Source organism: Scomber scombrus, chromosome 5, assembly GCF_963691925.1.
Source record: "Scomber scombrus chromosome 5, fScoSco1.1, whole genome shotgun sequence".
In the NCBI taxonomy this organism is placed as follows: domain Eukaryota; kingdom Metazoa; phylum Chordata; class Actinopteri; order Scombriformes; family Scombridae; genus Scomber; species Scomber scombrus.
This window is the reverse complement of record NC_084974.1, coordinates 14634881-14706736: the sequence shown is the minus strand read 5'-3', so window position 1 is coordinate 14706736 and position 71856 is coordinate 14634881. Positions and strand designations below refer to the sequence as shown.

Below are 71856 nucleotides of genomic sequence, written 5' to 3'. Positions count from 1 at the left end.
CAAAGTTGTAATACTGCCAGAGGTGGTCTCTAATGAAGCTGCTTTTGCAACAACACAAAATCTAGAAATATTATAGTTGTATTCTTTGTGACAGCACTTTAACTGACCTTTGCATGCGTATGAGGTGTCAGCTTGAATCCACATGGCGTGGGAGTGGCACAGTGAGAGATTTAAAGGGACAGATGCTGTGACAGAGTTAAATATGTTGTTGTGCCTGAGGTGCTGCAGGTGCTGCTCGGAAATAAAACTTTCATAAAGGTTTCGATAAGGAAAGATGATGCTCCGCAACCAGAAGTCGGCTTTGTGGATTGAACAATGAGAATTCCCTTTCTTAGTCAACTGACACCTAATCCTCCATTCAACATGCACACAAAACACATAATTTCTAAAGCACACGCATACACATGAGCCGGCACACTTACTACAGCAGCAAGCTTGACAATCATGCAAGTCTGTCATTACCTGCAGTTTTAACCGTTGTTAACCTTTGTTTGTTTTAGTACATCGTCACATTTTCATTTCAATGACATAGAAGGAACTGGACAACAACTGATAGCAATGAAGATCTTTGATGTAACGATGTGTAGATATTGAACCACTTGAATGTGCTGAGAAGTGTGTGGCTGCTGAAGTGCATGGCCTTAGGCTTTAGTCGGAAGGCAATAAGAGGTAAGCAGCTGCTGGAAAGATTTTAAACGGCTTAGGTACAGAAAGATGAAAGTGGGTAAAGACATGTGGAGAGCAGATGAGAGACAGAAAACAGAGCAGCAGAGGTCATTGCTTCATGAGGTTCACTTGAGGTAAACATATGTAAAAATGCTCTTTGCAAGCCAAAAGCCCAGGCTGCAGCCTGCTCTTACTGTTCCTCTACTTCCTCCTCATGATAACATTGTTTGCTAAGGTTGTTCCACAGATTGTTCACATTGTCCACTATTTCAGATCATATTCGGGTGTCCAAATGTACAGATGTATTTGAGAGTAAAAATGAGAAAAAGAAGTTAAATCCTACTACTACTGTTTTTTGACGTAACCTCCTGAACCACTGAAAGTCTGCCTAGGGGCAGCTTCTGGAAGCTAACCAATCAGAACAGAGCGGGCTCATTGGTAGGAGGGCATTAAAGAAACTTTAGGTAAAACAGCCTGTTTCAGACAGAGGCTGAACTGGGAAGGCTACATAAAGAGCCAATATTTGATAAATAAGTAGTTTATAAAACTGTAAATCATGTAAATATATTCCAGTTGCACCCCAGAATAAACATATAGATCTCTGGAGACGTGCATGATACGTCCCTTTGAACTAAGGGACTTTGGAGCTGCCACAATAAACTTCAAACACAATACCACATAACAGTTTTTTATAGCAAACTTGCTAGCATGACAGTTGCTTATTTTACAGTAACATTCATTTTGATTCATGTTTCTGACCAACTGATGAATGTAAGGCCAATATTTACGCTACATTAAGCTCTGTTTTTTTGATCTTCATCTACAAGAAGTAAATATCTGATCTCAAGCTGCGAAATGCTACACTATGTTCAAGAGCTGTCCATTGTTTGATGTTGAGCAGGTAACGTTCAGTGAGTTTTTACAGCAGTCATTATGCAACTGGAAGCAACACTGATGAGAACAGTAATAGAGAACCAAAATCAGTAAAGTTTTGGGTCGGAAAACCAAAGCAATGAGCCCAAGATGCTCAAATGCTCCATAGAGCTGAAGGGAAATGCAGAGTCAGGTGATCATTTTCTGTGGGTTTGTCAGTACACTTTAAATAAATACAGGTAGTCATGTGATCCGTTGTTAATCTAAAAATATTGATTGATAGCTCTTTAAACCTTTACCTCTCATATCTTTAAAGCTCTCCTACTTATTCCCTATCCATTGCCATATATTCTGCTGTTTTGTCAATACTTGATATAATTTGATTTTGGAAACAAGTCATGATTTACTCTATAATTAGGTGGTTTTGGAAGATCTATGATAGGTTGAAGCAACAGATAATTAAAGTTACTATGGGAGAATAAAGTAATGGGCCCGTTCTACTTTTCCCTGTAGAAATGTCCAATAGTTATATGGTCTACATCTAACAGACATCTAACACATTACATTGACAAAATAATAAAAGCTTATTGATCTTCGCAAATGGTATTAGTTTTGGGCCTAGCCTATGTCTTTTGGAGATGAAGAGTGGTCAAACCAGAAAAAGCCTGTCTTCTCTAATCAATAGCTGCCTCCAGACTCATTTGTTTAGTTACTGACGCTCTAACTGGACCATAGGCAGCTGTTGTGTAGGAGTGGGTGTTATAGCAGTAAGTGTTCCTTACTGCAATTTTAAAGTATGATTTGCTTGACCTAGCTTCTCTCTTATGATCTAAGATATTTTTTGTTCCATCTTTCAGGCAGTCAGCAGTTTCGAAATTGAGTTTATGTTGAAAGATTGTTTTAGTGGGCATCTTGAGAAATCAAACACTGACATTACTTAACACACCACGTTTTACTTAAGTCAACCTGTAAACGAGGAAGTACAGTCTACTTGAATTGACAGTACAGTATGTTCAGCTGTGTGGTAAGTTCAACTGTAAGCACTCTTCATCTGTTATGACACGATGGGCCTCATGCAAGAAGCCACATTTTCATTTCTTGTCGATGATTTTTTCTTATTTTGTTAGTGCCCATTGATTTCGGTGATTCACCCATGTTCTCCTATTTTTACTCTTCCCTGAGGTCAAAGGAGATTTTACAAGTGGTCGAGAGCACTCGTACCAAGATAATAAAAAAACATCTAATTTTCACAGTTCACAAATTATTTTTCCAAAACAAGTTTTAAATTCAAGGAACAAATGGGTTAGGGTTATATAATCATATAGTCATATAATCAAAGTTAGATTATGTTTCAGAGTAATTATGATTACAATTCAAATATAATTATAATGATTGAATTATTCAATTTGTGGGATAAGGAAATACTATTGGTCAATTGATCCCGATAAGGACTATAATAAGTTTATTTAACAGTATGTCAATTCCATTACTGCTAAAGTTAATCTTCTTGTTGCTTGTTGGCTGTTTTTTGGTCTCATGGACATGTGCCAGACACAACACCGCACCTGCCCTTATGTAATGTTTAGCGGGCGTTACCTATGCTAATAACAAACAACAGTGTATACAGATTTTAAATTTGGGTAAAAGAGAGCAGAGGTATTGGATTGGCTGGATCAGCAGATATCAGTGTCGTATTTGGTGAGAAAAGTTGGAAACAGCAGCTTATGGATTTGATATTATGTTCTGCATGTCACTCTAGTTATGTTATTTTTTCTCTCCACTTTTATTTAGCTGGAACTTTTTCCTTCTTAATTTCCCTTTGCTGCTGCTTGAGAAAGATTTCTTATTTATTCTGATGTTGATACAGTAGGGTTACCAAAGTCGTAGTATGTTTCCGTGTGTGTGTCTAAATAGACTTTACCACAGAGGTGTGTGGAAATATTTGGAATCCAATGTTGTTGCCAAGACATACAGAAAATATCAGTACCCCACACGCCCATTTACTGTATGCACAAACACATTATTTAATCCTCTCCATATTTGACTTTTTGGCTTCTTGCCATGTTTGTCTACAATTATTTGTTAATCTATCAGTACCTTCATTGTTCAGGATGGTGTGAAATGTGCTCCACACCCAGATGTATAGTTTCTCTTCATATGCCGAATTGGGTATAGTAGTTATTTGGTATTTCTAAAATATGTAGAATTTCTGTATAACCGTTTGGAGCTCCACTAAAATCACAATATAAAAGGAAACAGGATATATTTCAGGATGTGCAGACTTTTTTTTTTTTGAAGGAAATATTTTTGATTGATGAATTCATAAGTGAGTTCCAAGAAATGTAGGTACAGAAAGAACAATATGATTCTTGTTTCATACTCCAAATTGCCAATAATCTCAGGAGAAATATGACCCAATAAAACTTGCATGAGACACAGCAGTGAAATATATCAAACTCACATCAAACAAACCATATGGGAGACAGAATGTGAGTGACATGAAAGAGAAACCTCTGACATGCAATTCAGTAATATGACTAACACTTACTGCAACCAGGAATTTGATTGATTAGGATGACCTGAGATAAACATGTGTTTTAGTTCATCTTTCATCATAAGAAAAAAAAAGAAAAAGTAATAATATAAAAATCTCATCATGTGCAAAATTGAATCATTTTGTCATGGGTTGTGAAGCAGGTGGAGCCAAAGGCAGAGACTGGAAGCAGGGCTGAAAAAAAACTTCCTTTATTACTGTGACTGGCGGGCAAAAAACAAAAGCTGACTAAACTGACAGAGCTGAATAAAAGGCACAACAGAACAGGCTTAATATAATGGATCACACAAGACAAAGACTGAACTGAAAACTGGACTTAAATACAAACTAAACTAGTCAGACAACAAAAAACAGGTGGCACAACATAAGGAAGGCTGGGAGCTGATAGGCTGGGGAAGACACTAGGGGCCCAATCCCAAACCAGCTCCTATCCACTACTCCTTTGTTTGCATGTTCATGTGGCAGTTTGCCTTATTAACACAGGGAACACACTGAAGAGAGGCGAAAAGTGGCCTGCGGCGAGTTGCCATGCAATCTCTATGTAAACTTGTGGCGGACAGCGGCGGTGGCATACATAGACATTGCATGGCAACTCGCCGCAGGCCGCTTTTCTCCACATCAAATTATTTTGGAGGGTAAGTAAACCATTAAAAACTCTGCATTGGTGCAAGCTTATAATCATCCTAAGAGGAAGTGCATGTGCAACAGGAGAACAGGAGGAAACAACATGTAAGAGTTCTGTCTTTCTAATTTGGCAAGTACAGTATTTTAGATCAAGCACAGGAACTTTTGTTTTCCTCACGTGTGGAAAAGCAACAATGAGGTTAATATCACTTTGTCCCTAAGTTCGCTTGACTTATAGCAAATAAATGTTTGTATGCATGCACAGCTTACATGAAAGTAAATTAAAATATGTCAAATGTACCTCACATCTAATTCTCATGGTTTTAGATGTGATGTGTTCACAGAGACGGTGCAAAAGACAATGCAGCTCATAAGCACAGCTTCTATTCGTCACCATGTTGACAGCTGCTTCCTTGTTCCAGTAGAGCAACAAGGGTGCCCCATGATTTGGCTATCCATTTATACCCTCTTTCTTCATTAGAAGTGCCCTCCACAGCTGCAAGTGTTACTTGATTTGGAGAGACACTTGGTGGTGAAGTGGTGGTGAGTAGGGACTGGTTTGGTATTGGGCCTAGGAGCAGGGCAGGGCTGACGAGGAAGATACAGTGTAGGTGTGAGGAGGAGCACATGAACACAGGAGCAAACCAAAACCCAGAAAACATAACATTTCTCAATAACAACCCCGCATAAATCCAACTGTCCCAGAATACAACACCACAAGCTAACTAAGAATGCAAGAAAGTCCTTCAAAGAAAAGTAAAATAACATGAACGAGCAAAACCAAATGACCAAAGGACTAGGGAAAACCACGAGTCCATGACACGTTTATGTTGTAATGGGATCACTGGGTAAAGGAAGTATGGGTGTTGTCGGGAGGTGGGGTTCAGTCTAGTCATAAACTTTCCCTTTCCTGTTCCATGACGTTAACTTCAGCTGGCACCTGAAAAGTTCTGATTCATGGCATTTTCCTTAAAAAACATATTAGATGACCACTCGTGTTAGAGCGTGCTGTGCGCTGGCTGGGCGTACGGCCGTACGCTTTTCTATAATAACTGGTAAACAAATTTATAAGATATTGATTTGACTGATAATGCGTGACAACATAGCATGAATCACTGTGTTTCAGTAACTTATTATCTCATTACTGAAACACTTGTTTTTAATTACGCTTTTTTTTTGGTGCCAATTTTGGGAGCAGGCATCGTTAAGTCCTCTTTGTAATCCTTCCAAAATGTTTTTCATATGATCAAGTTCTGCCTTCAAAGAGCATCTGAGCCAGACTATGCAGACAACAGGACTAAACAATTTCAACAAGATAATTGCATCCAGGCAGTCAGGGCAGATTCTGTGCTTTGGGACTTTAGGGCCCAGTGAACCTAAACTATTGTTTACGACTGTGCTGAAGCTAAAACTATGTGATGAGAATAAGTTACCCCCAAATCTCCTCTGCTCCCAGAGAGTCACTTAATGCCCTAAAAATACTGTCAATAACATTGTTTTGTCATTGAACAACAGCTTGATAACTGACTCTGTATAACAACGCTGGCAAGTGGTTCAGGTATTTTAGGTCAATATTTGACATGTGTTGCTCATTTATGCAAATGGTCGCTTGACATGAAAGAATTCACTGGCTGAATAGAAGGATATTTGTTTAGGGAAAACAAATCAATAAATGCTGATTAAAAGAAGGGTATTGCCTCAGTTTGTTGAGGTATTTTTAGATAATGAAAAGATCATTATTCTGAGAGAGGATCTGGTCAAAAACTTTATTTGCACAGTTGAGATCTTGTATTTTACTACTCAATGTTGAAAGTGGGCAGTTTGTCAGTCTGTAAAAAGAGGGTAAAGTTTGTTCAATATTTGTTTAATTTTGTTTTCTATTATCATATACTATAAGGAAACTGGTTTAGTTAGATTTTTCTTTAGTAAGGTAACAAGGTTAAAAGTGTAGAGCCATGCTATCTAGAATCAGAATGATTCATTTCAAAGGTATCTAACACAATATTTAACAGTTTTAGGTGGGTAGTGAACTATTTGGTGCACAATTTAAAGTCATGCACATACTGTAAAGATACATTATATGAAAGCATATAAAAGTATATATAATGTGTGATTTATGTGTTTTTATTTTATATGTAGCAGTGTCTTGTAATGCAATAGAGGATTGGCACAATGTTGGCATGACATGGTGGAAAAAACAACAAAATTATAACTTTAAGCCTATGTTCACTGATGAGTGCCATAATCAAGGTGTCTCTATCATTATCAGCTCAAGAGAGTTTGTCTTAGCTGATGATCTGCCAGCTGACGCCCAACCAGCAGTTGAGCTCGGCAGACAGATGATCAGTCCAAGCCCGGTAGGAAAAACTCCGTTTTGCTTGATGATGACAGGGAGGAATGCTGGATATGAACAGTCTGACAGAGAGATCATTTAAAAAATAACAAACCAGACAACTTTCCCAAGATCAACAAACACAGCTTCATGTGCTCACACACGTGTCGTTATTGTTGTCCTTAATTCACATTAGCAACTTTAAGAGGAAATGGATTTCTTGATCACAGGGTGAAATGCACAATGAATACAGAATGAAAGGGTTAGGGTTAGGGTTAGGGTTAGGTTTTGCTCCTGTAGTAGTGTATTTAATCCGTGGAGTGACATTTAAATTGACGGGGTTAGGGTTAGGGTTGTCCAGCTGGTGGGTAACAAAAATGTACAAAAAAAGGCACAACAGCAAACACACACCAAAGACAAAATGTTGTTCGATTAACTAAAACATTATTGTAATATTGCTTTCATAATAATAATTGTTAATTTAATAAAGAACACTGTGTTATATTTGTTTTGTAAGTCATTCATAAAATGACATTGATTTAGCTGTGGTTGGTTGTCTGAGTTGTTCTGGGAAAGTCATGAAACTGCTGGCCGGCAGTGGGTGTCATGACTTGTAATCCTTTTCTGTGTCTAATGCATTGCTCATTGTTGCGTCCTGTTCCAGTATTTCTTAGTTACCTTTGCTTAAATGCCAGAAAAGATGTATCTAAAATAAAAAGCAGCAGGACATTTATAGCGCAGTTGTACTGTATTCTTATGAATCAATATCAATATAAACTTGTTTTTAAATGGTTCTTTCTGTATATCTACAGAAAGTATTAAAAAAACAAGCATGAATACATTCCAATCTGAATTGTCAACAGCTCAATTTTAAACTGATAATTTTAAACTGAACACAGTTACTATCAGACTAAAAATAAAATCAGTAACTTTCCAAACGCTGACGCATGATGCTGAGGTGAGGTGAGGTGAGGGAGACCATCCAGCGTTGTGTTTGAGGTATGACGTCAGTGTTGTGTGCAAACAGATATATAACCTAATCAGAATGTCCTCAACTGATGATGTCCTCTTTGATAACTTATCATCTGCTAAAGTGATGAAATTTCACGCTAAGGTAGCTTTGAGTGTTGTAAATCTTGCAATATAAAAGTGAGAGGTGTTACAGTATTTGAACTGACTTTATAGCCAGTGTTGTAAATGTAACGAGCCAGAGTGGTGAACAAGTTCAACCATTGTAAATGTGCCAGTTGTAATTTCTACCAACACTTCAACATTGAGATGACGTAAATTACATATTTATATATATATATATATATATATATATATATATATATATATATATATATATATATATATATATATATATATATATATATATATATATATATATTGACATATTTAAGAAATTGTAGTTATGAATTTTAGTGTTAATTATGCATTTGTTAAGTATGTAAGATGAGTATTGAGGTTTTTATACCATGAACAGTCACTTCCTTCTAGGCAGATTAAGATAAGATAAGACATAATTGATCTCTGGGGAGTTTCAGCAGCACAAGAATAAACAGACCAAGTACAGTTGATACAAAAAGGAAGTGTAAGCAACATAAAAATGGGAAAAACTACCCCATAAATCCAAATTTAAAAACAAAAACAGAAATATTTTACAATGGCCATGGTTTCCTGTACAGTGAACAGTAGTTATGGACATTCTGGGTATATTAAATGCCTTGGAGGAGTAGAGAGTTAAACCAGGAATTTGTCTGGCTGCCCGTCTGGTCGTCTGACCCCTTGTATTTCTTGCCCATCTATCAACATTATTACAGATATTATCACATCCAGCTTAACTCAGGCATCAACTTCTTGTCATAAGTGATAGGAATGATTAATAGCACTCCAAGAATAGGATCCAGGTTTTAAAAAAAACACAAATATTTTAAGTGGAGGCTGCTCATTCCCAGTGAAAATAATCAGTATAATTTATATTGCTTCATTCTGCTCAACTGTTGGCAAAGGAAATGATGAAGTGTGCGCGTAGTGGGGAAATAGGAAAATAAAGGAAGTTGTTGCTGCCCAAGTGGCTTTTTGTGACAGCAGGACATTGGTTACAGCCACTTCAAAATTAAGAAAAATTGGTTTCTAGTGGTGATAATAGTGAAATTTAAGATAAATATAACAATTATCACACTTAGATTCAAACTATTGTGCTTAAATTTGAGATTACGAATTACATTTTTTTCAGTTACGGAATATGAGGTTAGGAAAAGGCATTTCTGCTGTCACTAACATCTTTTCAAAGAAAATCCATCACTCCAACACTTCACCACCAGCCATTAGAAACTTCAAGGCACAAGGCTCTTACAATTTTGTCTCTGTAGAGGAGGAACTGTGGTGAACGCCTATGAGTCTCTGTCTGTTGCAACAGCTACAAAGTTCTGCAAAAATGCCTATTTTTGTCAAGTAGCACATATCAGCCCATGGCACACTTCATTTTGTCCAATTTGAAAGTTGGGCTTTTCACCATTTACAGTTACTTCCTCTTCCTCTTTGTTGTCGATGGCCTGTGTAATAATGTTGGTGTTTTCTTGTCAGCAGTCTCTTTTTCAGTCTCCAAGCAGACAGCAGCTCCTCAGGGCTTTTCAGCTCACTCATGTATGAGAGTATACTCATGAGAGACTATTTTAGTTTTTCCCTAAATTTTTCAAGTTAGATTACTCAAGAGAAAAAGTGGTTGTGACAAAAAAAGAAGACCATAATTACAGATCCCATAGATATGTATAATATATAAATTATTCCCTTAAAAGGGAATAAGGATAGAGAGTGTCATATGTCTATGTGTTATAACCCCTTTTGGCCAACATATACAGTACAAAACTGATTTGACTTGATAGGCAGGATTTGTAGCAGAAGGAATAGCTGTGCTCATATGCAGAAGGTTTTGTTATGTTGCATTTAGGTCACTTTTCTTCCTAGATAATTGACTGTATCAAGTGTCAGAGTGCCGACTGCTGTCTGGAATAATTCTCTCACTGAAGTCCATTTTGTGAAAAGCTAGTAAAAGGTCTAATGGCTCCGTGACTCACCGCAGCCTCAGGCACTTCTTAAGGGGGAAATTCACTAATGGACATTCAGACAGTGTAGTTCCCCAGATAAAACTCGTCTGAAGACAAATGCAGACCGACTCTATTGATAATGTTCATTGGAATATACAACACATTCCTTTTTATGATGAACATAAGCTCAGGAAGCTAGAGATTAGTCATCTGGCATTAAGAAAAGTAATTTAAAAAATGAAAGTGAAGCATGTGAAGAAGCATGCAGTGCACACCCACTAATTTTTCCATTCTGTAACTTTTTCTGTATCTCGGGGAAATTATAATACCTTCCCACACACATCCTAACTGCAGATTATAGAGCAGTGAAATTCTCCTATAATATAGAAACATACTGCCAACTTTTATATTCTATTTCTGTGCTGCATGACTCACCGCCCGCCTATCATCAGCTCCTTCAGGATCTGAATCTGGGTCAGAGGTCAGTGTGGTCAGATAGCCGGGGGACAAACACATATATTTGATTCTTTAACTCTTGTTTGCTCCGGTTGCAGAAGCTCGGGGGAGAAAAGGTTTGACGTAGAAAAAGCCTGATATTGAAGAAAAGTCTACGTGTAGTCATTTGTTAGGAATGAAGACTGTGGGTGGAAATCCAATCACCTCTGATGTGCTTGTGAATCCTGGATCAGTGTACTTTATTGGACAGCTCAAGGTGATAGTGTTAAAAAGGAACAAAATGCTAGAAATACATTAGGTATGTGTATTGATTTTTAAATTGTGTTGAACCTTTTCTGTACTGTACTTTCAGGTTGAGTTACAGGAAATAGAGTATAGGTGGTGATTCGTGGTATTAGGGTACAGTGAAAAGATTAGATACAAATTTGCGGAGCTTTGAACTTAAACAACATTTTTTTTGTTCAAGGTATTTTTTAAATCGATTTTTAGGTTACATCTATACATTTTTAATGTCTGAAGCGCCCATCATTTCTACCTGATCCAGAACTGCTCGCCAGACGGTGTAAAATTTAAGCCTATTGTAGCATAACAAATTTTCTCCAGGGTCAGATGATACATAAGATCTCTAATCCATTGATTGAAAGTTGGAGGGGATCGTTCTTTCCATTTGAGCAGTACAAGACTCCTGACCAGGAGTGTAGCAAAGATATGTTTGCCACATTTGTTGAGACCCCAAACAACATTTTAAAGGAAAAATTTAACATTTTGCCAGATATGTTTAATCAATTCTTTCAGTTTTAAATACAGAACCGGGGGTCTGTTTAATTGAATTTGCAATATACAAGCTGTGAATTGCAATAAGAGATCTTTTGCTCTGTGTAATTTGATTTACCAAATCAAAAGAAACATCACACTCGTGACCCATGCATGAGAGATGACTTTCACAACAATCATCTGAGAAACAGGGCACTGGCATTATTTTTATGGTCTTGTAAACTGCTTTTGTGCAGCAGGCCCCTGGAGTCTGGACATATTAAACCTAGCTTAGCATATGGACTGGTAGCAGAGCAAGCTGTATCTTGCTCTCTGCTTGACCCTCTTTTTTCTCTTTCTTTTTTTGGTTTAGTTTCTGTATGTAAAGCGTCCTTGGGCCTGTGAAAGGCATCATATACATAAAACTTATGATTATTATTATTAATATTATTATCATACTTATCATTATTATTATTATCTTGTTTGTGTAACCCGTACATAAATAAAAATGGACAGACAAAATATTATTGGCACCAGCTGGGCACAGTGCAGCATCCCCGAGGTTGCCAGGTTTGGTACAACCATGCCTAAGCCAACCAGAAGCAAAACTTGTGCCATCATTTTGTCTTTTAACTTCCTGTCTGACACCACAGTAGAAATGTGCTGTAGTGTGCAGGTTGACTTTTGCTCATGTCTTTTCACTTGAGGGAGAACATAAGGTCTATAACCAGAGATGTAAAACAGCAGTACTGAATGAATGAATAAACCATTGTTTAATATGAAATAATAATATGTAACCCCGCTAAAATTCCAGCTCCATAATTACATACTGCCATGAAATCCTTGAAAAAAACCAGACAATAGGAATTTTCCCAAAATGTTTAACTGTTGCTTTAAAGACTCCTACAGCACTGCAGCATTTCTCTCTCTCTATCTCTCCCTGCTCCCTGCTATAAACACTCTCCGAGAGGCCTGTAATCTCCACACTGCCTCCTTTCATCCCTTTGTAATGATCCTGCAGTGAAACAGGATCAGGAAGACAGAGTTAGGAAGAGTCCTCCAGGACCCAAGATGGAAAATAATAGGTCGAAGAGTGTCAGCATTCATTACGTGGTCTGTTTCCTGAAAGCTGTGGCAATCATCAGCCCTCAAATAGCATCTGATGTATCTCTGCTATAACAAAACCCTGTGCACCAAGCAGGCTGGATTCAGGTACATAAGGATTCCCAGGATAGCAATAAGGAAAATGATTCAGAGTTGAAACTATTAGCTGATTTATTAATTATTTGATCGAGAAACTAAACAGCCAAATATTTCCTTGTGCCAGCTTTCAGTTGTGCTGCTTTTATTTCTCGTCTGTGATAGATATCTTCAGGATTTGGAGTATTAGTCAAAGGAAAAAAGTATTTTTCGTGAAAAGAATTCAGTTAATAGAAAAGAATTCAGCTGATTAATCAATAATTAAATTAATTACTTGCAGCCCTAAACTGATTTCTGTTTGATTCTTTCATGACTCATTCACAACAAAAGAAGGCTGCATGGATGAACAATGATGAACAATGAGTCAAGTGTTCATGAAAAGAAAAATATTTTCTTAAACAGAGATCCATTCCTCTTTGAGTCCACAGTTTGCAGAGCTTCAGATGTTGATAGATGGATGTCTATGTGTTTGCACAGTGCAGCTGTCTATGAATGCAGGCATCTGTTTATACAGAACACGTGTGAACATACCGTATTTGGTTTTGGGTGTATATGTACTTGCGGTATGTCTCTCCAAAGCTTCCCTGCATCTTCTCTGTTCTCTCCTAAATAATAATCCTACCGCTTGTCTACTGTCTCTGGCCTAGTTCTTTATCCACAGGTTGATATATTAACATGCTCCTGTTTAAGGAGAGCCTGACATCTCATCAGTTTTGGCCCCTCTCTGCAGGGCTTGAGGTCTGCCTAGACGACCATAAGAGGCAGAGTGGCATGCAGGAACAGAAGCTAGGGTAACGGTGGTAGTGTGGAGTGAGTCAACATGGGCGAGCATGATGGCTGGGCGTATGAAGATACATGTCTGTTTGAAATGTTTCTGGCAACAGTAGATGATAAATAAAGTGTGCAATTACTCTGCATAAAGCACAAGAGATATTTGTGTCTGTTAGTGTGTTTTATCCCATCAGGATTAATTTTTACTTCAAGTATTATTTCAAATATTAAATGATTGTCGCCAGCATAAAGCATGTTTCCTGGTTATGAGCCAAAGCAGTTAATGATGTCATGACTCTTGTCATTAAAGATGTTTTAAACCAAAAAGGACATCTTTCACTGCTATTTTCAATTAAGTGTTTACTAAGTGGAAATTTACAGACATTACTAGATTAAAACAGACATAATTTGCAGCTGGGTTAGCAATCTTTCCTACTAATTCTAAAATGCATGAATAACTGACTTACATATTTATCCATGCATGCATACATAAAAAGAACAAAACAATGCTTACATTTACAAAGGGTTTTATCAAGCAGATGTTTTCTATCAACTGATTGGGTCTTTACTAGCATTCATTATAAATCACTAGTTTGAAATTAGCTACCAGTTAATAATAAAAACTTTAAAATGAATACATGAGTAGCTGATGCAACCCAATCCTGGATTACATTATTGTAGTTAACTTCAGGATATGGCAGTTTAAGGTTGGTGATTCTGCAGATAAATGCAATAACTGACTGAAAAAATGACTCAAATTGTGATTGTGAAATTGTGTTTTAAAGAGGAAACATGTTATCCTGTTAAAGGAAACTGAGGCCGCACACTGAGGCCGTGTTAATGTCAGTTCTGACTATAGCATTGTCTGACTCATGACAGTTGATTCTGATCCTTTTTTCACAGTTGAAAAAAGGATCAGAATCAATGCAACAGAACCAGAGATGTTGTCTTGTTTACCGTCAAAACCTGGTATCTAAATTACCCATAATGCAACTCAACCACTGATAGCTTGGTCAGGTTTTTTTCATTTCCAAATTTGTAGTGTTTGTCCCCAAATGACATCACTTAAAGCAATTGATCAGACTTTGTGCAGCTCCTTCTGGAGCCACAAAAGGCACATTTCTAACTTTTTCCACAGTGCAGTAGTACTCCCAGACTTGTAAGTGTAAATGGGTGGAGTTCCCCTTTTAGCTTCACCATCCATGTATAAAGCTTTGCCTACTGCTGTTAAATCAGTGACAGTGATTCTGACAACATGGGTTGTGCAATTGAAGAATTTTCACAAAACCTCTAATAACATGATTACTTCCTAAAAAGATTAACAACATCTGGACGTTATTTTGCTCCACTCTGGACTGCAACCACATCTGACATATCTGAGATGAGGCACTTTTCTACATTTTGAAGCCACTCTTCCTGTTAGTTCAGCATCTATTTAGAAACATCATCAGATAATTGCTGTTTTGGGTTTTCAAACAGTCAACCTTTTCCTCTCCCATCTTTATCTTTCTCATGAGTGTATCTGTTGATCAATATGTGAGTGACCACATCCGTGTGAGTTTAGATAGAGATAAGTATGGAGATCACCTAGTGTCTGGTCCCTCCGGTAGTCTGGTTTGGCCTGGTTCTGGACTTGCTCCCTCCGGCCCCTCTCTGTCTCTTGCTTATTTGTTTTCAGTCCAGGCCCTAGCAACAGAGAAACATTTACACCAATGAATCGGTACAAGTCATTAATTAGACCACTGTTTGTTGGATATTTCATGGAGGAAATTGAGAATTGTTGATAGAGAAGAGGAGCAAGGTGACAATGAAGCTTCCTGGGCCAGCTGCTACCTCTGTCTCTGTCCAGCATGAATAAGCTGCCAGCTGCTGCTCTCTGGGTTGCTTGTCTGCAGTCTGTCACACCTTAAAGGTCAATGCAGGAAACGGTTTTGTTTTGGTCAGATAGCATCGTCTGTATCTGAATTTAGGACACTTGTACTTCTGTAAATTAAAGGTGCACTCAAACAGAGGGTGTTTTTATTTGGTATAACAATGACAGATGTTGACATTTGGTAAAGCCTGGCATAACAAGATGAACTGCAGTCTCAGCTGACACTGATATTAAACACACAAGCATGTGTTCTCATCTGGTTTTAACACCAAACTCCATCTTGTTCAGCTGTTAGAGAGGCTTAAATTGAGTTTCCAGCTGACAAAATCTTTAATCTTGTGGGACGAGTAACCTTTGAATATAATTTATTATCATGTTTGTATTTGATTTACTATTTAGTCTGTTAAATATCATGAACAATGACAAAATCTCTATTTGACAGAGCCCAATGTGAGGTCCTCAAACTGTTCATTTTGTCTCACCAATAGTTCAAACTCAGATGTCATCAATTCATATGGTAATATTATGGAAAGCTGCAAATACATAATATGTGATATATTAGTAGAAATTAGTGATCAAATCAAAAGGTTTTCAGTATTATAATGTTTCAGCATTATTTGTTAGTCCACATAACTTTTGTCTGTTAGTTCTGGTCTACAACCAGCTGTATGTGCTTTCTAAGTTGTTGCTTGCTTTATGATGACACACTGAAGAATATGTCTGCCTATTTGACATCACATTAAACTTTCTGAAATTGATCAATTTTAAAAATCACAAAAAAAACTAATGTCCGAGCATAGAGATCAAATCAAGTGTCCTGACAGTATTTCAGTGAACACCAAAGAAATACTTTAACAAAAACAAAGCTACAGGAACGTGGACAGGATCAGATGGTGGGTAGTGAGACATGACTGTGCTGACAGGGAGGACAAGGCTGTCAGGTTTCTGAGCTGGTCAGTCAGCTGCTTAATGGATTGGATACACATGTTGTACTGAGAAGCTTCCAGTTAAACAAACAATACAAATAATGAAACACTGTGAACAAGTTGTAATCTATCTATAAAACATCAGATCACTCATGAATATATATCTGAGTAGATTTGAACTAAAAAACAGCACTTCTGCTTGTTAGACTCCTCTGAAAAAGCACCAGTATGTGGCTGCAACAAAGGTTGTGACAATTGACTGACAGCCTTAATTGTTTTCATTCTGGTTATGTAATCTGCTGCAGAAAACCAGCAGCACTTGGCCTCCTTTAGGCTGAAGACCACAATTTTAGCGGCCTTGTAGAAGTCAGGACTCTAGTATTTGCTTCAGTACTTAGGCAAAGCAAGGCAAGGCAGCTTTCATACCCAGGGGCAACTCAATGTGCTTTACATAAAAACAAAACATTTAACCGTAAGAATTGGAAACAAAGAACATAAAATCATACAATTTAAAAAATCAAAAGCAAAACAAATCCCAATCATAGTAAAAAAAATCGGTGCTTTAAAAGAGCTCAATCATAAGCACATGAAAAGAGAAATGTTTTAAACCTGGATTTAAAAATGCTTACAGGTGTGGGTGATTTCAGTTCTGCTGGTAGCTTGTTGTGTGCAGCATAACAGCTAAATGCTGCTTCACCATGTCTTAATGTTTTATATTCTGTAAGCAATAAACAGCAAAACAGTGTCTCACTCTAACTTTCTCTCTTTTCAGATTGCAGGTTTTATTAATGCCATTCAGCCATTTCGTGACGACAATGAGAACTTGACAGCCTTCCGCTTCTACGCCCTCAACCCCATTGTGGATCCCTGGGTCTTTATCATCTGCCGCAAGTCTGTGCTTCACCACCTTCGTTCTCTGCTGAGCTGCCGCTTTAGCAAAGGAGCTGTAAAGACTACAGCACAATGTTCTCTATCTTTACCGCTTGACAATCACATACAGAACAACCCCCCAGATGTGATAGTTCCACAGACCACCACGTACTCCAGTTTACCCCAGTGACCCACCAGAAAAAACTCTGATGAACTAGAGGCAGGGGCATTTCTAGGTCTAATAAAACATTGGAGTAAAGTTGTGATTGTGATCTACATACGGGGTCTGAACACACCTACATGAGGCACAAAGACTTTCAAAAGAAGCATCTGTCACAGTGGAAATATTAAACTGTTTCTCTATGAACTCACTATGAACTGGTTGCACTAGCTCTTACACATCCACTGACTGATACAAACTGTTTTAAAGTTGCAAGGAGAGCCGTGCCATAAAACAAACTGCACTGTAACTTTGCACTAAGGAACACATCAAACCATATCAAGCCTATGAATAATATAGCCTACTGTAAAATCTGAATATATGCACTTGGGTAAAGCTTTATGGGTAAACAATATGCATGAATGTATACTGTCTTCTTCTTTTTATCAGTCAGCCTTTTCTGTCAAAGACATCCAGATAATGGTAATGGCTTGTCCGTGTTATGACATGAGATGCAGGTCATACTCAACTGGATGAAGATGACCATACTTGTACAGTTTATTTCAGCACCTGTCTGACAAAAGGGAGATTTATTTTATTCAAGTGAGAAGAAATTATAGATATAAAATGGGTTGATCTCCCAGGTGACTGTCTATTGAACCATTAGTATGCCTTATAGTAGAATAATTAACCATGTCAAAACAAGACTAAGCCATACTAGTGGGTCTGTGAGGCTGCACAGCAGTCCTCTAATGTAAAACAGTAGCGTCAGTACGCTAACATGCTCACAATGGCAATGCTGTATACAAAGTTGTGCTGAGACCAATGGGAATGTTATTAGTTTTCTGGATATTTGGTCATAAACCAAAGTATATTTTGAGATGATGAAGAGATAAAGGACCACCGAAGTTACACTTAAAATGAATGTCTACCAGATTTTATGCCAAACCATCCATTGGTCAAAATGACAAATGTCAACTATGTGATGGTGTTACAAGAAAAGTCAGGGGATCAATCAAAGTCATTAGGATTTATTGATGATGTACAAAAGTTGGTGCCAATACATCCGGTAGATGTTGAGATACACTACAGAAAAGTCAGTAGAATTTATCCTTTGGGATCAATATCTAGACAAAGATCTATACCTCATTTTGGTCATTTTCAAATAGAACCTTAAAATATGGCATATCTCTTCCTTAAAAGACATCTGGAAGACTTGCAATGTAATAAATCAAACATAGGCAAGAGAAGAGAGAATTCCTGCTTGCAGTTGTTTTACTTGCGGTAAACTTTATAAGTTTATAAAGTGGTCTCAACGACTGAAACGTTGTATCTCTGATAAAGTTTATTGCATGTAAAAGTACATTACAGGCAACGCACCTGTCTACAAGAAACTGAAGGTGTGTATGAGCCGTAACAGTCAATAAATCAAACATAAAAATAGTCAGTTTGTTTCTATGTTAGAGTAATCTAATCTGTAAATCTGCCTCTGAATTATGTCCTTCCTCCAGAATCCTATCAATAAATCTAAGACTTGGTTAAATCTTCAACTCCAAACCATACCTGAGATTTGAGTTAATCAGGTTTAAAAAGCTTTGAGTTTCAGTCCAGAATTAGGTTTAATCCATATTCTGATCCAACCCATAATGCCATTGTACTGCATGAAGATTTGGTACCATGTTTCCTTCTCATCCTCACTGATTTTAAAACTACCTATAATGATTGTCTGTGAATGTTCTTCTAAGAGCCTCTTTGGCGCTCTTGCTTTATGAAAACCTCTGCTGCTGCTGCAAAATGCACTGTGAGAATTTGTCTTTTGTTGTTTTTGTTGTTGATGTTGATGTTGTTGTTGTTGTTGTTGTTGTTGTGACTTTAATGCTGTAACTGCATTTCAATGTAGTGTATTTATGCCTCTTCACTGTGCTCAGATGTTGTGAATCATGAAAAAATGTGTTGGTTTATGTAGTGGAGTGCAGAGATACAGCACAGTGTAGGGATAACAGACAGGGACAACAAACGTGGATATGAGTTTGGTTTTTTCCGGCTGTGTTGCTCAATCACTTTTCTTTATGTTGTCTTTCATGCGTATCCATGCATGACACGGCTTAAGTAAGAGACACGTTTCCACTTGCACATCGCATTCTATGAGGATATTTGAGTTGTTACATCCATCAAAATGAATGATAGAATACAAATTTTAAAAGATCGTATTCGTTCTGTGGTACACATTTTGTTCATGTGAAATTAAATATTGACCAAGAAAATGATGTCTCACAATGTATGTCTGTGTGTGTTCCTAATTTTGTGTTTGTGGTGATTTTGTGGTGTTCGACACGTCCAAAATAAACCCACTGCCCCCACTGTTCTTCATCTCAGTACATAGTGCACTAATTATAGTCACATGACCTGACCAGACACAAAGAAATAAAGGTTGTGTTTCAGTTTAGATATCAGTTGTTTCTGCTTTGACTTCTACAACCTTAACAGAGACTGGGGGCCTTTGGAGATAACCAAAGCTTAACAACTTGAAAAAAATGTGTCATTAATTGACATGACCACTGAGCTGTCTCATTGCCTCTGTCAAAATGTACAATAGTTCAATTACAGTAGTAAAGGACTGCTTAATTAATTTTTCACATAAATGTAATAAAAGTCTTATTTATAATGTCATGTCAATTTAAACTTTATGTAAGCATAAATTCTTAGCGCTCCTTTAGTGATGAAAGGCTGTGAATGTCGAAACCATGAGGTATTACAAATAGGTAGTTCCTTTTCTATGAACATATATCTGCCATCTTCATAAATTAGGTCAATATTAGCTGCTCTGCTGCTTTAAATATTACAGATACTCAGGGCAGCAGAGGTGTGAGTGGTGCTACAGCACCACTATGTGGTTAACTTGTGTACACTTCCTAAATTACACATGCATTTCTAGAAAGTCAGTTTCTGCTCAGGCAACAACTCTTTCAGTGAGTGGCAAAAAGGATTAACCTAAATCAGTGGAACTGCAAAACATTTGCTTTCCAGATTACATATTTTCCAATCTTGGATTCCTCATCAAGAGAGAATGCGAGGAGTTTGAGGCAATCTGTTGAGAATGCATACAAGAGTTAGAGTTAGAATGAGGATGTGGTTTGCAATGTGGTTTGCATAATCAGCAACAAGTGACTAAATGAAATACCACTGAAGCTGGATTTCACTTTGTTCATAACACAATCCACATTTCTAGCAAGTTAACCATGACATTTCATATTGCTTCTTTGATTAATAACAAAAACTATTCTAAAGCTTTTCCATCATGAAGTACTAGAATTTCTCATGTTGCTGGCTTCACATGTTGACACCCATCACAGAGCAAATGATGTCACACAGCATACAGAGCCATTATTTTATTTCCAGTGATCTCTGATCAAATATTAATCAGCACTTTATAAAAGCAATACATTTGTGTCAGACATTTCATTCATTCATTCCAGTTTCTACCTAAATCTCGACACAGCTGGCAATTGCTGCTATTCAAAAGGCTCTATGAGTAGCTTCCTGCCTCAAACAGTTTGATGACGATGGCTTCATGGGGCTGCAGTTCAAGCGTGTACAGAGATGTAGACCCAAGCCGGTCCATTCCTGTGCTGGTAACAAACACGCCAGCCGCGGGTAAACTGGGGGCCCAGGCGGGATCCAGAGCATGAAGCTCAGGACCAACATTGAGCAGAATGAGGAAGTGGACACAGCCCCAGGAGCGCAGGAAAGCAAGGATTGGGGGAGATGTAGGAGAGGAGAGAGTGGAGTTGGAAGTGGAGTTTGAGGAGGAGTTGAAGGGGAGGAAAGTGAAGTTCCCATAAAGAAGAGCTTCTTCTCTGGCTCTGGAGTGACTGAGGGAGTTGAAGAGAGCTACAGCCGAACGCTTCATCTTGTCCTTGTCCTGAGGGACGGATGGTAGATATGAATGTAAGTTAAATACAACCTACCAAACTAATACTTTCTGTAACTACAGATTTACACGATTTGCACCTGTTGAGTCAGAGTGAATAAGACATGTTCAGGTATTTCAGCTGTTTATTACTCACTGCATGAGATTCTGGCGGTTTGCTTTTCTGTTCTGCATTTGACGAGGCAAGATGTAGAGAAACATTCTGTACAGCACAAAAAAAGATTTATTGGGCAAAATCAAATGTCACATTGGTTAATTAACGCACTATATGTTTCAAGCTTGTACTTTACCTGTGTTTGGTTCAGGTCCTCATCATACTGAACTGCGGGTGACCCTGGCAAGGTCATTATTAACACCAGGAGTAATTTCTTCAAGTCATAAGATGCTTTTCCCCCAACCTGCCAGAAAAGAAAGCCATGTTTCATTTGTACACTCTACCTTAACCACATTATAAGGTGAATGAAGTCTGGGTAATTTATTTTACAGATGATGTAAAATTATGCCATTAAGACGCCCACTCGAATTTTTGTTTTTCTTGTTTCTTCAGTTGGATGTTTTCAGCTTCACTGTGCAGGATGATATACATGCAGTGGTTTGTATGCAGAGTTTGACACCAGAGGGTTGTTTTCACCTTCATCTGCTTAAAAGTGGAAAGTTTCTCTATTCTCACTGAAAATCTGAGTTTAAGACCTGTAGCTATGATCATTATTCGTGACATCACAAACAGACCACCAATCGTGGTCCAGTATACATCTACACAATTTTCTGATTTGGAAAATTGAAGCCTTCATTGCACAAACACTGAGAATGGTATTAACAGTAAAGTTGGAGACATCTTGTTTCCAGCAGTGAAACTTTTGAAATAAACCTCATAGAATCGGGATCTTATAATGAGGGAAAAGGAGTAGACATCCTTTAAAAAAAAAAAAAAAAAAAAAAAAAAAAAAATCCATCTGATAGAACAATATGGTTTTCAAACAAAAAGTCTTACTGTCCAACTGGGCCATATATCTCCTGGTATTTGCAGGCGTGTCTCTATTGCATCTGCCACTTCCTGTGCAGAGTTGAGTTGAGGTGATGTCGGCAGTATTGACCTAATGACCAAGTCCACCAACGTAACGTTGACCTGGCTGGAGTTGTTTAGAGGAGGCAGAACATCTCTCGTCTGTTTTACAACCACAATCCTGAAGAGAAAGACACACACACTCCAACAACGCTGTACTTTAAATTGTACAATTGAAACAAATATATCTATCCACATAACAATACCTTTCCTCCTCCTCGCTGCTGAACTCCTTGAAAACACCTCTCCACATTGACAGAGTCTAAAATGTAAATATTTTATTAAGTTTACGTGTATAGAAATTCTGCTTGTGGAAAAAAAGAAAAATCACCATTTTTACCTTTTCAGAATATGCTGCATCTGTGTCACAGATCGAAAAACCTGCTACACCATGCTCCAACCAGAACCGAAGTGCACGCTGTAGAGATGTAAAATTGTAAGAAATCCAGTATCATTTAAACCGTTACACGTTTAAAAGCATCACCAGCGAGAGGGCTTTACCTGTACTGTTTCTGAGGGTTTCAATGGCTCGTCTGCTACATCTTCCAGTTCACAGAAGTCCAACACCACTTTGAGACCTTAAGGACCAGCACAAAGCCCATTAATCATCAAATAATTCAAGTTAAAAAAAAATTGCTTGACCATAAGGAGTCATTTACTCACCTGCTTTGCTGCATTCCCTAAGCAGATGCTCGATCTCTGGCAACGTTCCCAAGCTTTTACCAGTTACAGTGATGTTTAAAGGAGATGCCTCCTTATCAAACAAGCCCTCCAGGATTAGAGCCCCTATTCCTAAGGACCTCAGATAGGGAAGCTGCTCACACAGCACTTAAAAAAAAAAAAAAAGATTAAACATTAGACAGTTACTAACATTTAATCATAATGTCATTATACTAAACTTAATCTCACCATTTGTGTCCATTTTGTCTCAGTATACTTATAATTACCATTTATGTATATGTACTACTTCTCTTAGGTGTTTCATTTTGAATAAAAAAAAAAAAAAGTTTCTCATCTTGCATTACAAAGCACATTCAATTCCAGTGTTTTTTAAATGTGTTTTCTATGTTCACTGTAATCATGTTGCAGCCAACAACATGAATCTTGTTTAGTCTGCAAGCAAACCGTGTGGTTTGTGGTGTCAAGTGATTTTCCTCCCTGAAGAGAGCAAAGTGCTGCACCTCTTCTCATTATAAGTATGCCCAACTTTGACCTGACATATATTCTCACAGTAATCAAGAAGTCAAACTTTCCACTGTGGTTAAGATAGAATGTTTCTAGACAGTGTGAACTCTTTGTGGTATCGATCAACTACATCTCACAGTAAAACCAATCTCCATTGACGGGAAACCCCCCCCCCCCCCCCAAAAAAAAAAAAAACCTTAATCAAGTCTGGATTTCCCAAAAAAAGGTCAAGTAGGTGACTTCCTTGCTGTGGGTGGTCTCCATGTGTTAACTTTATTTGAAAAGTTGTTTTTGCAAAATGCACCACTAAAGCAACCATTTCTGCAAATATCAACTGACATAAGAGCATTAAGAATATTGCCTGATCTTGAAGGACTGTCTAAGATGGTCAAAATCTACATTTAGGACCCCAATTATTTCAGTTTCAAAGCTTATCTTTCATATAAAAAAAATGCCTGTATTTGATCAGACAGGGAGAATAAACCTGGGCAAGAGTTTAGAAGCAGCCCTTGCCCCTCCCTCATTGTGACCACTGAGGTGCCCTTGAGCAAGGCCCTTAACCCCACTGCTCCCAAGGAGCTGCTTAGCAGATCTGTGGTTGAACTGGGCAACTTTCAGGTGTTAATGTGTAACTGTGTAAATGTGAACAGGGTTTTCCTAAGAAAGAAAATATTGCTCTCAGTAAAATTACTTATTACTTGAATCAGTAAAGGTTTAAAAGACAATCACAGTGGGCCCAATATAACTATTTTTGCTCTTTCAAACTTTCCTACAGTATGTGTCATGTCATGTTTCAGAAGTATTAAATAGTCTTTCAGTGACCACCAGGAGACATACAGGACAAACTGTGAATGAAAGTAAATGACAAAGTTGTGGGCCAAAAAAAAAATGGTTGCACAAAGTGCATAATTATAATCATCATTCACAAAGTTACTACTTGAGTAACTTTGTGAATGATGATTATAATTATGCATGGTCTCACCGTTAATGCCCCCTGACCCCTCTTTCTTCTCCTCCAGAAACATGTCGGGCTGCAGCTGGTAGAAGAGGGATTTCTGCCACCACTTGAGAGGTTTTGCCACCGGCCGGGGGCTCTTCACTATGATGGCGATGGAGGTGGCGAGAATGGCCAACCAGGCCAGCCAGAACAGCGCCACCAGGTAACACCGCACTTTTCTCCAGCCCGGACCCCCCGCTGCGACCTCCAGCTCCTGCTTGCTCAAGGGCCGCCACTGCTGCACCACATCTGGTTCGGGGATGAGCAGCGGGGCTGACTCTGAGCCGCCCACACTGCTAGACAGGCCGGGAGCTGGCACGCTGCCGTACCCGGTGTCCCCGGCGTTCAGAGGCATCGGGCCTAGCTGCAGGTTAGTGACTCACAGTTAGATCAACTGAGTTGGATTTCATGTTTAAACAAGCATGCACACACTCATGTTATATCAACCAGAAACTGTGGCCTGCTGTTGGATTGGTTTCCATACCGTGCTGAATGTCACCTCAGCGGCCTCTTTATCGGTTTGCTCCATATGAACCTTAAGGTATACAGATAGTATCACAACCACTGGGTTTTCTATACAGAAGTCTTCACACACTCTGCAGCAGCCCCCGGTCTTTTTCCTGCTACTACCTGCTTTAAACAGGTGCTTTAATGACATAAATTAACTGCTTCCACTTGCTGCTGGTCAGGTGGTGCAGCAGCACTTAATGACATCTGATTGACTCATTCTGGTGAGAGCTTCCAAATAAAGTTAGTTTCGATCAGGCACTTTCACATGTTGTAAATACAGATATTAGATCTTGAAAATGACAAACCAATCTACCCATTTACTTTCTATGAACAGAGTGACTTGGGATAAATGGAGGGTACAGGAGTAACAATAATGCATGCTTACACAGGTTCCAAAGCCTCTAATTCACCTAACAGGAAGTACACACATAAAGAACGACGGCAAATTAGCTCCTTTACTTAACTTATTATGGCACTTTAAAATAGAGTGGGAATTAATTGCACTTAAATAGATAAACACATTTAGTCATCATTGGGTGAAAAACGTGTGATTGTCATTTGTTTTCTTCTGGATGCTAATGTTTTTCAATGTTTTCAGTGTTTTCTTGTTCCTTGAAATTGTACATTGCTTGCTGTAATTGTATCTATATTACATTATAAATTGTATCCTTGATTACTTTTTATCTGTTTTATTATAAATTTGTCATATCCTCTCACCCGGTCAAATCAAATTTAGAGTGTAAACTGAGACTGTAACCCAACCAAAACAAGAACATTTGTATGAGTTGCTATAAAATGTTTGAAATTTTCAAATCCAGTCAGGGGGGCCCTCTAGTGGCCACAGAGGTCTATAAAGCTGACAGTTTGTAGTCCTCAGGTCGGCCTCACCGACATGTATTTAGACTGTGGCAGGAAACCCACAGGAAACACAAAGGCAAAAGCAACACAGTAAAGTCCCAGCTGGTCTGGGGTTTGATCATGGTTCAAATCCTCGATCATCCTGCTGTGGGCCGACAGCGCTAACCACTTTTTCCACATGTTCTAAATACCACCCAAGCACAGCTGTTACTCACATTTTCTGTCTCAGGTTTCTGGCGTTTTCCCTTGAGGTCCTTTTCTTCTTTTCCACCTCTTCCTCTTTGGCTACAAGTGATCTCAGCTGAGCTGTGCCGTCAAGAGTTGAATATTTGAGTGTCTGGACTTGTCAGGAGTGAGGAGGTGAGAGGGAGGCTCCGTCCTATAAAAGCTCTGCAGAGCCAATTAATACAGAGGTGCTGAGCCTCACCACACAGTCACAACACATTCTGAAAACCCATGACTGCCAAAGAGAGCCCCCTCACAATACAGCCCTCATTTAGTCATTTTAACTAGAATTATTGCGTTTTTATTAGTGGTAGATTTGATAGAGAGGAATAGTGATGTGGTTTTAGGGAATTTGCTTTTATTGATGTTTTAATGTCCTACACACTTTAAATTTTAGGCTTGTCAATTCAAAGCCAATTTTAACTGTTAAGACATGGGCATGATTAAAACTTTCATCTGTTATATTTAAAGCAAAAGATTAGAACCCCTCTTTGTTTCTTTATGTGAGTAGAAAAAACATGAATTGAATTAACTGATTCTGTGGTTCAATTATTACCTGATTGAAATGATAAGTTGATACGGACGGCAGAAGAGATGAGCTTGTTATATGCTTCTACTGAAATCTGCAGTCCAAAAATGAAAACATATATTTTTAAAGATAAATTGATGGGAGAAAATGTATCTGCAAGTATTTTGATTATTGGCCAGTTGTTTGAGTGATTTTTTTAAGTGAAATTTTGCCAAACATTTGCCTTGTTTTAGGTTCTCAAATGTAAGAATTTGCTTTTTTTTCTCTTATATTGTATCTTATATACTAAACATTGTTGGCTTTTGGACTGTTGGTTGGACAAAACAAACAACTTGAAGATGTCACCTCTAGGAAACTGTGATGTGTGTTTTTCAATTTCTTTTGACATTTCTTAGATAACTTTTAATTAATCGATGGAGAAATGAATCAATATTGATAAAGTTTTATGTTGTCAGTTGCAGACCCAAACTAGCTCTCAACAATTTTGTGTTCAAAATAATCAGCTCTAGGTCTCACCAACACAAAAATTGAAAGTGTTTATAGCTTACTAGTCACTAATTTGCCATTTTATCACCCTAATTTATAGTATGTCTTGAATTGTAAATGTTTCAAAACCAGGCTGCACAAATCTATTAACTGTTCATTTTCTGCAATTGAACAACTCTTAAATCACACAGTGACGTAACACATCACACGTCCCTCCCAAAGTTCCACAGGGTGCACGTTTAATGAGGTATGTGTGCTAATTCCTGGGAACATGTCATCCTCTTACCCTAGTATGGCCCTCTACCCCTCCCACCCCACGCTCCTCTCTTATGGCACGCGTTTATGTTCTTGCAATAACAAGTCATCGCTATCTATCTGTATGTGACCTGTGCTCCCTGACAGCAAGATGCAAACTAATTATCTACTGAGAGATACTGCGTTTCAACATGAGACCCTTTGATACACATGCAGTCCACGTGGAACACATACATTAAGTCCAGGCTGTTTTATTGTGCAATACTATTTAGGTTTGGCAAGATTTATTGCTTTAGAATGAGGATTGATAGATCACAGTTTGTATACAATATCACACAGTAATGCAAAATGAGCTGCCTTATAACGAAGCCTCTAGCACATGCTGTATGTATCTGTCTATATCTACCTACTAGGCACTGGATGGTTAAAATAGGAAAAGTCCTGCCAAGAAAGCACAATTATAGAAGATATACCTATTACAACAAACAACATAGTTGATATTTCATTTGACTTTCATTTTAGTTGACCAGAAAGCAAATTATTGTTGCCAAAAACAATTAATCACACAAAGAATCTAAGCTTAGATTAATTTAGCGCTCATCTAAAATGTAAAGTTTTCGCATTTAAACTGGTCTTCATGGAGATGGTGAAGCTGGCGATGATTCCGTTTCCATGGGAACGGCTTTAGTTTGAGTCCTCCTCTGATCCTTCGATGTCCTGAAATACCACAATGCAATCCTGTTACTGACATTGAATACCCTGTACAACAAAGATTTATTTTACAGTCTGGCACTTAGAGCAGAGACTACTTTCATGTGATTTTAAAACTTAACTTGTAGTCACTACTTTGGTAAATTTCAAGAACATTTCTTACTATAGTATAGACCAAACAATTAACGAGGTAATCAAATATTTAACTTTGGAATAATCTATAATTAGAATAATTGTTAGTTGCAGCCCTGATAAAAGGCTTTTTTCACCAACAGTTAAAACAGTTATGTGGCTCACCATAGGCTCTTGAGTCCTGAGAGTCATAACATGTTTCTGATACGCAGCGATGATACAGTCGCGCCTGCAAAGAGAGAAACAGCAGCACTTTTTTGATTGATGTTTTGATTCCCACCAAAATTAATTCAATTATAAGCATATATATATGTTTTGAGGTTTTTAATTGCTCATCCTCACTTGCTGGTTATGCCTCCTCCTGGTGGAAGTCCAGGCATTTCTTCTGCAGCCAGGAATTTGATCACATACAAAAGATCAGGGTCTTCATCTCTGGACCTCATCATCTGGATAATTTCTGTAAAGGGAACAAATCAAAACATTACAGTTATAAATGTTTGAGTTTAGTGTGTTTTTTTTTGGTGGGAGACTGAAATGGCAAGAAGCAGAAAATCACCTCCCACTTTCATATCTATCTGCTGCTCCAGCTCTGCCTCCTGCTGCAGTGCCTCTTGTGACACCTGGGGGGCGCCAGGGAAGCAGACAATGATGATGCTGATGTTGTCCAAGCTGCCCTGTAGAGGGAGACAGAGCATCATATATTAGAGAAGTACCTGGACTGCCGTTTGAAAGGTGGAGAGCAAGGTTTTTGTCTCCCCCCTCTGGCAGTGAAAGTAATTACAAAACCACCTTGCTTACATCATAAGCTCTGCTATAGCTTACTCGGTCGCTACTGTTGTGTCCGTAAAACTCAGTCAATCACACAGCCCCTGCTAAATGACTATTTGATCCATTCAGTATTCAATAACATTTGGCAAGTCTAGAAGAGCTGAACATTTAAATTATTTTCTATTCAAGGAGAAGCAGAGAGCTATCTGGAAGTTAGCATGCTCAGCCTGCGGAATTCTGAATTCATGCATTCATCCAGCCTATGTGGGAATGTCAGACCCGACACTAGATTAAAAACTTAATATAATTAGTATCCTGTCAGATACTGTATACTGTATACAGACATTTTACCTGGTGGTGAAAGGCTTAATCCGCATTCGGTGAACCTGTTTAGTAAGATCTTGAACATAATAGATGTTCATTTATATGCAAAAGTTCAGCACTGCAGGTTTAATTCAAGTTTAAATCAAACAGATGATGGAATATAACTAAACTCATGACATTTACTCGAGTATTGTACACTTTTGAGGTACTTGTACTTGAGAGTTACTGGCTATCATGCTAATTAAAATTTCAAAAATATATAATTACCTAAAATAATTATTTTATGATGTAACTACAAAGAAGTAAACTAGTTCAAATTAGCTTTGCCTTAACCAGATAAAACATGTTTTTGTGTACATATGTGTACACATTTTAAAATGTTGATTCGATTTTTAAAAAATGAATCTGCACTTCACTGAGAATGCTTCTATACTTTCACTTAAGTACATTTTAACAGCAGTACTTTTACTTGTAATGGAATATTTTCGAACTGGGGTGCTTAAAAATTACTTAAAAGTTGAAAATTGCAGATACTTCTTCCAGAACAGGAAATAGACCTGTTGATTGGGAAACTATGAAGGTACTGAATTCTCTGTCAGGATTTATTTTTGTTGATCTTACAGGTGGATGTCTGTATCTTACAGTGTTGATGTCACCGTTCAGTAAATGTAATATACCATGACATTGATCATTTTGTGTTGAATATATTGTGACTAACAAGGTGATTTGCAGCTGTTCTCAAACATATTGCTTAACTCTGGTGATGTAATTGCAGTGTTGTAGCTTTCAACAAACACTGTTCTGACTTCACAGAGCTGAGTAGGGAGACTTAGTGTGTACTTGTACATGCAGGTAAATTAAATAGAAGCCCTTCTCGGTCAGGATAAACTCTCTAACACTGCTCCCATCAACCCACTCACTTAATCCGAGTCATGTGTAGCTTTTCTTCCATCCTATTTATAGTACGAGCTGAGGGTACGTCAGTTGGACACTTACTAACAAGCATTAAGAAGACTTGCAGGAGAACTCTACTTGCATAAATCTGCCCACCATGCCCCCCCTTAATGTAAAGCTGTCCATTCATAAATCCACCAGCTGTAACACTGTGTCCATCCAATGAGCTGAGTTTGGAGCTCTGCTGAGCTCAAATGGCATGTGATGCAGCTGCATTTAGTGGGGAATTACTCACTTAAATGTTTGTAGGACTTTTTATGAGCTACTACTTTTTAGACTGTGCTAGTAAAGAACATGACTTAGATAAGAGATAAGACACATACAAACCAAGAGTCTGGGACTGCTTCATTGACTATTGAAAGATCACATGAGTTTCCTCTGTATTGTAGTTCTTTTATATGGAGGAAACATAACCCAGCCCATATAACATACTTAGGAGTTTAATATATAGAAGTGTAAGCTTCATTCATTCTGATACCACCTGTGCCATGGTAAAGGCTGAGTATTGACCTTAGGACTTTTGTGTAGAGCAGTAACGAGTAGACAGAAGACTAATCAGCAACTATTTTGATGGTCCATTAATTGTTTGAATCATTGCCTTTAGGCCTATAATTTTTTCACTGTCAATTTTCAGTGTTTTCGGATGTTCATCAAACAATTAATCTTTTGTTAGATTAATCAATAATAAAAATAATAGTAAGTTACAGCCCTGCTTTTGTGGTACTGACCGAAATGTAAAAACATTTTAGACATTTTTATTTTGGTTAAAATACTTACTCATGGAAACAGATAAACACTCTCACCACAAGGTCCATTCAGTAGCTTTTGAACTTTCAGTCTTTATTTATTTGATTGATTGAAAGTGTGTTTTGTCAGTTACAAGGTCAAGAGTTAATTTTCTGTCTCATTACTTATTCTAACCAAAATAAATTAATCAAAATGAAAATTGTATCATTTTTGTATTGGTGCCTAAACTCAGGCAAAGTCCTTGGTGGTAGAATCATTAAGTTGCTAACAATACCCAGCCATAGTCATATGAAGCTGTTTCAGCTGCCTTTATGCGGAGGTGCAAGCATATTATTTTCTTATTATCTTCCTCCCCATTGTTTTCATTAAATATTAGTAAGTATTTCAGTCTGTTTGCTGTTCCAGTTTTCTTTTTCCTGATGTAATGTTTGAATCTAGCATCGGAGGTTGTGTCTTTTACTCTCAAATTAATAGCTGTACAAGTGTCAAAATACATCTATTAGTGTCAGAATCTTTCAACAAAACTTTTAATTTTCTTCTCTTATATTGTTTATATATTGTTTGTGCTGTGGACTTCTCACCTTGTAGAGACAGAGGTCAATGACTTGGGTACAAATCTCTCTCAGGTCATCGCACACCTGCAGACGGCTGCGCACGAAGGCGCAGAGTTCCTCATTACCAATGGCGTCCCAAACACCATCACATGCTAGAATTAGGAACTCGTCTTCAGGCGTCCTCTCCAGCTCGTACACTTCTGGCTCCGGTGACACTAACTGCTCAGTCTGTGGCCTCCAGTCCACCTCCTTGAAGTCAAAGTCTCCCAGTGCTCTGGAGACAGCCAGCGACCCGTTCACTCTCTGCAGGGTCACTGAGCCTCCAGCGTTCTGGATACGCTCTTTCTCTCTGGGGTTGAATGGCTTGTGGTCCTCGGTGTAAAAGGCCACTTTGCCGTTATGGCAGAGCAGGGTGCGGGAGTCACCACAGTTGATAAAGTAAATGTAACGAGGGGAAATCAACACTGCTGCTGCAGTGGAGCCACTACGGTCCCAGCTGTCCTCACGAGCAAGTTTGTGCATGTGACTATCAATGTCCAGGAAGCCCTCACGGATCCCCTCCTTCACCTGCTCAGGGTCCTCGCTTGCTTTAATCCCACCTGTGAGAAAAGAGGGGATAACATTTGGTTTTAAGATACAGAGATACAGACTATATAGTTTCTGACACCAACATTTGGTTTGCTTTTTGCTTAAAGAGCAACACACATATACCCATGTACTATCTAACCTGTGGCAGTTATCTTTATTTGATTTGTGAAAAACCAGGCTCCAACATTTAATAGCTTCATACTGCAGGGACAGTGTAATTAGACATTGTTGGAAATAACACTACAGCTCAGATCAATAACATGACCAGTACAATGCTTGTGTGTACAGTAAAATTATGTTTAGATTTTGGAAGACCAGGAAAGATTTTGAGATTAAAAATCTAATTTTCAGGAGTGTCCCAGCCATTACAGGCAACAGTAACAGTGAGTTTCAGACTAAGGATTAGAGCTGTCTATGTAATTATGATTGTTAATCTTCCTCTCAGACGGCTAACCAATCAGTGCACAGCTCTAAATGTCAGTTATGAAACGCTGCATAAATGTCAACAGCTGTGCTTTGTTTTGATTCCCAAAATTGGAACAACCTGGTTTGAACTTTATTTATAACTTTGCTTGCTCCTCCAAAGAAATATGTTATAATATCCAGAATTCTTGCTTTAAAATATGGCACATATTATATTGCATGTGTTTATTTTAACTTTGAATGTTTTGTATGAAGTCTAGTCTATAAGTTTATCAAGTCTATAAGTTAGATCAATGGAAATAGTGCCACCCAGAGAATTGATTATAAAACAGTAATATATAATACTTCATAGGTGAAATAATTAGTTGTCTTTATATATTCATATATTCAACATGTGACCTGTCTAAGGAATTATTGTGGGAGTATGTTTTCAGTTTAAACAATGACTTTGTCAGAATATGTGACATGTAAATGCATATATGCAATAATAGGAACAAGAGCAAAATGTCATCAAAACTTTAAACTGCATCCCTCTCAAACAAACAACAAAAAGTGTGTTCACTGCCACATTAACCATCTTTAATGATCAGATTCATCTCATTAATCACACATTTTTCTGTACCTGTAGCCAGGATGCGATCGAGCAGATTTCTGGAGCAGTACTGTGCAACTGTGGTGCCTGCATGTCCGTCAAACACAGCAAAGTATCCCCAATCTGACAGCTCTCCGCTCAGCCGAGGCATGCAGGTGTGGGCATCCTCCATCTGAGTCCTCCAGCCCTGCATGCTTGCCACAGCATAGTTCATCCCTAACTGAGAACCCCCCTCTGACACATGCTTCTCTAATACGGGACGCTCCAGATACGGGCTTGGCATCGAGTCATCATCATCCAAATTTTCCTCCTCCTCAGGTGTTCTTTCCCTGGGCCCCCCTTTGAAGAAGAAGGTGACCATCTTCTCTGTCTCTTTGACCAGCTGGCGGAGGAATGAGGGTACCTCCACATTGCTTGCCCGTCTGGCCGTCCTCATTGCCCCGCGCAGCCTGCGCTCAAGCTTCCTGCTCGACTTGGCAGCAGTCCGTCTCCTCCTGGTGCCCTTCCTCCGGCCCTGTGTTTTCCGCAGCAGGTCCAGGGCAACAGTTAAGCAGTGTCACTCCAATCCGGTAAAAAAAAGTTACTTTATCAATTAAAATGATTCTGTTAAATGAATAACTAAGTTGGTTTTCTGTTTAAAATGATCAGAAACATCTTTGCATTTTTAGCTTCCAAGAAAGAGAGTCCGTGAATCCCTATCCTTTTGATTTTGCAATAAGACTATACAATGTCTTCCTCTCTGTCTCTCTGTTTCTATGTCTCCCTCCTTCTCTTCTTCAACCCTGTTGTATCAGCCTTAAGCTCCTATTGGTCCATCTATTTCTGTTGGTTTATCCCTCTGCTCTGCCCCCACCCTCTCCTTGTCCCTCTTTCCCTCCCTCAGTCTGTGTAACGATGCTGGATAATCACCTGATCATCAAGGCAGACCAGATGACCTGTGTCTACACACATGCATGGATTATGAGCTGGGTTTTTTACACAATACAGAGGGATCCCACAGTCAGTAGTGCGTGTCTGCATCAGGATTTTATGTCTGAAGATAAAAAATAAGTTAAATGGTATAAAACAGAATAAAATATAATCAAAAGTGACAGTGCAGTTATGTTCTGTTTGGATGTTATGTTGACACACCTACTCTGACCTGCCCTGTACTGTGTGTGACTTGGTGACATCATGTTGTCCCCTTATGACAGCGTTGCGTTTTAATCTCATTAGCTGCTGTTTATTTGAAGCCCCTGGCCTGGTTTACAGGCGCGCTTTGGTTTAATCGTTTTAACGACTATATATGTTATACTTTGCTCTTTTCCAGCTATAAGTAGGACTAAACCTGTTCTCAGCTGATGTAAGTCTCTGCTTGTCACAGGCAGCATTTCAATAAAGTGTGTTTGTTTTGTTTACCTTAATTTATCCAGTTAAGACTACAGCACTGATTTGCAGCAAACAGGATCAAACAGGACAGGCATTGCTCTGTGACTGTCTTGGTTTAACATGGTTTATGCAGTACTTTTAAACATCAGTATAGCAATTAATTTAATTGTGATCTTTGACAGTGGTTGAGCTGGATTTTTTAAGCCCATACTAGTGCCATGGATAATGAGGTTTTGTTTCTCAAAATTAAGCCCACATTTCCCATAAACCCTCTTAGTTTTCTTTTTTTTCAAACAACATCACATATTATCTTGTATTATTTTTGCCATTCGAGGCTCTTTAGCTCTTTTGACATTGTCCACGGATAATCACTGTGTGTCCTTTTGGTTTTATACAATAACGTAATGCCTGATGCCATTTCTCAAAGGCTCAGGTCCAAAATGAATCAAAATACAGCTGACAGATAAACCCTCTTAGGTCATCTGGTGGTGGTTTGCTAAACCTTCCCAAAGTAAACGCATAGAAGGAGAATTTAGGTTTTTCTTTATCCACTGGGAGCAGCTGACTGGATGCTTTCTACTCACACATTTACTTTAGCTTTGACCCTTTTTGAATTAGTTATTTCATTGTTCTCACTCTCAGTGGCTAGGTTTATTTTCACAGAAGTTCTCTTAGTTAAAGATAACATGCTTAAATTTTTTGAACAATCAAAACATAGTGAAATTAGACATAAATACATAGTGGAAATTAGTATAAGCGGCCCAATGGGAGGGTTACGATTAGGGTTACCCTCCCATTGGGATGGCCCAATGGCCTTAACTAACCCCGTAACCCTAACCCTAGGTTTGCAGAATTGTCTCATCGGCCTAGCCTAATTCTTGATATTCCGGCAACTACAGGTTGCAAACCTCAGTCAGATAAAGGGTCAATTAGTCAGGTAGACTAGACTTAAATATTAAACTAAACAACCCCTCAAATCACCTACTGGACATGACATCACAAAAGGGAGAGAGGTCAAGCAAGGTCCACTTTAACAAAAGAAAACTGGATCCCAGTACTAGTTTTGACATTGATGAAATTGAAAATACATATTCATATGAATATGACAGAACACAACCACATAATTTTGAGTCTGCTAGGTGTCCAAGAGATCAGGAACAAGAGACCTAATGGCCGTGGGTGAGAAATTGAGATGTGGTGCCAGTGTAGTGGCTTAGTGGGTAATTTTCTTTAGCTACTGACATGTTCATATTGGCCAACTTCTTAGTAAACAGTAGCTTATTTACACATTTGTCCATCATTTATATGGCATCATAATAAGCACTCATTTAGAGTGATGTTTTGGCCACCAGACTGAATATAGGTCCATTATTCAGTCCATGAAGCTTTGTTTTTGTTTTAGCTGCTATATGCTGTTGTTCAGGTTGTTGCTAACTTTGTCTTCACTTCTTTGCACAGCTACATTTTAAAGCTTTTTTTCAGAAAAAGTTGCATTTCTTATTAATGTATTTGTACCTTATTTAAAGTACATGCATTGCCTTTGTGTAAGAAATGTGACACAGAGGCCATACACGTTGTACTGCACCTCCTGCTTTTCTTACTCTAACCTTTTACATATTTTTTTCCCCCACTAATCATGATCTCAACCGTTTCAATCAGCATCAGTTACAGCTACATACTGCCCCCTACTTTTCACTGTTGCACAGGCTTCACTTTTTATCATGAAAAAAAGCTTTTTAGTTGAGTGAGTCTATACATAATTTATTCTCTATTCAGTTTTCCATCATTCATTTTGGTTTGTTTATATGATTTTATATACCTTACATTATGTGTAAAATACATTTATAGACTTCATTATGAAATATGAAATAGGTAAAGTTGTGGGTGAAATATATCCACAAAACTCACATGTTGGTTGGCTATGGACCTCAGTAAAGCTTTATTCTGTTCGGCCAGTGGAAAATGCAGTGGAGTGCATTTTCCACTTATCTGTGTATGTGTTGTATATGCTCATATCATACATTATTAATGATGCATTCTCTTCCGGCATGCCCCTATAAGATCCTGAGATGAAATCACATGATCAGGAAGAGAGGGATAGATACACATAGATTAGCTATGAATGGGAGATGACGACAGGCTCAGACAGACAAGGGGATACACACACACACTCATGCTTTTCTCCCTTTGCTGAAGCATACACTACTACCGCTGCAGTCATAACGATGCAAGAGGAGACGGGCAGAGAAGGGTGCAGGAGGGAGGATGGTGGAGAGAGGTAGGGCGGGGCTGCTGAGTGACAGAGCGGGAGGCAGGAGCTAGAGGGAGGGACCTGCTCAACAGACGACTAAGAAGAAGAGGAGAGAGAGAGAGAGAGTATATCCACAGGACGTGAGTGTCAGCAGCAAAAGAGGGGGGGGGGCTTCCAGACTGGATGGGCCCAGCAATGCCTTGATGGAGTATGGGCCAGATTTTAGGATTCTCCCACTGCCGTGAGTCTGCTTTTGTTCCATCTCTCTTGTGTGTGAGGTCTGCATTTGTTTATGTCATCATACCATCATCACATATATTCCAGCTCAGCATCTTTTCTAGCTAGCTAGAAAGATGTGGTACCTCACCCCCCATCCTGCCTGCTCTCCATTCCTCTCTCCTGTTCTTACCTTTTAATAAACACATGGCTGAAAGGGTGGATGCAGTGCAGAAGCTGTGTTGTTGTTGCTGTTGCCGTTAATTTGCAGATATTAAGATGCACGCTTTGTAGGCAGTTTTCTTTCTTTTCAGTTGTGCTTTAATATCTCGGTTTTCTCAACATCCAACTGATATTCTGTACAGTTAAATGAAATGAGTTTAAGATCATTTGCATGTGCTCACATACAGTGTGTGCAGAGGAGAATATGCTGCACTCATTGCTCTGCCTAGGTTGATTTATTAGCTAATGTCATGCTGGCTATCTAATGTAGTAAGGGCCTTTACTGCTGCCAATTTAGCACAGTATGGAAATGAGTTCTTATTCACTGACCTACACCATGTAGCTATTATCAGGTTTGGCCAGGTATCACATGGCATTATGTTCAGTGGCATGTATGGTAATTTGCATTTTGTATTTGGTAAATACCAGTATTTCAGTGGAAGTAAAAATGACTCATAACATGGCATTGCAGTGTTTGTTAGGGCTTTTATCTTATTAGTCACTTTACATTAGTTCATCTAAGTCACATGTTTTGAGAGGCATCATCAAGATGAATGTGAGACTGCTGAATGAATGTAAAAGTACCAAAAATATGTTTAGTTTTCTATCTCTGCCAGTCTTTAAGACAGGTTCACAACCAGATGTATGTAAAATCTTGGACTTTGTTGTCTTCCAGAGGAATATGGCTCTGTGGCGTCCACTCCGGACTCAACGCCTCCGTGCACTGACGGTACGAAACAGAAACTTGACATACAGTACTGATATAAACGGGAGTTTCCTGCCTTCTGAAGTATCTTTCTTTTGAACGTAGTATTAGAATCAATCCCCCTTCAATCCAACACCTCTTTCACCTCAAAATACTAGCAGTGAACATCCACAGGTGAACACAGAAATACATTTTGATCTCTGCTAAATTTTTAGAAGAGATGTTTATCAAAGAGGGTTTCATCTTTAGATATCACACCTTTTCTCCCAGACATCAAATAACACCGCTTGGTGCTTTCAACTGACTTATCTGTTTATTAAAAGCAGCATCACACTCTTTGTATGACAGTGAACTGATATTCACAGTGTTTGCAGCAGAATTAATTGAATAAACTGCTAAGAGTTGAAAAATTGTTTCTCTGCTCAGTTCAGCTATATTTAGCGTACATCTCTTTTCGGACTATGCTCCTCATTATTTAGAGTCAGTATATCTCTGTGTGCATTGAGGTGACCATTTTCATTCACTTTTGTCTCCATTCAGGTGGAAATGAGGAGTCTGAGATGTATGAGCTGCAAACAGCCAGGGAGTGGTCTGATGATGACGAGGAGGGAGATGGAGACCCAGATGATGATGAGGGACTGGCTTCATCCCCGTCCATCTGGGGCACGCCACGTCAGAACTCCTTTGAGCTGACTTTCTCCTACATCGCCATCGCTGATGCCGAGGCCGTTGGAGCCTCACGACATCACCGTGACAGACGCAGGGGCGGCTCTCGGGGAAGTCGAACTTCTCTAATGCGCACAGACACCCTGGAAACACTGTTGGACTCCCCCGATGTAGATTGGGATCCCCAGGCCTTTCTCAGTCGAGAGGAAGAAGAGGAAACATCAGAAAGGAGAGTGCAGGAGAGGGCAGAGGCAAGGACAGTGAGGACAGTGAGGACAGCAAGCCCAGCAGCGAGGAGGGAGCTGTACAGACAAACTCAGACTATTACAATTCAGCCCTCTCCCCAAATCGTGGACCCAGAAACTCAGGGGAGAGATGCAGGAATCCAAAGAGAGGAAAGCAGTCTAACACAGACTGTCCAGCCTCCCTCTCCATCCCCATCGTCCCAGCAACAGATACTTCAGGGTGAGAGAAAGAAGAGAAATGGAGCGTGTGGGAGGAAGTTGTTTTATTCTAGTGGTCAAGTCAAACTGAGAAGAAAAACTAGGTCATTCAGTTAAAGGATTGTGCTTTATTTTAATAGTTCTCATCTAGTTTAAATGGCTGTTTGCGATGTTCAAGACTTTTGAAAGGTTTCGTCATTTAAACACAACCAGTAGTCTACCTAGTAGTCCAACAGGTGTCTCCTTGGGCTTAACTGATTTTCAAAAGATTTAAATCTTGTACAGGTGAAGACAGAGCTTGACTTTCTTAAATAATAATAAATAAATAAATTCTTAATAATAATAAATGTGTCAAACCATGATTCACTGAGAATAGATTATATAGTCTCATTTATGATGATCTTAAAAGTCTTTCCCTGAGGTGGATTTGATGTGATGTGGCATGGAGGCAGACATGTGATGAATCATGATGACAAGTAAAACGTGGCCAAAGTCTACCAGGCCTCTAGGAGGAAGAGGACCCAGAAATGTTTTCTGATATTTCTAAATGTGAATATTGTAAATATTTAGGTATCAGATCATCTGGATCTTCATGTTTTCCGGTTCTCAAAATAGCTGGTTTTAGACCTTAAATAGCACACATATAATGTATGATTTTTGGTAATGTTCACATGTACAGGCGCTAGTACGTGAATGAGATAGAGTGAGCTCCTGGATGCAAAAAACAAAAGTTTTTTGCTTTTTTTAGACTGCTACTATACTTATGACTTTAGACATGAAACAATACGATGTCAAAGTGCTGTCCTCTAAAATTTTAAGGTATTATCCACAGTGTCAATTAAATAATAAAAGGAATCCAGCCAATAATGTATCAGCCTTTTCAGGGTGACAGATCTTATTTTCACTGATTATTTTACTCCAATATTAACAATATCCTCAGTTTCTCCATATGTTATTGTATAGTTCTTTTCTTAATCAGTCCACAAAAATATATAATTAATGAAAATGGTTATTTGAAATTATGAAACATCAAATATGCTTTTAATTATTATGTTATTGCAAAAACATTATAGGTTATTAATAACAGCATTGAAGCATTTCCCTGAAGGATATTCCTTTAAGAATTTCTTCAAGGAAAGTCATGAATAATGAGGAAAAAGCAAGAAAAATCAAATGTATGGACTTCAACCTTGAACCACAACAAGAATACTGCACTTCAAATACTTTTGAGGACACTGTGGGATTCAAAATATAAATGAAATCTTTTGTCAGTAGGTTCAAGTCTAGCTGAGCATGCACAACAGGATGAACTTGGTGATGATGTCATTGTAATAGTGACATCATGTTCTGTTTCCCAGCAGCAGCAACAGCCTCACCAACCCCCGAGTCAGAGTCTCCCGTCACCACAGAAACCATTTCAGTCAAGCTGCTCACATCTGTGCGACCACGAGACCCTTCATCCACATCGCCGGCTGCCATCGGCCTAAACTCTCAGGAACAGCTGGTCAGCGATCACTGGTTCTCAGCTCTTAACTTATCAGAGGACCCGACAGTATGCACCCACATAGCAGGTAGAATATTCACTGTATCTGTATCTCAAAATCTTCTTCTGTCCTTCCACCTCTTCCATCAACTCACTGCTGAGCAAGATGCTTTCATTCAGCTCGTTAATCAATACTTTAAATAAAGAAAATATCAGATTTCGCTTTGGACCTTCAAGAGCAAGCAGACAAAGATATTACCCCCCCTCCCGCACACACACACACACACACCACTTCCCCGGAAGTCCTGGCTGTTCATTGTGTCTCCATAGTAACCCTCTCTCGGGATTTCAGGAATGATAAGCTAATTGAGGGGAAAGCATTCTTGGCATTGGCTGACTTTTTGGGCACACACACCATCACCACTGATGTCAGAGTGTATCACTGTTTGACACAGAGAGACAAAGAGAGGCAGGTGTATGAGTGTGTGTGTGTGTGTGTGTGTGTGTGTGTGTGTGTGTGTGTGTGTGTGTGTGTGTGTGTGTGTGTGTGTGTGTGTGTGTGTGTGTGTGTGTGTGTGTGTGTGTGTGTGTGTGTGTGTGTGTGTGTATGCAGGTTTATGGGAGTTTGTTTGATCTCTAAGAGTGAGAAACAGAGAAAGGGAAAAGGTGAGAGATAACATCCTGTCTTTCAACTTACTGGCACTTTAAGTGGACTGTCGGTCAGAGTAGAGCTCAGTCTTATTTTAGTGGATGTTAAGGGGGCAGCAAACCCTCAGACTCATGATGAATGTGTGGTCAGGTTGATGACAGAGTTTAGGGTGTCCCAAATAAATAGCACACATGCATATATTGGAGCATCATATTTCTTCTGCTTTTATTACTTGTTTTAGGGACAGTGTATCAAACCTCAACACTTTTTTTTAGCAATTGAAATGTGTCTCCAGCACCAAGACAGTAGAAGTAGTCAGGTGGTGGAAGATGCCTGCTCAGATTTATTCTCTTTTAGTTATTGCTTGATCAGGCATGTTCTGGTTTAAATTGTAATTTTGCTAATTTTAGACTATTCTATTTACAGAATAGAAGTAAAGACTATCGCACTCAACCAAAAACAAAAAGAGGGGCTGGGGTGTGTGTAACCAAAGTCAAAGTTCGAAGCACGAAAAAGGGCACCCAAATCAAGACAGATTGTTCCTTTTGTTTAGCTTTCTCCATCAAACTTGAGCACACTGGAAACTAAATAAAAGGAAAAATCTGATGGATTTAGGTGGGCAAACCCTTTTTTGTACTTTGAGATTATTTTATTTAAGTAACTTGTAAATCTGTTGGGGTTTAGACAACATTTAAAACGTTGAAAAATGTATTCTTCAAGGTAAGATATTTGAGTATTGTTTTGTTATCTGTGCTAAAATCTGTTAATGTAACTGAATGTGTTACAACCGCAGTATTATTCATGAATATATTATAACAGCAGTTTACAGACTCAAGTAAGTCTTATCCAAATCTGGAGATAAAGGGAACCAGTACTTTGTTAGCCTGGTTTCATTCTGCTACATCACTACCAGCATCTCCATTTTTTTCAGCAATTCAAGTAAATGAAGAACAAAGTGAAACAAAATGGAAACTCTGTTTGATTAAACAGCTATTGATTTGTTGTCAGGAATACAGGCCTCTTCTTTAACATTTGTACAATCAAATAAGTTTTATTTTGAAAGATAAATAGATATTCACTCTCATTAATGCAAACATTTTAATCACTCATCTCTTTAGAAAGGTTTGACTTCATGACATAACAGAAATTAAACCCTGGTTATCGTGTTTCAGGTGCCAGATGACACATGAACACAACACTATAATATACTGCATAACTTTATCTGAGTTCATTCAGGCATACCATGAGTTCTGATTCAGGGTGGAATTTGCTTTATGGAGAAGGTTCAGTATTTTGAGATTGTTGTGAATCTTCTCTTTATGTGTGAACCTCTTTGAGTCTTGAAGTGGGGGTGGGCGGCGCTGCGGACAAGATTATTTTGGGCTGTCAGAGCTTTGGACTGCTGAGCGAGCAGGGGGGTGGCCAAAAACAGCTCAGAGGGGTGAGGGGGAGCACAGCGGGACAGAGAGAGGGACAGAGGGTGTGAGGGGAAACAGTGGAGCGGCAACCAAAATGGCCAGCAAAGGTGAGAACTTGGACTTAAAGTGAAAATAGGATAATTTGAGACAGAAGTGAACACCTACCTAGATGATGTGTGGGTATTTAGTAGTCAACTACTGATTTCATTTACCAGCAGGGAAGCGATGAACTCAATTGTGACGGGGTGGAAACCTCTTGTAGTCCTTAGCAGTGGACTGTTTAGAGTTGTGACTTTGCTATAATAGAGAAAAAGCTTGTCTGTCAGGGGACTTGAGATGGGAATTGAGTGGATTTCTCACGTCTCTTTGATAAGTTCACAAGCAGAGTCTCCAGAGACAGCTGCCTCCGTCAGCTAGAGATGTGTTTGGCTTTTAACTCAGGTGTAGCCGGGTGTTCTCCTCATTGTAACTATCAGTTGCCATAATTTAAAGTAGCACTAGCCATTCAAATGAGTATCATGAACTGCACTCTTGTGGTATGCTGTTAGCAGCGTGTCATCGTGTGTCATAACTTGGCCGGCTGGGTTCTCTCTCACATTTTAATGTTTCCTCCTTAGGCTGAAGAGCTGGCATAAGCAGGGACATTTCAGACTGTAGTACTCTGAGATTTCTTAGACATGTAATTGAGCTGACCTGTACTGGGTCAAATGAAGTGGAAATTACTTCAGGGTTAGAGGACAAAGATTGTGATTAAGCCATATGTTTTTATATTTAGTTTATTAATTAGTTGGCTGGATGGCTACATGATTGCTTGACTGGTTTATTGATTGATTGATGTGTAATTAGTACACTAAGATTCATTCTGTTTCTTTGATTGCATTATTATGGTATAGAGAAGGCCGCAACTCTATAGTGGTGGATAATGGATGCAGTTGAGTAATAATTTCCTCTAATCAAGATGCAATTATTGTTTATTTCTAACTAAGTAATTTATTGCTGAGTGTCTGCAGATACTTTGATACAGTTGTACATGAAGGACACTTTAAGTAGCTTAAGGTCAGTACAACATACTAAGTTATTGCTGGCAATAGGAGGAAACAAGAATTGAAAAGTTTGAAGTCCCCCCTAAGGACACCTAAAGGCTGCAGTGTTTATTACACCCAACAAAAAGTGCTGTAGAAACAATAGCACACTGCAGACATTTTACCTCCCCATTGAATTTATAAAATGTATGTTTTTCTGCCACAAGTTGTGGATAATTTCAGATGATAATGCAAATGTGACAACTTCTGTGGGCTTTAAAGAAATAGTTTGACATTTTGGGAATTATGCTTATACTCTTTCTTGCAGATAATTAGTAGATAGAATATTCATACTTTTTTTGGTCAGATTAAGCAAACAAGATACAACATGTTAGTTAGTGACCTTTAGGTATGCTGGTAGATAGATTATGTTACTTTTAGAGGTTTAGAAATGTATCACATCTGTATTGACTCCAAGGCTTTAGGATCCACTCAAGCTATCTGTGATGATGCATGATGGTATGTAAAAATGTAGATATAATATATATCTCATTTGTTTTGTCTTACAGTGTTGCTACATAGCTGCTCGACTCCAGTATAAAGAAACTCCTAGTTGAACAGAGGTTCAATGCAGGGCATAGTGTCATCCATGAATATTTCCTGTTAGTTGATGCTGTCAGCTCTACAGTGTTGGTTTCATATATTGTTACTATGTCCTAAAAATGAAGTAGTCACTGTTTCTGGCTCCATGTGCTGCGTAACCATGTCTCAGAGTGATGGCAGCACAAACATACACATTGGATAGGTGTGTTCCAGGGGCATCATGGGTATTCATTGTGTGACTTGATGTTTATAAATAACCCACCTGCTGTCAGTGCACTCTATTCAAAGAGGCTTCCCTTTATTCTAATGCTGAGGCTTAGCATTTCACTGAATGACAAGCACAAAGACCTACGCACCACACAACATACCCTGTAATTTCACGATGAAGAAACACTGCTCTACCTGAGGACTTTGTGCTATAGTTTGGTCATCGATTAAAAAAAATAATTAAATCTAGCTGAAAGAATCACATCTTCTACTATACATTTTAGCAAAGCATCACTAGATGCCTCAGTCTCCACGGCTGCTGTTGCTGGGTGACAGAGAGGGAAACCAACAGGGTGTGGAAAAGGGGCTGCTGACGACCTGACGTCTGTCAGCAGGTGCTGTGAAAGGCTGTATTTAAATTCTCTTCGACCGCTTGCTTCCTTCTATCATCTGGGGGCTAAATTTAGCCCAAGCTGGAGCCTGACATGTCCTCGTAGCGGCTGTGTGTGTTCTCATGCTTGAGCCTGGAAATCCCTCTCTGCCTCTCTCTACCACTTCTCTGGCCTCACTTCCTTTATTATTTCCATGTCAGAACCACTGTCTCTTCCTGCCACTTTTCCTCTCTTCCTCTTCTCCCACTCAAAATTAAAAGCCAAGAAGCTGAGTGATGATGATGCTGCTCTGTTTCCGGGAAGGATGCAGCAACTCACAACTTCCTTTGCTTTTAGCTGTGTACAGCTCCTGCTTGAATTTGGGAAGCAACTTGTTTATAACTTTTAGACACATCTGACTTGATCACTTATGGTATTATTTGGTCCACAAGTTTTATAATTGATACAGTACCTACAGTATGTAAATCATGTCAGGCTATCATCTCTAGACTGGTTCCAGGCCTCTGACCCACTGCCCAGTCTAAACTGTCAACAGCTACCTATACACTTTCCTTCCTGCTTTGAATTGTAATTTCAATGGTTTATCTATTGTAATTACCTTCATCACCTACCTACTTCGTGTCACACTTTTCACATAATTTCTTCTTCTCTTACTGTGTGTTCATGCATTGACTGAATTGCAGACGTGGTGCAATTACATGCAAAGTCAATGCATAGACAGAAATGTGCCTAGACTACACAAATTGATGCATATTATCGACTTCATAAATGTACAGAGATGAGAGAAAATAAAAGACAGGAGACTGGAGGTTAATAATGGACAGATCCAGTTTGTGGTGAGTTCTGAGTTCAGTTAGAAGCTCAGCTAAATACAAACACACAGGCATTATGCTCTATTCCCGCACCCTTTTCTCACTCCACCCTTTTTGTCTTCCAGTGATGGACCTGATCTACTGGAAGGACACGGAGAGAACAGGCATGGTGCTAACAGGGTTAGTCGTGGGCCTGCTGTCCCTGTTCCAGCTCAGCATCATCACTGTGGTCTCCACAGTCTCCCTGGCTGTCATGTGCTTCACCATCTCAGTGCGCATCTACTACCAAGTCCTGCACATCCTCAGCTGGGGCGATGGAGAACACCCCTTCAAGTAAGTTCACACAGTTTTCTTCCCTCCTTTTCATTCTTTTCTTTTTCTACTTTTTCTAAAAAGAACAAAAAGAGTAAACAAAAGAGGAATAATACAAACTGCAGAACAAAGAGAGCTAGATTCACTCCATTACTTTTGTTTCTGCAGATTTTCAAGATCAGTTTTTGTTTTACATCTAATAATAAATATGCAGTAGCTACATTTTACTTATTAATTGCTGAAATATTTATTGTTATTAACCTAACTGGGGTTAAATCTTTAAAATCTTTCTTCAAGTCTTTGTTATGCTGTGTCAGTGTATGTGTGCTTAAATGCAAATATGTGTCTGAAGGCAGTTTTTACATCTTTAATAAATATACAATCTAAGTAAATGATTGACCAATCATATCCCCTACTATGTGGTAGTGGTAATTGCATTAACTAAAGGAATCATAAAAAGTCTGGTGTTGACCCAGCACTGGCCTTTTGACCCCTGGATGTCTCCGGACTGACAGGAGTTGATTTATATTTGGGCTGGGAGGATTACAGCCAAGGATCCGTGAATCAGTGTCTCATTAAACATCATTTTCTGTTACACAGTATAGGATGGATGACTAAGAGGAGAGTTTAAAAGTACTGGGTAGAAAGGCAAAAGTAACAAATGTTTCTGTCCATTGTCATTACTTTATCTCTGGTTTTCTTTTTCTGCCTCTAAATATCCTTTTGTTGTGTCACTGTCTCCCAGGTCATACTTGGACCTGGACATCAGTTTGGTTGGAGAGCATGCTGATCACCACATGCAGAAAACCATGGTTATGATTCTGTCTGCCATCGACAGTCTGAAGAACCTCTTTTTTGTTGGAAACCTCTTTGAATCCTTAAAGGTTAGCAATGCTGACTAATAAAGCTAGTCTTACATGAGTTGCAGTGTGTGTGTGTGTGTGTGTGTGTGTGTGTGTGTGTGTGTGTGTGTGTGTGTGTGTGTGTGTGTGTGTGTGTGTGTGTGTGTGTGTGTGTGGACTGTCATAGGCTACTTTTGGGGACAAATTTCAGGCTTCAGACCAGATAATTGGGGACAGTTTTTCCAATTGGAGACAAAAGCCATGTCACCAATTGTGAAAAAGCAGATTTTTGGGCCAGTGGTTAAGGGATAGGATTAGGTTAGGGGAAATGAATGTAAGTCTATGTAATATCCCCAAAAGTGACCATGATCTCGTGTGTGTGTGTGTGTGTGTGTGTGTGTGTGTGTGTGTGTGTGCGTGTGTGTGTGTGTGTGTGTGTGTGTGTGTGTGTGTGTGTGTGTGTTTGTGTACGTGTTTGTGTACGTGTGTGCTGTTCAGTCTTGTCTCTTAATGACATGTCCTCAAGGATTTGCATCACCCTGCCCAGAACCCCTCTCCCCCCTCCTCAACCCCGGCATCAGTTTTTCTTCACATTCTTTCATTGTGCTCTATCATCTTCCTTTCTCCATCATCCCAGTTCCCTCCATCACTGGAAATGACAGCATTGCTTCGCCCAACCGTCTCTCTCATTATGCTAGCTCAGATACTCAGGTCCTCAATAAGGGCAATATCACTGATGAAAACTGTCAGCTCCAATGACATATTTTTAGTAATCATGTCAAACAGTCCTTTTGGAGGAAAAACTTTTCAAATTAGTTTAAATTGGTTCTAGCAGAACAAAAAGAAAGCAGTTTATGTGTATCCAGCCTCGGGGTAAGCCTCTCTTGCTGGCAAGACCAAAACATTATGTTAATATTCATCAAGAATAAATAAATATGTTATTACCATATGTCATCACCCATGAAGTATGTCGCTATAGTCTGCACGCTGATTACATTTCTTTTCTTTTTATTAACAGCATTGACTGCACAGTGTTTAAACAACTTTGGATTACTGTTAATTATCTGGGAGCTAATTAATCACGTGCTGTTGTTGTAGGAATCTATGATGGCACATAGATGCAATGAATTTCTTGATAAATATGAGTTAAGACATTAATCATAGGATTATTTGTTTGATCTTTGGCTCTTCGTGTCAACATTTTGAGGTAGACAAACCCAAAAACATCTACCTAATGAATGCACTGCAAAGATTCTGAACATGATATACAGTATAGTATGCATATTTGTAGTACAACTAATTAACTATTAATAATAATAATTTCAAACACATTCCAGGAGTATTAAACTTACCTGTATGTTATAATATTGTGCATCCAAAGAATGTCTGCTTAAAGTCTGTGTAAAACAGTAATAATTGTGTGTTTTCAGTTTGTCTCACCACCAAAAAATGTGAAATTGACCATCCAGCCAAATTTGTGTATAAAATTAGATTTAAAAATTATGGAAAGAGAAAAGGAGTTCTCTGCTCTGAAATGCTGGAAGCGTCTCTGCTGAATGCGCTGAAAACACGGCCCTACTGAACAGCCTCTTAACAACACTCGTTCCAAACTTCTGTATAAAAATTTTTTTTTTTAAATAGACCTTGTTTAAAGGGGTCAGATGAGCAGCATGGATTATATTTTAAAAATAAAATAACATTAGGAGCCACTGTTTAATTCAAATTAAATGTTTTTAGGTAAGCATGGACTGGTTTCAGTAAAAAGGTAACTTAAGTGACTAACCATCGTTATGTTAAATTGTCTTTTTTTCAATGGAGTTTGGTGCACTTTATGGTCCTCACCTCTCTGCGCTGGCGGCTCCACACATTGACAAATGCTTCAGTAGGGTTTAAAATAACTCTTTGAGTGTTAACGTTGACCGAAAATGGGCCCATTCACCAGTAAGAGTGGATTATCTGACGTGAATCCCAGTGGTCTCGGATGAAAGTTTGTAAAACTATCAGCTGTAAAAATAGTAACTATGAGTACATGCACTCCAGTGTTTATATGGTGGGGGAGGGGTCATGCCAGTAGCCAGTAACTCCTCTACGTCATAGAACCACCATTTAAGGGCCCGCCCAATAAATCCTGAATACAGAAATGGTGAAAAATTGTTTAACGCTCTATCTCCATAAGTCGGTACAACGTAGTTAAGAGGGTTTTTTTTACATTTTCAGCAGTTTTAACATGTATAAAGTGGTTGAAAAGAAGTCTCTCATTTTCCTTTACACAAACTTTAAACTGCCTCTTTGTGGTTTTTTTCTTTTTCTTTTTTTTTCTTCTTACCTTCATTTTTCTTGTTACTCTTTTCCTCGCTTTAAAAGAGATCATTACTGTCTGAACTGCTTGCATAGCACTGGCACGTTTTCGTAGTCTTGTATTTTTATTTAGAAAAAATGATTTCCTCTTGTGGGACAGTAAAGATCTGATAAGAAATAAAGTGAAGTGATACATAATGTAGCAGCTATCTTATCATCAATAGAAACTGTCTCTTCACCTTCATGGAAAAAGTCAGGACCAGTATCAAATTTCTGACCAGTATAGTGTGCTTTCATTGGTATGTTATATCTGGTGTAATTTTAACAGTGTGATCTATTTAAATGGGGCAAGGTTTGCAATGAAAAAGTTCATGTAACTTTCTGAACATTTCTAAAATCTTACAGGAAAACTTGTAAGATATTCCATGAAAACTTAAACTAAAATAAATGTGACATGATTTTTATTTTTTAACTTAATTTTAAGGAAGGAATAGATGATTGCAGACACTGGTGTTTAAATCAGTATTACATGGAAATTATTGTTAATTGTATATCAATCAATATTTCATTATCACGCACCTCTAATATAATTACGGCGTTTCAGTAATTAACAGCAGCAGATTGTGGAGACACAGACTTAACACATTTACAGTTAATAGGGAGTCCGTGTGAGCTGACTGAGCCCCTAAATCCCAGGACCTCCCATTCTCAACCCTGACCTGGCCGGTATGTGACATGACACACAGGAGGCTGAACGTAGAGACACCCGGGGATCAGCTGGAGTCTCTTGCCATCTGAGGCAGGGGTGTCCCATATCAGGGCAACATTGGATCCCATACACAGTGACTGTGACACTGTGAGATATAAAAGAAAGCACCCTAACCCATATTAGTATTCATGTATTAGGAGGTCCTTACATTCTTCATCTTCAGTGCAGAACATGCTCCAGTGCATGTGTCTCTTTTATTTAAGCAACAGTGAAGCATAATTTACTGCTTTCTAACATAATTAAGACTACATGGAGCATTGCTGGAGGGATTTTTTGACATGGGCACAAATCATTGAGGGAAGTTAAACTGACTCTCTGCAGCTGTTCCTCTATTTCTTTTTCTCTTGGTCTTAGCTCCTGGTTCTGATGTACCTTGTGACGTATCTGGGAGACCTGTGCAATGGCCTTACTCTGCTCATTATCAGTAAGATATTACAGCTGGAAATATGCAATCCATTGACATACTGTATGATTGGTATGTTAACTACTCTAATTTTCTTCTTTTGCCTTTGCCAGGTGTGATCGCTCTCTTTTCTCTGCCACTTTTCTACAGACAACGTCAGGTAACACTTTTCAACTGCTTGAGTTCATTCTTTAATTAGTCACTTTCACTTTCATATTCACAGACATATTGTTTTTGGTATTTCACAGGAGCAGGTAGACGGCTTCATTGCAAAAATCCAGGCCAAAATCTACAACGTCAAAGACATGTGAGTATGGCGCCATCTTCTGGCACAATGGTGCCATCAACAGAGGTTCACTGGTGTTTGTCTACAGTTAGGCAGCTGGTGCTCAGCAGATACCACGGTTAGGCCGCACAGTACACATTTCATTGTAGTGAGCCATCCTGTGGCTGACAAAAACACAAATACATGTCTGTTGGACTAAGTAGGATTACAAATAATGACAGTGAAGTATGAACATACATTCAAGTAATACAATTGTTACAATAATTACATTTGGTTATCTACAACAGTAGTTCCAAACCTTTTTCTTTAAGGGACCCCTGTTTTACGGCAGAGTATGACCAAATCAGCTTTTGCTCAATTAGCTCTTTGGTTCTTTTAACTATGTATTTTTGTAGTGCAATGGTGCCATCTGGTTATATTTTTAGGGAGGGACCATTTTAGTATTATATGACTATTCATATTTATTTTTACCGTGTCAGATATGCAAGTTTATTGACTGACACAAGTACTAACCACCTCCCCTGTGTCTGTCTTGCAGTCTGCAAAGACTCGCCCAGGGCGGCGGCCCTCCTCCTGACCCAACCCCTGGTGGCGCCAAACCCAAATCCCAGTAAACACTCATGGACAAGAATTAAAAGAGAAGTTACAGGCTGTCACTCCGATGTCTTACCCAGCAGTCTGCACTCAGAGCTCCAGAGACTGGGGAAGAGATGGGACGTTAAACTTAAACAGACAACGATGATGGGGATTACGCATGGTACTTAATACGCTAACTGTATCTAAGTTATGGGGTTAAGAGGTGGGGGTTGGGTTAATTCTTAATAAACGGTGAAATCAAGGTGTATGAATGCAGGATGCGACTGTTGCCGCTCACATCAGAGATGGAAACATTTAATGATGCATCTCATGATGTGTGACCACCTTTGTTCACTATTTTTAATATCTAAAAATGACTTGTGAAGTGTTAGTTGAAAGCTGTAGTCCAAATGAGGTACTAAGACCAGAAATGGGAAGTTCCCACACTGACAGCTACACACCTGAGAAAAGGGAATTTAGTTGTTAATGTGATTTATCTGAGTGGACAAAAACAAAAAACAAAACAAAAAACAGGGGTCATCATTATTCATGGCAGCATACAATTGGCAATTAGGATGCATGTGTCTATGCGACTGCACATGTACATTTCTGAATGCATATTCATTCTCATGACTGTTTTATCTGTGTGTGTGCAAGTATGAGATGAGTGCGTGTGTGTGTGTGTGCGTCTAATTCCTGACATACAGCTTTGCGGAAATGAAACTGTTAACTACAAGCAATTAAAGTCACATTTCTTCTTTATTTTCCAAACTTTCTGTTTCTTTTCGCACAGGCATTCACTTTCATTCACATGATTATTCATTTGAGTTTTTTCTTTTTGTCGTTGTTTTAATGTCACTTCACCACACTGCACGCACCACTGTGTGCCACAATTTGGCCCTCATTCATTGACATAAAGGGAAAGCTGAAACGTAATATTCAGAGAGATAAATGGAATTTTAACAAGTTACTTGAGATATAAGGGATGTATGATTTAAAAAAAAAAAATGAAGTGCTAAAAATTCAAATAGACAGCTCTTAACGTGTTTATCTCAAGCCTCGGAGGAAACGTGAAGAAATGTGGGAATGAAATACAGCAGGTGCCTTTCTAACTGCAGGTTATAGTGCATGATCTGATTCACAGTACTTACTGCTGACAACAGCTTACAGCGATTTCTCCCCCCATAACAAGCCACTTCTCATATTTACCTGACCATTGCCTTCCTGAGAATGAGGTTTTGTACGTGGATATAATACTTGTGTGATAAATAGATACATGTGTACAATGACATGGTATCTTACACAGAATTGTAAGTAGATCCGTTTTAGGAAAAATAAAGTTATTCAGGACACTCTGCAGCAAGTCCATATTTCCCTTAAGCAGTTGCTTTTAAGCTTGCACCAAAATGTGTCTGTTCCTATGCCTTATTAATGCATAATTTATCTCTGTCCTGCACTGAAAGCCTTGTTATGTTAACAGACATGATCCTTGAAACCCAAAAAATATGGCCCATGAGCCTTAGACACCGTCTGCTGCTCAGTATTGGACCGACTGTAGTTGTACACACTGGCCTCTTGTAGTAGTATACTAATGCAAATGAATTCTTCAAACAAGATGTTAGAGATAGTGATGAAATTAGAGGCACTAGTCAGTGATTCTCTATTTCTGTCCACACAGCTTGGCATATACAAAGGGTTCATTCACTGACGTCTGTCCTGTCGAATTATATTTAGAAAAAACTGCAGTCAAACTCATTATTTAGTCTTGCTTGGTCTTGCCCACAACTTTATTATGTTTTTCTATGTGCTGTGAGGACGAAAGACTTCCAAACAGGAAAGTAGTTCCTTTAAAATAAGTCAGAATGGGTCATTAAGTACATTATAGTAGTATGCTGATTATTTTGTATTCTTGAAAATAATTAGAGTTTTAATCTTGGAAAAATAAATACACTGAAAAGCTAAAAAATAAGCGTAGTGTGACTTTTTCTGACAGACACAACTCACAATTTGACTCAAATCTCTGATACTTGCCTATGACAGTATTAGAAGCATGTTTTATTTTTGCAATAACATAAAATAGCTTGGACTGAAAATTTTATCAGAGGCTATAAATGGGGCTCACCTTTAGAGAAATTATATTATACATTGGCCCCTATAATGAATTTTCAGTTTGTACCCCAATATCTGCCAGATACATTTCTGTCAGACCAGAAACGGTTCCTACATTAGCCACGGGGTATCATATTTAATTAGAGCTGCAATGGTAAGTCAATTAACAAATTAGTCTGTTGGCAGAAAATCAAGTGGCAACTATTTTCAAGCAAAAATACAAACCATTCTTCGTTAATCTAAATACCTCCAGGATCTGGGAAGTCAAAACTAGCAATTTGAAGATGTCATCTTGGCTTTTAGAATTGCACAGGTATGTCTTACTATTTTCTTACTTTTATAGTCCAGTTAGAGAAATATAATCAGCAGATTAATTGATCATCTGGGCCTGAGGTTATTGATGTTTCTGGAACTTTGTCTGTTTCTGGGTCTTGGTTTTCTTATCTACTTTTGATTTTGCCTGTATGGACACATTTCATTTAAAGTCAAGATGTTTCAAATGCTTTTAAATATGAAACCTGTTCAATTGTGGATTTTGGAGCCATATGGTGATCATGATATACACACGGCCTACCCAACAGGTAATTCATGCGTTTGTTTTCTCTTCGCTGTTACTTCCAACCACAAGGAGGCGACAAATGCCAAGACATTATTTCCATCCCTTTTGTAAAATGTCCAAACTAGATCAGCTCAGCCACTGCACAGTATGAGAAACTATCAATCACAAGAACAGTTATTTATATATTAGTATTTTAATTTAACAAATATCATTGTCTTTTTATATTGTACATTCTCCAGTAGTTACAGTTTGTGACCAGTGGCTGTTAAAGGTTCAGTTTGCCCTGTTAAAGTTAAAGTAGGTCAAGGGGTCTGAGTGGGTTTGAAATTTCAGCACGTTATGTGTCATGTTCAAAATGGACATCAAGGTTGTCCCTTTCTTACAAGAGAGGACAGGTCTGGATTTGCAGATTAAATCATCTTCAATAGACAACATATTATTTTTCAAAAACGATAAACATTTGATTTGACATCCCCAACCTGTGTCTGCTTGGCTCTCCACTGTTGGGAGGCGAAGTGGGTGGGTTTAGTCAAATCAATCCGGAGATATAATACCTTGGACCCGCCCTCGCATTGTAAACTGCAGAGAGGCTTCTAGTCGTGATGGTAATCTGCCACAGTGGGTTTGGCAGCGCACAGGACAGGAGGAGAGGTTTTACGCACAACTCCCACTCGCGATCATAAGCATTTGGCAGACTTGTCTAAGAGAGGAAAAGCCTGTTCTCATGGTGGGTCCTTCATCTGACCGTCGAGGAGAGCGCTGGAAGTGAAGTGCTGGTTGTTTGAATGTCACCTCCAGTCACCATGGATTACGGACGGACTATGGCCCCCCCGGTGCCCCCTCACAACTCGAGTCCGGCCCGGCCAGGGTCACCGCAGGAGCGGCTGCTGAAGTGCGTCCTGCTCGGCGACGGAGCAGTGGGCAAAACCAGTCTGGTGGTCAGCTACACAACGAATGGCTACCCAACCAAATACGTCCCCACTGCATTTGATGACTTTTCTGGTAAGCAGAGTGAAGATAATGCTATTTAAACTCTTTAAAGAATGTGCATAATGCACAAATAATCAAAGGTAATTGTTTAATACAAGAAACAGCATTTCTGATTTATGCATGTTTATTTTCCAATAAGCCCTGTCAGTTTTGCAAGGATCAGATAGTGAGACTGAATTGCATAGCGGCACAGGTCCAGTATTGAGATTGAAGCCTAAATTGGGGTGAATTCTGGTGAATTAAACTTTAATGACATTAAACAAAGCTCCGATGAGCCCATATAATCCTCTTTATTTCCAATTTAATTCAATTTGTCCTTACCTGCCTGACAGTCTCACTTAATTTCCCTGAACTCTTCTTCAACTTCACATGTTTTGAGAGCACCCGCCCATTCTGCCAGTTCTCCCATTATTCCACTGTTATGGTAGATGTGTTTGTGTTTCCTATTATCTGTCTTCCATCAGTGTTAATGTACATGAGTTATCGTTCCTGATGTAGCCAGGTTTCCATTTGGCATGGTTCCACTTTCCAGACTGTCTCACTAGTCCCAGTAAGATTTATTTACTGAAAAATAAGAGTAGAGAACAAAATCCTTAAAAGGTGGCTCTTTAAACTGATCGGTCTTAACATGAAAGGAAACAGCTGTGACCTTTACTACTTTATGATCACATCCTCAGACTAAGCCAACCAGACAGTCCAATTGTAGCTTTTCTTTTTGAACCTTCAAACTTCACTTTGTTAGATGTCCTGTCTATAAATGCAAAAGTATAAGTTTATCAACTTCTTTATGCTTAGTTTGTATTAAGAAGTGAATACTTGATGTTGCACCCTGCAAACTGACTTGTTACCTTAAGCATTTTTGTCAACTTTTTTTTTTTTCCTCTCTCTCTCTGACATTAAGCTGATGAGTAGTAAAACTAACAACTTGGCTAGCATAAATCCCATAAAACTCTCTGGGAACACACACCACCTTCAGAGGAGCTCTGGCTCAACCCTCCCGTACGGAGCAGAGAGTGTCTCTGGTTCACGGGTTTTGGATTGCACAACTCTTTCTATTGTTGTCAGCCTTGACCCCTCGAGCCCTCTCAATCTATACTGGAATGGGCACATCTGTTGCAGTGGCTCTGAGGCAGAGATTGTCTTTCGTCCAGCCTGACAGAGAGTAATTGTGCAGTTGGGGCCCTCGCTGGTGATGTCATATCTCGGTGCCCGGAATCAGAGCGTACTCTTGAAAGCTGACTTCTGAGCAGTTACGCAAAGCCACAGGTGGCAGAAACAGAGAGGAGTGGGGGGCCGGGGAGAAGGGACGATGAGCTAGAGCAGAAAATCAAAGAAGTATTATATGTCAGGGATTAGGAAATAATTACACAATGGCAGCTCTCTCTCTCTCACACTTTCTTTTTTCTCCTCCTCCCGCTCTTTTCTCCTCTCTTTTGTCAAAGCTGGGTGCTATGATGCCTGTCCTACTACATGAGTAGTTCCAGCAAACTCTTTGATCAGGTGGTATGACCAACCAACACACTCCAGGCATATTGTAAATGTTTCCATGTGCCTGCTGCTCTGCATTGTGCTCACTCTTCTGAAAAGAATAAACGGCCCTGTAATGAAACTTGCTGTAAGATGACTCATCCACTTTTCCACCAATCTGGAAATGAGGCCTATTGTTTTGTTTTTACCCCCACTATTAGACAACGTTGGAATGGCCTCTGTCAAAACACAGCATAGAACAAAGCTCACCGAGTGGTCCGAGCGACAGTAAAGTGTTATGGTCTCAACAGTAACTGGCAGAGTGGGTGGGCGAGACAGAGCAGGCCGTCTGTGAGCTGGAAGAACAGAGCAGGGGGTCTTTGTGTTTTCAACTGGCAGGCTTTTGTTTATTCCACAGTATATTCTTGTTTGTGTGTGTGTGTGTGTGTGTGTGTGTGTGTGTGTGTGTGTGTGTGTGTGTGTGGCATACAGTTTAAAGTTTTAAGGTCATGTGGACAGCTGTGACTTATTTTCTCTGTCTATCTGTTTCTGTGTCCGCAGCTGTGGTTCAGGTGGATGGAAACCCAGTTAGACTACAGTTATGTGATACTGCAGGACAGGTGAGTTTTGTACACACACTGACGGACATACACATCACATGCACCCTGTGGATCACAATGCTTGTCTTTGCTACACATAAATGTCATATTTTAGCAATGCTAGCAGCATGGCTTTATGAGCGGCAGTGTCCAGACTGAAATATCTCAACATCTGTTGGATGGACTGACCTGAATCTTCCTCTGAGGATGAATCCTACTGACTTTAGACTCTTGATACGCTAGCTTTTCGTCTAGTGCCACCATGAGGTTAACATTTTTTATTTTTAGTGACATGTCTCAACATCTATTGGATGGGTTGCCATGAAAATCTTGTGCAAACATTCATGTTCCCCTCAAGATGAAACCCTTAATTATTCATCTTGTGCAATCATCAAGTCAAAATGATACTCTGGTTTATGACCAAATACATACAAAATTAACAACATTCCCATCAGACTCAGCTGTTATTTGTGTTAACTGTTGATTGGCAAAGTTTAGCATGCTAAAATGCTCAACTAAGATGGTGAACATGCTTAATGTTATACCTGCTAAAACTTTAACATGATAGTACGTTAACATCAAGGAACCACTGCATTTACATACAGCCACAAAGAGCCACTTGTTACATTACAATTGTGAATTGTTTATGCCTTTTTCAAATTAATTGTAAACAATACATCTTTAAAGTTGGGGCTGTTGATCTGACACAACATCTAATTTAAGGATGACACCTCGAGCTGTCAAACCTTATTTTAATGGGTATTTTTTAAGGTCAATGGTGTCACCCCTCTACTTGCTATAACCTGTGAGGAAACATCTGTAAGACCAGATAATATGTTAGAGATATGTCAGATTGATTTCCATCGGCAATGGTTTAACAATGAAGACAACAACCTCCATGATCCCACATTACTTCTCAACATCAACAAACTTGATCTTTTGTTATAGTTTTGATCGAGTGACCACTAGAGTCAAGAAGAAAAAAAAAAACTGTGTTTAATAGATTAAACAAATATTTAATGAATTGGCAACAAAAATGGATGATTAGCAGTAGACATGCTGTTTTTTGTAGTGCACTCAAGTTGGCCTTTGTTTTTCCTCAGGGCTTCATTTAGGCCTCTCCCTATTATTTCAGGTAGCTCACCAGTGTAGAAATATTAGAATTCCTTGTCTCTACTGTCAGTCTTCATTTGAAGTAGAAGTAATGCTGCTCCATAGAAATGAAAGGGCACTGAAGGAGAGGGAGAAGCCAGTGGGTTAGATCAGAGGTGAAATGATGTAAATGCATTAAAAAAGATTTGTTTTCTCTGTCTGTGTCTGTTAAGGACATGGTACAAGAAGCATGCCAGGCAAGGTTTTTGACTCATTATGTTGGTAGGGAGATCTTGAGAGGAATAGGCTGTGAAACATTTTTTTTCTCTGGGGCATGGGTGGTTATTTCATAATCCAGCTCAACAGAAGCCTGCCCTGGGAGCAGCATATTTGACATTCACAAACACTGCAAGGGCACTGCCAGTTCTCCGCGGAATCAAAGACAATTTGGCTATGAAGTGGGTCGAGGCATTTGAACAAGCCCCTAATACACGTAAAACCTCACAGCATGTTGCAAGCTGCACACAGTGCTACGGCTACACGCACGTATAACGCACACACAGACAAGCTTGGGCATATATGGACAGATAAAAAGTAAGCAAACACTTTACTGTACTGATGCAATTTCATAAGAGGGAGCTTGAGTCAGAAATGGTTTGGGGTGTGCCAAAAAAAAGAGATGACAGAGAGAGGGGGGGAGAACGCCGAGAGAGAAGACAGAAAAAGTCTGGAGAAAAATGATAACAGCTGCTGCCAAAGCTGATAAACAAAGTTGCTCCTTAGTCAGAGATGTTGATATGCCTGTATATTCTGCAGATGGACCTACGTCATCAGATAGCAAAGCAAAGCCAAAGCTTGTGTGGGAAACTCACTAGTTGATTAAACGTCCACTGCATTTGCTGAGCCTTGAACCCACATGTTCACATGTATAAATTACTGATTGCTTTTGCAGATTTTGGCTGCGTTTCAAAATCAAAAGATGCCGGCAAAGAGAGATGTTTAGGCAAAGAGAGATTAGCGAATGTGTGCTGGAAAGCCGAGGGTTAAAGCATAGAAGGAGAGGTTTGTGTCAAGTTTCTGCCAACTTTAATCTGTGTACTCAAGGATGTGGGAGGCCCTTGTTAGTTAAAGCTGTGTGCCTCCATAGTGTTAATTTAGGAGATTTACTGTAGCTGATATAAGTGAGCGGGCAGGGCTCATGTATACATTAGCACAATATAAACATTATTTAGACAGTGTGTTATTGAACAGCTTATTGGCACAGTTCCCTTCCTTGTGTTGCTATGATGCTTGAATCTGTTGACCAGTGAAGGGCTTCCTGAAAGTGCATCTGTGTGTGGTCAGTCTGGGTGAGAAGTGAAGGGAAATAATTCATCACAAAGTAAAGCTTTAGAGCTAAATACAAAATGTTTCCTTAATTTTTTTTATTAAATTGTGAAGTAGGAATACAGGAGAATTTGCCTTTGAAAACACAAAACCACATTGCTCAGTATCGGTTTCTGTCTCCAACAGGATGAGTTTGACAAACTCCGCCACTTTTGCTACAGTCGGACCGATGCCCTGCTGCTCTGCTTCAGTGTGGTCAGCCCGGCTTCCTTTCAAAACGTCTGGGAGAAGTGGGTCCCTGAAATCCGCCGTCGCTGCCCTCTCACGCCCGTCCTCCTCGTTGGCACACAGTGTGACTTGCGACAGGACGTCAAAGTGCTGATTGAGCTGGCGAGGCGGCGGGAGAGGCCAGTGCCAGAGGAAGATGCCAGAGCTCTGGCAGACAAAGTCGGGGCAGTGACATACGTTGAGTGCTCAGCACTCACACAAAAGAATCTGAAGGAGGTGTTCGATGCAGCTATTGCTGTGGGGCTGCGGCAGTCTGACAGGAGAGTCCGGCGGGAGAGGAAGGTCCGCAGCACAGCTGATAAGATGAAGATGCTCTCAAAGTCCTGGTGGAAAAAGTATGTGTGCGTCCAGTAGGGAATGAGGAGACAATTTTCCTGTGACTGATGATAAAACTGGAACTTGTTCAGGGGGACTGAGTTGGACGTAAGGACTTGTTTTCATGCTCCCCTGGAGGACCCCACACGTGTCCAAAAATGACTTTAATGGAGCAACAGTTCAACAGAGGCAGAGCGTGTCTACCGAGCTGTAGTGGTTACAGGTTTGGCAGAAAAACATCTCTTGCTGATTTCTTGAGGCCTAAAAGACTGAGAACGTAACCACTGTCTGCTCCGCAGAGCCAGTTTGAACTGATAATATGACTTTGACCAGCATTCAACCAAAAATTATGGAGCTAATAAAATTTTATGGCACATGGAACTGCATATCAAACTGGACATGTCCAAAGGAAATATGAGCTGACTCAGAGGGGAGGTGTTCAGACAGTGATGTTATGTACTAAAAGTATACTCCTTCTCCTTTTTGTCTGATTTGGTACTATTCTTTAACAAACTATATAATTTTGTTTTCTACACTGTAATTCATCTCCCACCACCTCTGATAGATATCTTTATCCACTGAAATCAAAGCATTAAGTCTATATAAACTGATCAGCGTAAATCCTCAAATCAAAGATACAATTATTCCACTGATGAAAATCAAAGCCAGTCCTGCACCTTGTTTTTTTTAAATCAGAGAAATCTACAACTCCAATGACAAAAGAGTAAAATCTGCATCTGATCAGATTTATTATAACTTGTCTCTTGGATTACAATCAAATGTATATGAGTATAATTTTTTATGAAAATCTATGAGTTTTTGAGGGAATGTACAGCTGGTTAGAACGATGCATGTTGTACTTCTTCTAGTTGGGATTTCTCTACACCAGCCTGTGTCTGTGCCGCATTTTGAAGTGTTGATACAGCTGTCTCATTGTTAGTCGAGCCACACAGTAAGAGGTCTGCAAGCTCCTCAACAATACACACCTACTGGATTGATGCCACAAAACATTAATCAAATAATAAAATGCCTATGCAGGATATTAAACTAAATATGTCTGCTGTAGGTTTTGGTAAGCTTAGAAGTTTCAGTTGTTCACTTTGACTGAAAACATTCACCTTAAATGTTTTTCAGAACTTTTCGTCATTATTACAAGGTTGCAGCAATAAGTTGGGTGGTGCCACTGTACATTGCACTTATCACGCACAGTCCAAACACATCACTGCCATGGAATGGCCTTTGGACCAGTGGTGTGAAAACTTAAGAACTGGGTACATAATGAGTGTGTACCTCCTTAATTTTCTTTTAAAACAAGGTGTCAAAGCAGGTAAAGCATCATCGAAGTTGGACGTTAATCAGTACCTGCACTACACCACTGGTTTGAATGATCACAGGGTCTTTCTTTGTCATTATAGTGAGGTCCTTAAACAGATAATTATCCGTTTTTGTCGGTCAGTATATTGGAGCTCGCTCCTCTTCTGAAATTATGCAGTAAATGAGGTGAAACCACCAAAGAGACTGATTCTATGTTTGCTTCTTATTTTTCAGAAGCCTGTCATTCAGCTCTGTCTATTTATCAGTTCCTTCTGGGCCAATAACTGATCATCAGCAATACAGAGCAGATGTATGAAATATTGTATGTCATTATGTATGTTACATAGCACTCATTTATGATGTTTGTAATGTCATCAAGATAAATCTATGTACATATATAATTGACTCAGTCATGTACAGTGCCTGAATGGTACTTAATGGTATGAGTGTTTCAGTTGGTGTCTGAGCAGTTTGCTGAGCTGTATGAGAGGAACAAAATAAAAATGTGAAATATTTAACCGGTTTTCAGTGTTGAGTCTTCCATAAAGATATCTTATCACACTGAAGAGGAAATGATGAGATGATAAAAAAGTAGAAGAGTGCTTGTTGCATTCCTTGTCTCTGAGGTCAAAGGTTATTAACATATGTTTGATGACAGATCTCATATGCTTTGTATGTTTAAGAAAAAGGGACCAGTGGACTTTTGTGTAAAGTCCATGGTACGTATATAGACTTTTGTAACCAAATGCAGGAATTTATTGTCAAACGTGTACCTGGTGCCTTACAAAACTTTAACATACCTATAGCAGAGAAACACATCAAATTTTGTTCATAAAGAAGCACTATTAGCAGACTGAGGGGGATCTATGAAAACATACCCTGATATATATGCATATTCAAACAACCAAATCATTAACTATTTACAATATAGTGTGTGTAATTTTACGTTTGCCATTTCGCAGTGTTATCTGCCTATTATTTATTATACCCTATGTAGAGGACTCACATTTTCCTAAAAAGCAATGTAAAAAGTACAAACAATGATAATAATAATAATAATACATTTTATTTTTAAGGCGCCTTTCAGGGCACTCAAGGTCGCCTTACAATACAGATAAAAAACAATTAAAAGAGCCAAAAGGGACACATGTAAGTGCAATAAAAAACAAATACAATCAGAAAACTGCAGGATGGATGACAAATTAAAGTGAGTATGAAAGTTTGAAAAGGTGGGTTTTTAGACGGGATTTGAAAATGGATAGAGAGGTAATGTTCTTGATGTCGGGGGGGAGGGAGTTCCAGAGGCGGGGGGCAGAGCGGCTGAAGGCCCTTGACCCCATGGTGGACAGACGGGCAGAGGGAACAGCGAGGCTGATGGAGGAGGCTGATCTGAGTGCCCGGGAGGGAGTGTTGATGTGGAGGAGGTCGGAGAGGTATGGGGGGGCGAGGTTGTGGATGGCCTTGAAAGTGTGAAGCAGGATTTTGAAGTCTATGCGAAATTTGACAGGAAGCCAGTGAAGTTGTTGAAGAACAGGAGTGATATGATTGATGGATGGAGACAATACGAGCAGCTGAGTTCTGGACCAGTTGGAGCTTACGGAGGGACTTGTGGGGGAGACCGAAGAGGAGGGAGTTGCAATAGTCTAGGCGGGATGTAACTAGAGTGTGGACCAGGATGGCAGCGATGTGCGAAGTGAGGGACGGACGGAGGCGGTTGATATTGCGAAGATGGAAGTAGGCTGACTGGGTAACCTTATTAATGTGAGTCTGGAATGACAAAGAGCTGTCAAGGACGACACCCAGGCTCTTAACCTGAGTGGAGGGGGAAACAGAGGAGTTGTCAATGGGGATGGTGAAACTGGGAGTGTTAGTGAGAGAGGATTTTGAACCAACTAGGAGGACCTCAGTTTTATCGCTGTTGAGTTTGAGAAAGTTGGAAGAGAACCAGGATTTGATTTCCTGTAAACAGACACAGAGGGAGGGGGGCGGGAAGGTGGAGGTGGGTTTAGAGGAGAGGTAGAGCTGGGTGTCGTCCGCGTAACAATGGAAATGGATGTTGTATTTTCGGAAAATATGACCAAGAGGAAGGAGATAGATGATAAATAGGATGGGACTGAGGACAGAGCCTTGAGGAACACCAGAGGAGAGGGGAGAAGGTTGGGATGTGAATGTCTTCAGCTGGATGAACTGAGTGCGGCCAGAGAGGTAGGAGATGAACCAGTCCAGAGGTGTGTCAGATAGTCCAATAGATGCTAGCCTGTCGAGGAGGATGGGGTGGGAGATGGTGTCGAAGGCCGCACTCAGATCAAGGAGGATGAGAATGGAAGATAGTCCGGAGTCAGCTGCCATCAGGAAGTCGTCGGTGATTTTAAGGAGAGCAGTCTCTGTGCTATGGCGTGGGCGGAAACCAGACTGGAACTGTTCATATAGGTTATTGTTATGGAGATGAGTATGAACCTGAGATGCCACTGCTTTTTCCAGGATTTTTGAAATAAATGGTAGGTTAGAAATCGGACGAAGGTTATTGAAGTTGTTGGGATCAGAACCAAGTTTCTTCAGAATAGGTGTTACAGCCGCGGATTTGAGAGATGATGGAACAGAGCCAGAGGTTAGGGAGGAGTGAATGATGGCAGTTATCAGGGGCAACAGAGAGGGAAGGCATGCAGTGACTAAAGAGGTCGGCAGTGGGTCGAGCTGGCAGGTGGATGTTTTAGACTTCAGGATGAGGTCAGAAATGACAATGGGAGAGGGGAGTTGGAAGCTTGAGAACGGTTGAAAGAGGGGGGCATGAGAAGCCAGAGGAGACGGATTGCAGGATGAGTGAGGGGTCAGTTGCTGGTGGATCTTGCTTATTTTTTCATTAAAAAATGTCATGAATGATACGGTCTGAGTTTTTTTAGGGGCAAGTGAGTTGAACAGAGTGTGGAGATGATCATTGTAGATGTAGATGTAGTTGATCAGGAGGGGAGGAGTAGATGAAACTGGGGAGGCTGTCAATACCTGAGGAGAGAGCTGCTAGGTCAATGTTTTTGATATTACGGAAAGAGATAAGACGTGACTGTTTAGTTTTGGACAGTTTTAAGCTGGAGTTGAATGTAATTAACAAGTGATCAGAGATGGGAAGATCATCAGCGGAACAGTTAAAAGGAGTGACACCAGAGCAGCAGACCAGATCCAAAATATGTCCTTTAGTGTGGGTAGGGAAGCCAATGTACTGTTTGAGTCCAAAACTGTCCAGGCAAGATGTAAAATCCTTGGTAAGAGCCAGATTGAGGTTGTCCATATGAATATTAAAATCACCAAGCAAAATTACATTGGGAAAGAGAGAGCAGATGTGAGTGAGGAAAGCAGAGAAGTCATTAATAAAATCCTTGTTAGGTTTGGGTGGGCGATAGATATTAAGTAAAATAGTTGGAGTCGGACCATTAAGTTGAAGAGCCAGAGTTTCAAAAGATGAATATAGTGGAACTGTAACAGGTAAAACCTTCCAGGTATCGCGGTAGATTATCGCGAGACCTCCTCCTCTGCCGGTGAGACTGGGCTGGCAGGTGTAAACAAACCCAGGTGGTACAGTTTCATTCAGCTGAGAGAAGTCATTCGGTTGTTGCCACGTCTCAGTTAGACATAAAATTTTTTTTTTTTTTAAATGGTCACTAACTAAGAATTAGAACTACCATCTGAAGTGTGAGGACAAAAAAATTAAAAGTAGATGACTACTGGACAAGAGTAATGACCAGAATAGTGTCCAAAATAGTTGTTGCTATGTGATTCACTTTATAGTCCTCTATATAGTGTTCTCTATACAGTAAATCGTTAGTTGTTAATAGGTTAACAATTTCAGTCAGTTTCTAAAATTGACTACAGACTAAATTTTTACAAAGTTGCAAAACTTTGTTAAATCAGACTTCAAAGATTTAGCCTCACAGGTTTTGTCAGCACCAAGACTTCTAACTATGCAGGATCAGATGATTATAATTGCCCAAAATAGGCTTTTCCTCCTATTCATAGCTACGTGTCTACACCACAGTATACAACAATGGGCAGAGAATGACAGTTCTCTGCGTGGTACCTTATACTTGTTTAGAAGCGCTAATGATAGGTTAGGCAGCTAAAAGAGAGTTTGTGTTGTCTGGCAGACTGGAGATGATTATGTTGTCCAGCCTCAGACTGGGTGAAACTACAGTAGGAGTGTTCCTAATTATGATTGTCAGGTTGCCTCCACTTTCCACCAATATTTTAGCGAGAAACCCCATTGTTGTGTCTTAGCAAGGCAGCCATCTTGTGAAACGTGCTGTATACTGTGCCTGCCATATCTCTGATCTGTTCGTGATTTAGCTGTGTGGTTTGTGTGGTTTGGGTGTTTTGACGGTAATACCCACCTGTCTACTGGAAATATAGGTTATAGTCTGTGGTAGGAACCTTCAGCTGTCAATCATGAAACCAACAGACAGGAGACATAATCGGTGGGGCTGCAACACCTCTCAAATTTCATGAGATCATTTGACTGTGTAGGTATGTGGAAGGGTCTTTCCACTAATTTAGACTGCTCTCCTTAATACAAATACCAAAACTGTCCTCTAAGGTTAAGCAAACATACAGTATGTGGGAGTATCTGTGCAACCATATGTAAACGTAAAACATGTCAATGAGCAAAGATTACCAAAAAACCCCAAAGACTGACAAAATATTATCATTGAGGGGTGAACTGACTGTATGTATTGGAGTCATTTCATGGTCACAGGCTCATTCAAGTGTAACCAAAATGGCGTTCACTTTGGCAGATTTAGTATCTGTCATTAATTTATGAGGTCATGAGTCCAATTCCTCAAGAACAACTCCGCCCACTTAAGAAATAAATAGCCACCAATTATACTCTGTAAAATGTAATAAGAGCATTTAAAAAAAGAAACACAAATTCACACTATTTGTTATATCTTTCATTGCTGAGAATGATATCAATCTTCTCAGCTAACTCTCAGCAAGAAAGTGAATAAGCATGTAATCCAAAATGTTGAACTATTCTTTCAATTCCCAGAGACACAGGTGTGACCTCAGTGACACCAGAGGCAGCTATCATCTTAAGTGATGACTAGTTGTAGAAATCGCTTTTAAATGAATATTGTGTGAGGAGATATTGGTATTAAGTCTGCAGTAACCCACTTTAACTGTAAAATGTCAGATGGTTTTTGAACCTCTCCCTCCTTTAAACCCACTTTCTTACATAACCTCTGAGAATCGTTTAGGTAATAACTGAACTCTGACTCCACATGAAAGAGCAGCTTTGTAATCAGTTTTGATGTCTTAAAGTTGGTGAAGTATTTCTCCGACACCCCTTAGATAATTGCCAGCATAATGACCGGAGCACAGCCCACAGGGCGGGATTACGGCAGGACATTAACTACGTCAGTCAGGTTTGTGCGGTGGGAAGATATCCAACCAGTAGACTGTGGTCCACTTTGTACATTGTCTTTAGGATTAACTGTTGCCCAAGCTCTTGTAATGCGATGCAATATGTCTGGGGCCCTGATTAAAAGACGCCCACATATAGACTTAAGCAGCGATTGAGTACAGTTCATAATTCTTGACAGAAATCAGATTTTGAATTATGTTGAAGACCCCAGCCTCTCTTTTATAACCCTCCTGTAACAAGTCTTTTTACTTCAGTGACTTGTTCTCACATTCTCATATGTTCACGCTGAGTGATTATGACACATCAGGTTAACTGAGAGGTGAGAATGGTGTTAAGGTTAGTGGGTTTAAAATGAACTAAGTCGCTTTCACATACACACACACACACACACACACACACACAAAACCATCGGCAATTCTGTCGGCCGTATTGAATTTCATTTTAAAGTTTAATCTCGGACCTTTGCGTTGTTGATGTTTTTGTGAGTAGACACAAGTCAAATTGACACTCGCCGTGTTTTGCATCAGTCAGTACTCTAGAGAGGTGATGAGGTACCACTTCACTAGGTAAGTATATTCAATTCCCCCCCCCCCCCCGTGTGTATTTTGGAGCATGTGGTAATAAGATAGAAAAGATAAGATAATATGGATAAGATAAGAGAATAGATAGATAATAGAACAACCTGTCCATTTGGGTGGATGGGGAAGTAGTGACCAGCTTTAGTGGTACAATGTTCCTTGCTGCACTATGTACCCCAAATCCACAACCATGAGTATTATAACCACATTTCATTGTAGTCCCCAAAGGTTTGATTCTTGGGCCTCTATCGTTTACCCTGTACTGTATTCATCTATCGACCGAATCCAACAAAATATACGCAGACGACATGCTCATGTTTCATGTTTTTATAATAAAATAGTAATTTGTGTCTGATGTTTTGTTGTTGTTGTCGTTGTTGTTGTTGTTTTTACCTATATTGGACAGTGGGCAGCAAAGAGGCAGACAGGAGACAACAGGAAAGAGACAGATAAGTCCCTGGCTGGAATCAAACTAGGGACATTGCAGTTATGTAGCATGCGCAGTGGCCATTTGACTACCGGAGTGCTCCTTTGTCTGTTTCTGAAGCAAAAAGACAAAACCATGTTAAACAAGATAAAGAGGATGTCTCAGAGAAACTGGATATTACTTAATTGACTTATGGATTTTCTTCTGTAAGAAAAAAAAAACCCTTCTAAAACCAGCTTCTGACAAGTGGAATACTGAGTAAATAAACAGTATGTTTCAGAGTAATTCTGTATTATGCGCAGCAATTAATTTTGTCCTAACATTTGGTTGGCTGTATGCACTGCAGGTGTCTCTCTTTCTTTACACACACACACACACACACACACACACACACACACACACACACACACACACACACACACACACACACACACACACACACACACACACACACACACACACACACACACACACACAAACACAAGAACTCTGCAGCACTATGTTCCCATTTCCATTCATTCCCAGTTCAAAGTAGGTATTGCAAAATCTCTTAACACATAGAAGGAATAAGTTATGTTTTCTATCTTAAATACATCTGAATATGGGTCACTGGTGGTCTTGTGTACCAGGGGTGTGTTATTATATGGCACATTGTATGTTTAAATGTAGTTTTCAGGTAGTTTTCAGTACCTGTATTGTACTGCAACAGATGTGAGGAATACAGAGTTTATCTTCTATTGAAGACAGGACAGATGTGAACAACAGTAAATTGAAGGTTGTTAATATCAAGTGAGTAAAGTCTGTTAGGGAAAAAGTGAAGTGTACAGAGATTACTTTGCAGGGATTAGTTTGGTTTTATCGTAAAAGAGCAGCTGATTTATAGATTTATAAAAGAATATTTAATCAGAATCAAGGCTCTCTCCTTCCCTCTGAGGACTAAAGCTACTAACCTGCTGTTAGCTAACACTGTGATAGCAGGAGTGGCCAGTCTGGCATGCTACAGTCTGGCATGCTACAGTATGGCGTTGCTAGCAGGATTATGTTTTAATAAGCTTATATAAACACCCCCCACAGTGCGGTCTCATTATGGGAAGCTAATTGAGTCGCTCTGTGCCGGGGTCAGCAGGGCCTCTTTGAACAGCTCAGTGTTTTGCTATAAAGAGGCCCATCTCTGCCTCAAGAACATCTGTCCTGTGGTTTGTGGAACATGTGTCTTTCCTTCAGGCAAACTGTTTGGATGTCCACATCTTTGCACTTGCACATGCAATTGTGACTGTATAGGTGCTTCAACTGTAGCCTTGAGGTTCATTCTCATCTTTACTATAAAAGTTACTATAAACTGTGATATCTCAAGTATTTTATTTCTGAAGTAATTTTGCCTGACAAAGTTCTTAAACCTGACGTGCCAGATGGTTTGCCACACAGAATAGTGTGAAAGGTTGTCCATGCAAACTGATGTTGCGATCTCATGAATCCAGCTGCCTTGCAAGGTAAATAGTTCTTTGTCCATGTTTGTGAGTGCTCTCACACCATTCGCCTATTACCATCAAACACCTTTAGACTGTGCGACAACAATGACTGTGCAAATGTATTGCATGTCAGATTGTGTGCTGACTCCTAGTGCTATGATGTAAATAGAAAAAAAGTATATGAAAGCAGAGGCAAGACTCAGCACATCATCCACCAGCACTGTGTATAAATGCAACAAAGTCTCACAAAGTACTTTTTTGTTTTCTATCATTTTGGTTTTTGAGGGGCCATCATCATATTCAGAGTAACACTTTATTTAAAAAAAACTGCACTTACAAAATGACCCATGATAATTCCAATTAGTTTGTTTAGGATGTGGGTGTAGCAGCAGTCTCATTGGGAGGATTTGGTCTTAAATTTCTGAAATTTCTGTCAGAATTTTGCAGCAGGCTGTCTTTGGTCACCAAAACTCCACATTGGCAATCGATGCACATCTAATAGTGCAATCCAGGACCAATGTTTTGGTCCAGACTGATATTTCTTTTTAAATATTTTGGATGAACTGCCATTTTGTAGTCTCTTAATGGTAACTCTAGCCCCACAATCAGGTAGACGTTTGGCTTTGAATCAAATATCTTGACTTTTTGAAATTCTTGAAATTCAGAAATAACATTCATGCCCACCTTAGCATACATTATAATTTCGGTGATCCTTTGACTTTTCATTTAGCACCATCATCAGGTTGATATTTTATTTTTTCCAACACTTTGTTCTATGACTTAATCCTGACACTCCCATCAGCCTCAGCTGTGCTCTTTGTTTCCTGCTAAATTTGCACCTGGTAGACACAGTAAACATTAATGTTTGCAATTAGTTCAGAGCAACAACAAAAAAGAAAGAAAAAGTGATTGCTCCAGTTGTGAATGTAGAGCATTACTGTGAACAACATTGCCATTGTAGTTCATGTAGTTCATTGCTTCATTCACTCACAACTGCATAGGTCTGCTTGTCACATGACTTTTACAATATATTGGGTTTTTATAGAGGTAAACAAAGAGAAAGGTTGTGTAATTTCACTTTGTTGTTGGTTGAGCATGCAGCTGAAAAGATAATTAACCAGTTTAAGATACAGAAGTGGCTCCATATCTGTTCCTTATCTCCAGCTCTGCCACACAATAGAAACTCCTTGCCATTGAGGATTTAAATTAATCATTGACTTATGTCAGAATTTCACACATTGTCTGTAAGGTTTGGTGGTAAACACTTTGGATTCATATTCTCTGATGTTTAAACAGATACTCTAAGCTTCTTGATAAGGAGAACATCTGCTGTTTACAGAGCTTCTCAAGTTGCCTTTTACTGTTCTTGGTTTCGGAGTAGAGTGCCAAATTGTATCTGGGGCATGAAAATTACTCCTTCCCTGACTCCAGTAAGTGATATTGCTGACTAAACTGGAGCACAGGAGAAAAGATTTTAGGGTCTAATTCAATAAGGTTTTGATTTCCAAGAGAAACCACCTTTTAAAAGTTTTTTTTGTCTTTCCTCAGTGGATATTCCCTGGTTTGAATCCAACTGTACGTCTGATGTCACTAACTGAGATTGTGATTGGCTCACAGCTGCAGCCCACTTGGCTGATGTTATCTGATTGGCCTCCAGAGACATTACATTGTTCTCTAGAAATGGCTCATGTAGTGACCTCATTTACTCAGGGACATATGTGAATATTTTCCTCTCCTTTCTTCCTTGTTTATATCTCTTTACTCTATGCTTCCCCTTTCTTTCTGTTGCCTCTATCACATGTTCTCTCTTTATCAGTTCATTTTGTTGGCGTTCCCTCATTCTCTGTTTTATTGCTGACATCCTGCAGTGCTTTGATCTCTCATATGGGACAGATAAAGCTACAGAGGGTGTGTGTATGTTTGTGCACTTGTATCCATATGCATACACAGATTTATGTCCTAGCCTTGATGTCGTCCCGTCGTTCACCACTGTTTGGACTGCAAATCCAATAGCCTTCAGTTTGACTGATTAACACAGGACAAAGACACCTCAGATAACATGTGAGTGACTCACAGGGTTTAATATTGATCGCACACCCTGACTGAGTGTTTCAAAACATCCGAGCAGAAATGACATTATCGAGAAAATTTTATTCCCAGGGTAAACAAACGCCAAGGAAATCAGTGCACAGTTTCTGTGGTCACTGATAATGTCAGAGGTGGAAGCTGATTATTTACCCACCCCTGTGACTAATTAGTGGTGTTACCAGCTCAACAGGACTGATGGACCAAAGTGTACTTTGTTGCGAAAGTAAACATTGATAATTTTGTTCCACATATACAAGACTGACTGAACTCATGGTCATCAATTTTTAGGAGAAATGATGTCCTCACAGGAAAAATGGCAGCATCAGTCATTTCAGCAAAGGTGCAAAAACATTTATGTTCAAGTGTGAAAAAAACCCTCAGGCTGCTTTAGAAACTACAACTGCTTTCCATCACATGCAAAAGAGGGAGAAGTGTGACATTGTTATAGAGCCACAAAGCCCATAGAGGGAAACGGTTGGGGTGGTTGGATGGGTCGGACATTGACATGGGAGACCACCGTTTGCTTCCTGTTTCCTTTCGACACTAAACGTTGGTGTCCTTTATCCAAGCCCATGTTTGTTAACCTTAACCAAAGTATTTTTTAACCACAACAACAAAGGTCTTTAACCTTAACAAAGCAGTAGTTTAACCCCAATCCATGATGTTTCTCCAACCCTAAACGAGTCATTTTCTGTGCTTAAACCTAACCTAACTTTGACCGTATTGGAGTCAGATCATAAAACACTTTATCTGTGCAACAGTTATTTGTAATGGTTTTGGAAGACACGATTAACAGGAAACACCTTAATGAGTGTCTGAAACTAAACATGACCTATTTTGATGTTTAATTTGCAGTATTTGTTGGAAATGTTTAAACAGTTTATCTAGTGAAAAACATTTCAGTATCGCAGGCTTAATAGCATCATATTTCCTATATTTAT

The 71856-nt window shown here is 39.3% G+C and overlaps 5 protein-coding genes across 6 annotated transcripts in view; 3 read left to right on the top strand and 2 right to left on the bottom strand.

The window, feature by feature from the left end:
• The window catches only part of ptgir (prostaglandin I2 receptor), a 25876-nt gene extending 6514 nt beyond the window's left edge, over positions 1 to 19362 (top strand). The window contains exon 3 of the mRNA XM_062419206.1: positions 16851 to 19362. Coding sequence (XP_062275190.1) covers positions 16851 to 17138 — 288 coding nt within the window. The 3' untranslated portion in view covers positions 17139 to 19362. The remainder of the gene's footprint in view (positions 1 to 16850) is intronic.
• A 1272-nt stretch (positions 19363 to 20634) lies between these two features.
• On the bottom strand, positions 20635 to 24639 carry si:dkey-202g17.3 (amino acid transporter heavy chain SLC3A2). Its single transcript, XM_062419785.1, has 8 exons — positions 24270 to 24639; positions 22766 to 22930; positions 22604 to 22680; positions 22443 to 22520; positions 22309 to 22364; positions 22031 to 22223; positions 21330 to 21437; positions 20635 to 21030 (listed from the first exon to the last, which is right to left on the bottom strand). The coding sequence occupies exons 1-8, from the start codon at positions 24637 to 24639 to the stop codon at positions 20635 to 20637; spliced, it is 1443 nt and encodes a 480-aa protein (XP_062275769.1).
• Positions 24640 to 27782: 3143 nt separating this feature from the next.
• ppm1na (protein phosphatase, Mg2+/Mn2+ dependent, 1Na (putative)) lies at positions 27783 to 33376 on the bottom strand. 2 transcript variants are annotated; one of them, XM_062419199.1, is made up of 6 exons: positions 32971 to 33376; positions 31365 to 31936; positions 28547 to 28664; positions 28333 to 28447; positions 28156 to 28219; positions 27832 to 27864 (listed from the first exon to the last, which is right to left on the bottom strand). In XM_062419199.1, the coding sequence occupies exons 1-6, from the start codon at positions 33374 to 33376 to the stop codon at positions 27832 to 27834; spliced, it is 1308 nt and encodes a 435-aa protein (XP_062275183.1). The 2 variants fall into 2 exon arrangements, with proteins under 2 accessions (XP_062275182.1, XP_062275183.1); XM_062419198.1 differs by lacking the exon at positions 28156 to 28219 and having other exon boundaries at positions 27783 to 27864.
• A 3366-nt stretch (positions 33377 to 36742) lies between these two features.
• rtn2a (reticulon 2a) lies at positions 36743 to 51646 on the top strand. The gene is given in 10 exon segments (XM_062419203.1): positions 36743 to 36800; positions 37674 to 37727; positions 38244 to 38834; positions 40171 to 40383; positions 45524 to 45731; positions 46456 to 46594; positions 49974 to 50043; positions 50136 to 50182; positions 50271 to 50329; positions 50847 to 51646. Coding segments are annotated over 10 exon segments (1515 nt in total). The 3' UTR covers positions 50923 to 51646.
• Positions 51647 to 54127: 2481 nt separating this feature from the next.
• On the top strand, positions 54128 to 61461 carry rhoub (ras homolog family member Ub). Its single transcript, XM_062418857.1, has 3 exons — positions 54128 to 54554; positions 56571 to 56629; positions 59213 to 61461. The coding sequence occupies exons 1-3, from the start codon at positions 54338 to 54340 to the stop codon at positions 59666 to 59668; spliced, it is 732 nt and encodes a 243-aa protein (XP_062274841.1). The 5' UTR covers positions 54128 to 54337; the 3' UTR covers positions 59669 to 61461.
• Positions 61462 to 71856: the final 10395 nt, after the last annotated feature.

What these genes read in the sequence shown, in the direction of transcription:
- si:dkey-202g17.3 (XM_062419785.1), bottom strand. Translation starts at nt 24,639, where the DNA reads ATGCCTCTGAACGCCGGGGACACCGGGTACGGCAGCGTGCCAGCTCCC. An exon ending in ATATATGGCCCAGTTGGACA is followed by an intron (nt 21,438 to 22,030) that starts GTAAGACTTTTT and finishes CTTTTCTGGCAG; the next exon opens with GTTGGGGGAAAAGCATCTTA. An exon ending in AGGACCTGAACCAAACACAG is followed by an intron (nt 21,031 to 21,329) that starts GTAAAGTACAAG and finishes TCCGTCCCTCAG; the next exon opens with GACAAGGACAAGATGAAGCG.
- ppm1na (XM_062419199.1), bottom strand. Translation starts at nt 33,376, where the DNA reads ATGAGGACGGCCAGACGGGCAAGCAATGTGGAGGTACCCTCATTCCTC. An exon ending in CGATCGCATCCTGGCTACAG is followed by an intron (nt 31,937 to 32,970) that starts GTACAGAAAAAT and finishes CTTTTCTCACAG; the next exon opens with GTGGGATTAAAGCAAGCGAG. An exon ending in GGAGGAGGCATAACCAGCAA is followed by an intron (nt 28,220 to 28,332) that starts GTGAGGATGAGC and finishes CTCTCTTTGCAG; the next exon opens with GCGCGACTGTATCATCGCTG.
- rhoub (XM_062418857.1), top strand. Translation starts at nt 54,338, where the DNA reads ATGTCACCTCCAGTCACCATGGATTACGGACGGACTATGGCCCCCCCG. An exon ending in TGCATTTGATGACTTTTCTG is followed by an intron (nt 54,555 to 56,570) that starts GTAAGCAGAGTG and finishes CTGTGTCCGCAG; the next exon opens with CTGTGGTTCAGGTGGATGGA. An exon ending in TATGTGATACTGCAGGACAG is followed by an intron (nt 56,630 to 59,212) that starts GTGAGTTTTGTA and finishes TGTCTCCAACAG; the next exon opens with GATGAGTTTGACAAACTCCG.